The 67,073-nt window shown below is 32.5% G+C and overlaps 1 protein-coding gene and 1 long non-coding RNA gene across 3 annotated transcripts; both read left to right on the top strand.

Moving 5' to 3' along the window:
• The first annotated feature begins 20,016 nt into the window (after positions 1 to 20,016).
• On the top strand, positions 20,017 to 22,361 carry LOC145090670 (uncharacterized). Of its 2 annotated transcripts, XR_013701702.1 has the most exons (4): positions 20,019 to 20,502; positions 20,999 to 21,287; positions 21,375 to 21,435; positions 22,174 to 22,359. It is a non-coding gene; the product is annotated as an uncharacterized LOC145090670 (long non-coding RNA). The 2 variants fall into 2 exon arrangements; XR_013701701.1 differs by having other exon boundaries at positions 20,017 to 21,287; positions 22,174 to 22,361.
• Positions 22,362 to 52,007: 29,646 nt separating this feature from the next.
• LOC145087892 (uncharacterized) lies at positions 52,008 to 53,318 on the top strand. The gene is made up of 2 exons (XM_079025995.1): positions 52,008 to 52,164; positions 52,327 to 53,318. Exons 1-2 carry the CDS (start codon positions 52,111 to 52,113, stop codon positions 53,041 to 53,043), a joined length of 771 nt encoding a protein of 256 aa, XP_078882121.1. The 5' UTR covers positions 52,008 to 52,110; the 3' UTR covers positions 53,044 to 53,318.
• The last annotated feature ends 13,755 nt before the right edge of the window (positions 53,319 to 67,073 follow it).

The raw sequence follows: 67,073 nt of genomic DNA, 5'->3' as shown, positions 1-67,073 counted from the left end.
TATATATATAATTTGTGATAGAAATTCAAAAGGTTGAATCTTGCAAATAAATGTAATTTTATGACTTTATGTTGCATGTCTTTATATGAATTTGTCATGTCCAACTTGGACGTTAAGACATGTTTGACAGCAAGCTTCTAAGAATTTTAGGAGCTTAATTTTTAAGTTAGAAAAAAAAAAAAGAATCAGTTTGGATTAACAAGCTTAAAACTTAAAACAAAAGGCTCAAAATCAACAAACTATTTCAAATGGTATTTAAAGAAAACCCCATTCCCCTATAACAAAAATTACTATGGTGATGTTTGTTTTTTTTTAAGAAATAAAATATCTGCAGTCTACAGACCATATTTATAAACCTCTGTTGTAGAAAATATGGACTAAACGTCTGCAATCTACAAGAAAAAACTGTTTGTTTTTTAAAATCTAATTGAAACCTAAATAAATTGTTTTTTTTTTTAATTTTAAAGACCTTTTCAATAATTCTAATATAAAAACATTGTAATTTAATCATACAACCACCTTATTTTTAATATATATCACAAATTAATTATTCATTTTTTTAAAGAAAAAAAGATACGTTAGTAAAACACTTTGATAAGTTTTATAATATATTTAACTTTTTTAGTTATTGTTACAAAAACTCATTAGATAAATATGTTTAAAGCTTTTTAAAATATGAATACCAAAAAATTATATGAATCAATAAAAAGTTTATTAAGCTAAAATCATTAAAATATTATAATTGCTTCACATGGCAAATGAATTTAAAAAAAAAATGCACGAATGAAATTTGATAGTTTTTTTTTTCGTTTTTTATTCTTTTCCTCACAATTAATCGGAATGGTCCATATTTTTTTTCTTTAGGATTAGTGGAAAGGTTAAGAAAGGCTAAAAGACATAGGTCCATATCTACACAAAAAAGATGATGCATAGATCTTTTTAGGTCTACGGTTTTCTAAAAAACAAACAATTTGCAGGACCAAACGAATACGTAGAGCTGACAATGGATCGACCTGGGTTGGGTTCGGGTTCAACTCATTTATTAATTGAGTTGAATATTTCAACTCAATCCAATCTTTCAGATAAATGAGTTGTCACCGGGTTGACCGTTTATGTAATTTTCAACCTAACCTATTAAATAAATGGGTTAAACATGTGTTAACTCATTTAAAATAAAAAATAAATAAAATAACTAAATATTACATCAATTAAATTACTTCCAAATTTAAATAAACTTTTAAAGTATAATAAAAACACAATCCTAATTTACAAATACATAGAAATTGTTCAAATAATATTAAATATATGTAATTTCAAAGTCATTTTGAAAAGTGACTAGTGTTTTTGGTGCAAAGAAAAAATATAAAATTTAGGATTGCACTTTTTAAAAAATAAATAACAATACAATATTGTAATTAGAAATTAATAATTAGATTAATACATGGTAATATTTAAATAAATATTAAATTAAATATATATTAAATTTAAATGGATTGGTGGGTTGAAAACGGATAGATAATTTTTACACAACTCAACCTATTTAATTAAATGGGTTAGACGGGTTGACCCATTTAAGCTAAATGGGTTGAAAATTATTTTTGGTTTGGTTGACATGTTTGGGATGATTTTCGCCAACTCATATGTGTTGTCTGTGCGACGCAAACATAAGAGATCTAGAAGAGCTTTTGCAAAAAAAAAAAAACAAAAAAAAAACACTAGTTGCCTATCACGGATCTATCATTTTGATAACCTCTTATGTAATTTTATAGATTTGAAAAGTTATAATCATTTTTGTCAAAAATTTCTATCTAAATAAAAACTATTAATTTCAGCTCCAAATAAAATATACAACTCCAAAAGTTCAAACTACTAGCTACTATTTATTTTTGCCAACGTACCGTAGGTAGAACGTAGAAAGCATAAGTTGGTGAACGTGGTGTCATAAAAAGATACGAACCATTGCCAATTGATATCTTCAATATTCTTTATTTATTATGCACCAATAACAACAAATGCATGCATCCTGGTGTCTGATTAAATTGGACTAATTAGTGTTTATTAACTATGAGATCTACCATCTATAAGTAGTCGAACTTAGAAAAACATGTTCACAATTCAGTAGAGGATACATTGAGTAATCTATTAAAAATTTAACAAAGAGGGTCTTACTAACATGCAAACACAAAGATATATATCACATGGACTCGATCTCAAATCCAAAAATGCACTCGTGATCTTTAATCATACTAATAAATCAAACATTTTAAATAAGTTTAATTCAAATGATATTTAATTATGTTATTAAAAAGGAAGACAATAAAGCTTTATTCTACTCTTATCAATGTAAAGTTTTCAACCCCCTTTTATTTAATCTTTAATCATACTTCGATCAACTTTAGTCTCCATTAATGGTCCTACATGTGTTCTTTTAGTACTTCTTTGTGTCCAAATACTAAATAATAGGGTGCATCTTGACTTGTCAATTCATTTTCCAGTATAAAAACGTGTTAATGGTATAAAATACAATCCATTCACTATAGTCTCATATACTTGGTCTCAACTTATCACTGACTCTACTGTAAACAATGTATGGCAAAAGTATATTTATAACATATGAAAAGTACCTAAAAAATGGTTAATCGTATACCAATAATGATGTTTTGATAAACTCATATAGTAAATCCATCAATTAACACTAATATTTGTTTATTAAAAACATTTATCTTTTTATGCCTTGAATAATATATAGACGAAAGATCCCTATTTTTCTTGATTTCCCATTAGTACATTCTATTTTTTTGTTCTAAATAAGATAATATTATAGTATTTTCTGACAACAAGATTGCTTTTTAAATCTAATCGATAAGAATAAACAAGATTTGTAGATTATTATATGAACAAAAATCCATATAGATTGGTTGAGGAAGTGTAGACTTTGTCATAAGATTACTCAACCCAAATTTTTTCCATAGAAAAAGACTATGGTAGTTCAAAAGGGGACTATTCTTATTCGTTTGGCTAAGATCAAGGGAAAGTTTGGTTCACATCATCACCTCTTTATTTGACTAATTTTCTTAAATTTTTATATAGCTGTGCATTTAATCAATATAGAAGATATATATAAAAATGCTCTTTTTCAAAGTTATACTACATTAGTCAATCAAAATAAGACAAACTTTTAGTATTTTAGTCAATAGAAAAGATCCCTCTTAAAGAAATTTATAGATAGTACGTAGACGGAATTTGACTAGCATGTTAATTGGTTTGGTTTCATTTTAGGGATATTGATTAGGTGGATCATACGTGGACTGAAACATCCATGTTAACCAGCCCAAAATTAGGTTTAATCGGCAAAATCAGATGTCGGTGCCGGTTCTAAAATTTATCGGATGTCGGTGCCGATCATTCTAAAATTTGTGGAGTTAAAGTGCAGAAAAAGATTGATGACCAAAGAGCACAGTAATAGCATATTTTGTTGTATATTATTGGGTGTCTGGGATTGTTTTTCTATCTATAAAAGTATTTTTGGCAAAATACTTGTTGATTTATGATTTTTTAGAGTTTATAAAAAAATGTTTGGATTAGTTTTTATAGTTGTAAAAATATTTAACTAGTTTTTATATGTAACATGACCAAAACAAAATTACTTATTCACTTATGACTTTTTCAAAAAAATCAAGTTTTTTTAAGTTTTTGAAACATCTATTTTCTCTTTGTCATAAAGTCATTTCAAAATGACATTTGAAAAAGCCAAACATATTTTTAATTTATTGGTTTTTTCAAAAAAACCAATAAGTTAATAAATCAATTTAAAAGGTAATCTAAAACACCCACAATCTATCTTCATTTTTTAATAAATGAATATATTTATTCTCTTATTAACAAATGTCATACCATTAGAACTGCTCATTAATATTATATATCACCTATGACGTTACTTGTCAACCTATTAATTATCAATTTAAATTTTAAATTTTCCACTCTAATTACATTAAATTAATAATTGATTTTCCATTTTAAATTTTAAATTTTAAATTTTAAAATTTTTCACTCTAATTATATTAAACTAATAACATTAGATTAAAAAATAAAATAAAATTAATACAGATTATAATGTGATATAACTTCACGTATTTATTTAAATCAACGATTATAATTTTATATAACTAAAAAAATATCTCTTAAGTAATAATTTATTTAAAATAATTGATTAATAATTTTGATTTTTTAATGTTAAAATTTAATTAAATTTATAACCATGGTTCTCACGAGTTATAAACTAGTTGAACATATAAATTAATATGGTAGTCAAACAACGAATGATGGATAATATGTGGGCCTAAAACATCCACGTCAACCGGCACAATTTAGGTTTCATCGTGAAATCAGATGTTAATGCTAGTCATTTTAAAGTTTGTGGAGTTAAAAAGCTAAAAAAAAGAAGAAGATTAATGACCAAATAACATTATATATATATATATATATATATATATATATATATATATATATATATATATATATATATATATATTCGACATAACTAAAACTAAAATTAACAAAACTAAACTAAAACATTATAAAATAAAAGAATGAGATTTGAAATGATTCTTGAACACTTAGAATATTGTATTCAAGATGATGTGTTTTTCTCTTTATATTTAATGGATATTTATACAACATACCATCCTATTCATACATCATCAAAATAGTAATTCAATAGGTAAAGGAAATTATTCATGTGGTGAAAATTGTTCATCCACATGCATTGTCTAACTCAATAATTTGATGTATTTTTTATAACACTCCTTATTGGATGATAATTTTTTTAATATGAGTTCAACCTTGAAGTACTGCCTCATTAAAAACCTTGCTAAAAAAAACCTAGTGAGAAAAAACTTTAACGAATGGAAAAAAGTTGCAGTATATAGTTGACTCCCCTTCATTTAGACATATGTTACGTTACTTTTTATGAACATGTCATATTCCAATGCTCTGTACATGTTTTATGAAGATTGCAGTAGGAAGTGCTTTCGTGAAGAGGTCTGCTACATTGTTGCTAGATTGAACATATTCTATCTCAACCATTTGATCTTTTATAAGCTCTTGAATGTACTCAAAAATATTTGGAGGTATATGTTTTGTCCTATCGCTCTTGATTAATTATTCTTTAATTTGAGTGACATATGCTGAGTTATCTTCATAAATTCTTTAATTTGAGTGACACATGCTGAGTTATCTTCATAAATTAAAGTTAGACCTTTATCTTTATCTGGTCCACATTAAGACATAATAAGTTGTCTTATCGATATTAACCATGTGCATTCTCTACTAGCTTCATTTAGTGCAATTACTTCAGCATGATTTAAAGATGTAGCGACAGGTGTTTGCTTTTGAGAGAGCCAGGAAATTGCGGCGCCTCCGTTCATGAATACGTATCCACTTTGAGATCTAGCTTTATAAAGATCAGATAAATAACCTTCAATTGTATAATCAATCAAACCTTGTTTTGAATCATTACGATAAAATAACCCTAAATCAGTAGTTCCTCGAAGATATTGCAAAATATGGTTAATCCTATTCCGATGTCTTTTTTTGGGGGATGAACTGAACCTTGTTAGCAAGTTCACAGTGAAAAAAATGTCGAGTCTAGTACAATTGGTAAGATACATAAGAGCCCCAATTGCATTTAGATATGATACTTCTGGACCAAGAACTTCTTCATTTTCTTCATAAGGACGAAATGGATCTTTGTAAATATTTAATGATCTAACAACCATTGGGGTGGTTAAAGGATTGGCATTAGCCATATTGAAACGTTTCAAGACTCTTTCTGTATAATTTGATTGATGCACAAGTATTTTGTTAGGCATATGCTCAATCTGCAAACCATGACAATATTTGTTTTTTCCAAGATCTTTCATTTCAAATTCTTTCTTTACAAGTCCAATCACTTCATGGATTTCTTTATTCGTTCCAATGATGTTTAGATCATCAACATAGACCGCAAGAATCACATACCTAAATGTTGTTTTCTTAATAAATACGCATGGACAAATAATGTTACTTTTATAACCTTTACTTGTCAAATAATCGCTTAAACGAGTGTACCACATGCGTCCAAATTGCTTTAACCCATACAAAGATCTTCGCAATTTTATAGAGTACATTTCTTTGGGTTTTGCACTTAATGCTTTAGGCATTTTAAATCCTTTAGGGATTTTCATATAGATATCACTATCAAGTGATCCATACAAGTAAGTTGTAACAACATCCATAAGACATATCTCTAATTTTTCAGAGACCGCCAAGTTGATTAAATATCTAAAAGTGGTTGCATCCATTACCAGTGAATTAGTTTCCTTATAATCAATTTCAGGTCTTTGAGAGAAACCTTGAGCCACAATTCTAGCCTTGTATCTTACAATTTTTTCTTTCTCATTTATTTTTCATATGAAGATCCATCTATACCCTAATGGTTTCACAACTCCAGGTGTACGGATAATGGCCCCCAAAACCTTTCTCTTGTTAAGAGAATTTAATTCAACTTGCATATCCTCCTTCCATTTAGCCCAATCATTTCTTCTTTGACATTCAAGGACATTATGGTTCGGGATCATCATTCATAATATCACATGAAAGTGAATAAGAAAATATTAAACTTATATCATCAATTTCATTTTTGGTCACAAATTATATATGTTTGACCATAATTTAGTGCAACATCTTCCTTTCTTGGGGGAATTTTTATATTTTTTGTTTTTCCAGGAACACTTTCCTCATGATCTAGTGCATTTTCTACTCTTCTTTTTCGTAGGTTCTTATCCTTAGAACCAAATGGTCTTCCACGCTTCAAGTGTGTTTTAGACTCTTTAGTGACTTTATCATCAGATCGTCCATATGGAATTTCAATTTGAGTTGGAACATTGACAACTTGTATATATGATTTAGTCACCCTTTTCGTGTTAGTAAATGCATCAGGCAATTGATTTGCCATTTCTTGGAAATGCATTATCTTTTGAACTTCCATTTCACATTGCTTTGTACGAGGATCAAAATATGATAAAGAAGGCTCATGCCACGAAACATCATTTTCTATAATCTTCTTTTCTCCCCCTAATGATGGGAAATTTGCCTCATCAAAATGGCAATCAGCTAGGCGTGCTGTAAAAACATCACCTGTTAAAGGTTCAAGATATCTTATAATAGAGAATGACTCGTAACCAACATATATTCCCAATCTTCTTTGAGGACCCATTTTTGTCTGTTGTGGTGGTGTAATGTGAACATATACTGTACACCAAAAAATTCTCAAATGGGATATATTTGGCTCTTGACCAAAAGCAAGTTATAGGGAATAATATACATGATATGAACTTGGTCTCATATGTATCAATGATCCAGGATGTAAGATTGCATGGCCCCAAATATAAACATGAAGTTAGGTTCTCATTATCAATGGTCTAGCTATTAGCTGGAGATGTTTAATCAGTGATTCAGCTAAACCATTTTGTGTGTGTACATGAGCAACTGGATGCTCAACAACAATTCCTATAGACATATAATAGTCATTAAATGCTTGTGAAGTAAATTCACCAACATTATCAAGTCTCACTCTTTTGATAGTATAATCAGGGAAATGTGCCCTTAATTTAATAATTTGAGCAAGAAACTTTGCAAATGCCACATTATGAGTTGATAATAGGCAAACATGAGATCAGTTGCTGGATGCATCTATTCGGACCATAAAGTATCTAAGTGGTCGAGTTGGTGGATGAATTGGTCCACATATATCACCTTGAATTCTTTCTAGAAATCTAGGTGACTCCCTTTCAACATTCACTAGAGAATGTTTTATACTCCCTCCGTCCCAAATTGATAGTCCACTTTTGACTTTTGAAGTCCTTTTTCTTCAACTTTGACCTTAAATATTTTTATTTGTGTTATATATTATTTAATAAAACTTATAACAATGAAAAAACATTTAAAATACAATTCATTCATATATTTTGCATCAAGTATTATCTATCAAAAAAAATATTTAAGGTCAAAATTGAAGAAAAAAGACTTCAAAAGTCAAAAGTGTACTATCAATTTGGGACGGAGGTAGTAATTAACTTTTCAAGAAAACAAGATGTACATGGTCTTATGCTACTTGATTGAGGGAACTTCTGGTCCTTCAATGGGTGCCCATGCGTATTCTTAATTATCCTTCGCATCATTGTTAGTCATAGGTGGCCCAACCTATCATGCCATAAACTGAATTTCCCAGGATCACAATGTTTTCCTTGACTACCATATTTCATTCAATCATATGTAAATATGTATAATGCAAACCAGAATCAAGTGTTGGTAGTTTTTCAAGAACATGGTTTTTTTCTATAATATACATATATTTCTTATTTTCAATGGTCACAGTTTTTGTGTCATATCCTTTGAAATATATGTCATTGAAACTTAGTAAGTTTCTATTAGACTTTGGATAAAATACAACATTTTCTATACAAAATGTTGAACTATTTGGTAATATAAATTGGGCATTCTTAGTTCCCTATATCAAGTCTGCAGCCTGATATTGTATGTATGACTGTTTTTGTTGGTACTAATTTTGAAAAATATTTCTTTGATTTCATAATAGTATGCGTACTACCACTATCTGTTATACAAAGATCTCCAATGAAACACCCATAAAAATCAAGCCAATTTAAAACTTTTTCAAACATACAAAAGCCATTAGCTATTACAAAATGTTTTCAAAACAGTTTCATATCAGAGTATCCCAGAAACCATAAGTCCAAAACGCGAGGATGTGTACTGTCACGCCTTCGCCTTGCCGAGACATCAGAAGCACCTGAAACAATAAACTAAAACTGGAAGCTCGAAGCTTAGTGAGTTCCCCCAATATACTGATACATATCACATAGCACATATACAATGATAATGGTAACAACAATAACATTGAATGGGTCCACAACTACACATACTGGATTACCCTTGAGCCCATAATATGAGTCTGGTATGCCCACCTCATCCCTCATCACATATCTGGTTTGCTCTCGAGCCCACATCACAAGTCTGGATTGCCCTCAGTCCACAGCTAATGTCTGGCTTGCTCCTTCAGTCATTGAACTGAAATATAATAAGTAGCCCTGGGTACGAGTCTGGCATGCTCTACCCGACCCTCAGATCGTATCTGGAATGCATGAGTCCTCAGTATGAGTCAGGTATGCCTACCATGGCCCTCAGCTCATATCTGGCATATTCAGGGTTTATTGGCCACCGCACAAAGCAGTACAACCTCAACCCTACCACATAATATAACATGTTGACTGAAGTACAATTGATTAGCCCTCAGTACCAATTTGGCATGCCCTGCCCCACCCTCAGTTCGTATCTAGAATGCATATGAGTCCTCAATATGAGTCTGGTATGCCTTCCCTGGCCCTCAGCTCATATCTGGTATACTTTAGGGTTTGTTGGCCACCGCACGGAGCAGCACAACCTCAACCCAACCACACAACATAACATGTCTACATATAACAGATAAGTGCACATACAAATAATCAGACAGCATCACAGGTAGTCCTACAGATCTACCAAACTATCATATCAACTGGCATACATCACTAACTCATACTCAACATATTAATAACTACTAGGATATTAAATCCAATGTGTCGGCATTGGTGCCTTAGACCCCTTAGTATAGTGAGGACAACTCACCTCACACCGCTGAAGTCCTGCGGGCAAAACCCTAGCTGCTGGATGACAGATTCCCGAACTGTCAACATCCAAACAACACCCAATTAATAATTGGGTTCCAATACATAACCATAAGCAAGGTTCTAAAAGGCGTGAGGCGTGGCATGGCGGCAAGGCCAAGCCTCAAGCTTAACGAGTTATGGCGAGCCATGGCGTTTTTCAAGGCGTGATGAAGGCGGTGATTTTGTATTCATTTATAATTATATTACCGCATAAATATAAATTTATATCAAATATACCTAGTTTTTAGAAGTGTTATATCAACAACTAATAACAAAAAGTTAATAAAAAACACAATAGTTGTATGTCCGATTAGAAAAGGTATAAAATGAGCAAAAAAAAACGTGTCTCAAACGAAAAAACATGCGCCATAACACGCCATAACGAGCCATGGCATGCCATATCACGCATTGCCATGCGCCACGCCTAACAGCAACGTTATGAAGCTTTTCGTAACGGCGACCCCGCGCCTCACGCCATGGCGCGCCTTGGCGCGCCTTTTAGAACACTGACCATAAGCCCATGCTTGGGGTAAAAAGATACTTTATCCCCAACCTAGCTTGATTCAAGCCCAAGGCCCAACTCACACTCCAAACGCCCAAAAGTCAACCAATTGACCAAACCCCAGCATATGGCCCAATTTTCCAAATTGGGCCCAAACCTCATCATGGTCTCATCTTTAAGGCCCAACTATTTTTCCTAGTCCCAACACTTGGCATTCGGATGGTCCAATATCTCAACATCATCAAGGCCTAATTATGGCCCATCTATGGCCCAATTTTCCAAATTGGGCCCAAGTCCCTCACATGGGCCTTACCCTAAAGCCCATCCAAATATTTTAGTCCATTTACTTGTTCTTGGATAGCCCATCAATAACCCAAACACCAAATCCCAATAGAAAGGCCCAACTCAAGGCCCAAACGAAATTAGAGTTTTCACATAAAATGACGATTAGGGTTAAGTGTTTCTTACTTAACTCATTAAGGACTTAATCCATTAAGTCCATCAATCCACTAGGCCAAACATACAACATGATCGGGCTTAATTCAATTCAATTTGATGTCCAAAATGCGAGTCCCGATAGTTCCAAAACTAGCTGTGAGACCCACTATTTCTCTAATACCTTTACAATATTATTACTCCAAAACATGCTACATGTATATTCATAAACAATATTTTACATTGATAGTTTAATTACAAAAGATTAGATACAAGCCAACTATTAAGATTTTTACAAAGTTTTATATATATATATATATATATATATATATATATATATATATATATATATATATATATATATATATATATATATATATTACATAACTTCCTAGGAAATTATACACTAAATACAAAATCTATTATATTATCTATTCTACATCTTCTACCAATACATGACTATACTAGATGCTTATCCCCTGCAATAGTTTAAACATTGAGAGGGATAAGCAGGTGACGCTTAGTGAGTTCAATAACATTTACAATATAACGTTATGCCATATACATATCAATCTGATAGAAGCAAAGAGGGATAAGTAACAACAAAGGCATATGTGAATCATGTGACAATCTTTCCATATCAACAAATGATTTGATTCATAGATTTACAATCAATGAGATACAACAATTTCAACTTGATATACATCAATAAGACTTCAGCCCATGTGGCATAGAAAATATACGATTTTTGAATTATCATTTGGCTAGTAGGCTTTCAGCCCTATCTAGCCTTCTGCCAAAGCCAAAGTGAATGCTTAATCATACACTTCATGGTCAAAGGCTACATACTAGTACCCATGTGATGCTTAGTCAGTCACTTCGTGGTCAAAGGTATAACTTATTATCATAATAACATAGGAAAGCACATTACACATATAACACATAACATACAATTGTCCCTATATTGAACACACCATGAAATAACCGATTGATGAAATGGTAATTTGGGCAGCACTCCGCTTCTAAAAATGACTTTCTTTGAGAAACCGGGGATTTTAGTTGAAAACCAGGCGTTGCGCGAGCAGAGTTTCGACTGATAAAATTATTTTCTCGGGAACTTCGGGGCTTCGGGACTTGCTTCAGGTGTCGGGGATGCTTCCTAGGCTTCGGGGAGGTTTAGATAGGCTAAAAATAGAATATAGAGTGAAAGAGAATCCAAATTTGTAAAACAAATCCGAAGACCTCGCACCCCTTTTATAGGTGGCCGAAGCCTCGGAGTACGTTGGGCGTACGAGGCGTGACATGTGCTTGATTGCCGGGTCTCGGACATGCCATCTATGAGAGATATGTGGCTTTACGCGAAGGAAGGGTCGACGTGGCTGGATCCGGATCACTTACGTGCGAGGTACGCTGGGCGTACGACTTCGGACCAACCTCGAAATTTGTGCCAAAAACTTTAAAAATTCGTATCTTTTGCGTATGATCTCAGTTTTTGACGTTTTTTATATCCACACGTAGGTTAAATTATGGTCTACAACTTTCGTTTTGACTCCGTTGGCTAATTTTGACTTTATTTTTAATATTATGTTTTTAACAGGCCGAAACAGGAAAAGTCCGTTAAAAATTCATAACTTCTTCATCCAACGTCTGTTTTCGTCTATCTTTTTACCGTTGAATTACTATTGACGAGATCTTCATTCTCATTTAGGTTGTGTCTCCTAAAAATTACCCGATCTTTATTTCAAGTTTTTAGTTGTATACTGTTATACTAAAACTTCGAAAAATTATAACTTCCTCATACGAAGTTAGATTTGGACGTTCTTTTTATGAAAATTCTCGGTTTAACGAATACTACGACTTTTATTTAGATTACTAAAACTAAAAATTAGTTTATCATAAACTCACTTTTTATGTCATACGGCGTCGTGTTGGTTCTGTCGCGAAAGTTTAATAAGTTATAATTTATTCGTTATAACTCGGATTTCGATGAGGTTTTCGCCTAAATGTTTCTAACGAGAAAATCTACAATTTTCAATAACATCATTTTTAATTATTTCTAACTTTATATTTTCGTTAATTTCGATAGTTGACTTTTGATCGGAATCTCATAAGACTTCCAATACTTCCCGAATGATTATAAACATAGTTTTACTTCAATCTCATAAAACTGTCTTGTTAGAACTCAATGCTCAAACTCATATATTATATAATAATATTTACTTTTAAACAAAACTCGATAATTATACATGGTTAATAACATATATGTTACAAATACCTCCTCCTTTTGAGGATTTCGTCCCTGAAATTACAACGATTTAAACAAATGGGGATATTTCACTCTTATCTTATTCTTATTTTCCCAAGTATAATGGACCTGGATGATGTTTCCACTTGAAAAACACCAACTCCACTTCTTTATTACGCAATTTAGTTGTTCTTTCGTTTATGATCTCTTTAGGCTCTTCTACATATCTTAATTTATTTTCCAGTTTCACCTCGGATAACAGGACGATTTCATCATATATGCTTAAACATTTACGCATATAACTCACATGAAATACATCATAAATAACTGGTAAATCTTTAGGCAATTCCAAGCAGTATGCTTGTTTACCAATTCTCTGGATGATTTTGAAAGGACCAACAAATCTAGGACTTAGTTTTCCTTTCTTCCCAAATTGCATAATGTATTTCCATGGGAATACTTACAACATTACGAAATCACCCACCTGGAATTCTATAGGTCGTCTTTTCTTTTTCGTATAGGATTTCTGTCGATCCTGAGCCGCTTTCATTCTTTCTCGTACAATTTGAATCTTGTCAATGGTGTCTTGAATCATTTCAAGGCCTCCAAGGATTTTCTGTCCTACATCATGCCAACATAATGGAGTACGACATTTACAACCATATAATCCTTTATATGGTGGCATTTTGATTGAATTGTGGTAAGTGTTATTATATGAAAATTTGACAAGAGGTACGTACTTATCTCAGTTACCACCAAACTCCAAGACGCATGCACGAAGCATATCTTATACTGTTTGGATTGTTCTCTTCGTCTGACCGTCTGTCTGGGGATGATAAGTTGTACTGAGAGCAACACGAGATCCCAATTCACGTTGCATACTTGCCCAAAAATGAGAGGTGAAGCAAGTATCACGATCAGAAATAATCTTTAGTGGCACACCATGTCTTGCAACAATTTCATCCAACTACACTTGTACGTATTTATTGGAGCCGTTTCACGCATGGTGAGAAAATGTGCACTCTTAGTTAGTCGGTCGACAATTACCCAAATGCTATCATTCCGTCTCGCAATCTTTGGCAATTTGGTAATAAAATCCATGGACAGCTCCTCCCATTTCCACATAGGATTAAGACTTTCTGGACTCCCGTATGGCTTTTGGTGTTCCGCTTTGACTTGTAAGCATACTAAACATTCCTGCATGTATCTTCCAATGTCTCTCTTTAGTCCAGGCCACCAATAATCAGCTCGTACATCATAATACATTTTACTTGTACCAGGATGTATTGATAGCTTAGACTTATGAACTTCATCTAAAATCTTCTGTCTTAATCCACCAATCTTTGGAATCCATAGCCGATTCTTAAATGCTTTCAGTCCACGTGGATCATCAAGTACAATATCAACATAATGCACCATCCCGTATTTCTTCACATTTTCTCCCTTTAAGGCCTCTACTTGCCATTTTTTTAGTTCATCAAAAATAGTGAGCTTTATGGTAGTGTGGGAAATAACATAACACACACTATTATGATAAACCTTCCTGCTAAGTGCATCGGCAACTACATTGGCCTTTCCAAGATGATACAAGATTTCACAGTCATAGTCTTTGATCAGCTCCATGGCTCGCTGTTGTCTCATATTCAAAGTTTGCTGACTGAATATATACTTGAGATTTTTGTGGTCAGTAAACAATTGGCATTTTGTACCAAAAGGATAATGCCTCCAAAGTTTTAGGGCAAATACTACTGCAACAAGTTCGAGGTCATGGGTGGGATAATTCTTTTCATACTCTTTCAGTTGTCTTGAGGCATAAACTATTACTTTACCATGCTGCATCAACACACAACCTAGTCCCAATCTTAAAGCGTCGTTATACACGGAAAAATCATTATCACCTTCTGAGAGTGATAAGATTGGAGCATGATTCAAAATATCTTTTAGAGTTGAGAAAGATTTTTCTTGGGCTTCACCCCATTCGAACTTTACTTCCTTTCGTGTAAGACTCGTGAGAGGTATAGATATACGCAAAAAATCTTTAATGAATCTTCGGTAATATCCCGTAAGACCCAAGAAACTGGGAATTTCGGAAGCATTACGGGGCACTTCCCATTTCTGAATGGCTTCAATTTTGGTAGGATCTACTGATATACTGTCACCAGAAATCACATGGCCTAGAAATTGAATTTGGCAAAGATAGAATTCACATTTGGAGAATTTAGCATATAGTTTCTCCTTTCGAAGAAGTTCTAATACATCACGAATATGAATGACATGATCAACTTCAGACTTGGAATAGATTAGAATATCATCAAAGAATATGATGACAAATTTATCAAGCATTAGACGACACAACCGATTCATCATATCCATGAGTACAACAGGAGCATTTTTCAAACCGAATGGCATGACAAGGAATTCATATTCCCCATATCGAGTATAAAAATAGTCTTCGGTACATCCTGCTCGTGTACTTTCAAGTGATGATTGCCAGATCTCAAATCAATCTTCGAGAAATAGCTAACATCCTGTAATTGATCAAACAAATCGTCAATGCGAGGTAGTGGGTACTTATTCTTGATAGTTATTTATTTAGCTCACGGTAATCAATACACATTCGCATCGAATCGTCCTTCTTCTTGACAAACAATATCGGAGTACCCTAAGGAGAGGTACTCGGTCAAATAAAACCTTTGTCAAGTAATTCCTGCAGCTGGATCATCATTTCCTTCATCTCATCTAGCGCAAGACGATAAGGATTCTTTGCAACTGGAGCAACACCATGTACAAGATCAATTCGGAATTCTACTTGCCTATCCGGAGGTAGTCCAATAAAATCATCGGGGAAAACATCAGGGAAATCATTAACAACGGGAAAATCATTTACAATTTTCTTCCCTTCTTTTGAGATATCAACTTTATATGCCAGATAGATAGAACACCCTTTTGATATAAATTTACATGCTTTGAGGAAAGAGATTATTTTTAAGATTCTTTGTTCACCGTAGACATAAATAGGATTCTCCCCTTTAATGGGAATGCGTACTATCTTTTCATAGCACAAGAGTTCTGCATGGTTCTTTGACAACTAATCAATGCCGAGAATAATATCAAAGTTGGGCAAGGAGATAAGAATCAGGTTAGCAAGAAAATTATAGCCTTCAATTTCTATCACATAATCCTTATATACTTTATCGACAAATAATGATATACTTCCCGCAATATCTACATGAAATGGTTGTGCGAGTGCATAGCAAGCAATTTGAAAGGAATGTGCAAATTCATGAGACACAAAAGAATCTGAGGCACTAGAATCAAATAAGATATGAGCAGGTCTAGAGTTGACGAGAAATGTATCGGTCACAACATTCGGGTCTTCACGTGCCTCCTCCGTGGTAATCTGAAATGCACGGCCTTTAGCTTTTGGCACCTCCTCCTTTTTAGTCGGAGTACTATTTGGTTATTAAACAGGAGCTTGAATTTTCGCCAGTTGTTGAACAGAAGCTTGACTTCCCGCCATTTGGCTAGTAAGAGTAGGGCAGAAACGCTTCCTTTGGCCAGAAACACCACAATCAAAGCATGTTACATTCTTCATCGAGCAAACGGACTTCATGTGGCCTACTTCTCCACATCCATAATAGACCACTAATCCTTTTTCTAACCTACATTTGCCCGAATGATTCTTTCCACAATTTCGACACGATAGTGATCGGAGAGAAAAAGATTATGATCTACCGCGGCCACGAGGGGTATTATGAGATTGCACTTGTTTACCAAGATCAATTCGAATAGATTAAGTTGGTGGAGTAGAGGAAACATGAATAGTTTGATCAATATGTGGATGATTCGAAATAGAAAGAGTGGTACCACGTATTTCTAAGTCATGCTCACACTTTCGAGCATACTTTACAGCTTTATCAAACGACCGAACATCCCGATTAACCACGAAATCTCAGATTTCATACTGTAGTCCTTCCATTAATAACTGGATTTTATCGTCTTCATTTGCAATATACTTTGCAGCAAACCGTGCTTTTTGATTGAATCGAGTTTCATAATCATTCACAGTCATTCTTCCTTGTTTAAGCTCGAGGAATTCTTTCTCCAGTCTTCTCCTCATGTCTAGAGGACAATACTTTCCTAGCAAACGATTTTTGAGCATTTCCCAAGATAAATTATCCTGGTCATACCCGTTGAGAGATTCAAATGTTGCTTCCCACCAGACCAAGGCTTCTCCGATGAGCATTACAGAAGCATAATTAGCCTTGTCTTCATTAACCACATGAGAGATACGAAATACTTTTTCTGTGTTCTGGATCCATGTAAGAACAAAAATGGGATTAAGAACACCTGAAAACTCTGTAGCACCATTACTCTTGAAAGTTTTGAATGAAGGACGTTTCGCCTCCCCTTTTAAAGATTCTCTGGTGGCTTTTTCTTTACCTTTATCACTATCCTTTTTGTGTTCTTCAAGAGTTTTTCGAATAACACCAGTGATTTTATCCACAAGTCGTTCCTCGCGAGAGGATACTGGAGTATTTACTTCATCAGGTTGAGGATTTCCACCCACATCTGGTGTATGGCTACTCACCTGTTCAGCCATTGTTCTGAAAATTTGGAGTAATATAGTATTTTAGAATATTAGGATTTATCATTACCTAATATTTTACTTAAGTCTTTCTTATGGTTTGTATCCATATACTTACAATGAATCCATTCATAAATTGAACTTCTGATGGTTTAAGTCTAAATACCAATCTGTGGTATTTAGTTCACTTAAACTACTACTCTGATACCATGATTGTGAGACCCACTATTTCTCTAATACCTTTACATTATTATTACTCCAAAACATGCTACATGCATATTCATAAACAATATTTTACATTGATAATTTAATTACAAAAGACTGGATACAAACCGACTATTAAGATTTTTACAAAGTTATATATATATATATATATATATATATATATATATATATATATATATATATATATATATATATTACATAACTTCCCAGGAAATTATACACTAAATACAAAAGCTATAATATTAGCTATTCTACATCTTCTACGAGTACATGACTATACTGGATGCTTATCACCTGCAATAGTTTAAACATTGAGAGGGATAAGCGGGTGACGCTTAGTGAGTTCAATAACAGTTACAATATAACGTTATGCCATATACATATCAATATAATAGAAACAAAGAGGGACAGGGAACAACAAAGGCATATGTGAATCATGTGACAAGCTTTCCATATCAACAAATGATTTGATTCGTAGATTTACAATCAATGAGATACAACAATTTCAACTTGATATACATCAATAAGACTTCAGGCCATGTGGCATAGAAAATATAAGATTTCTGAATTATCATTTGGCTAGCAGGCTTTCAGCCCTATCTAGTCTTCTTCCAATTCCAAAGTGAATGCTTAATCATTCACTTCATGGTCAAATGCTACATACCAGTACCCAAGTGATGCTTAGTCATTCACTTCGTGGTCAAAGATATAGCTCTTTATCATAATTACACGGGAAATCACATTACACATATAGCACATAACATACAATTGTACCTATATTGAACTCACGGTGAAATAACCGATTGATGAAATGGTAATTTGGGCAGCACTTCGCTTCTAAAAATGACTTTCTTTGACGAAACCAGGGATTTTAGTTGAAAACCAAGCTTTGCGCGGGCAGAATTTCGACTGATAAAATTATTTGAGGAAATTACTGAAATCGTCCCTATGGTTTGGTCAAAATTGCACGTTTGGTCCCTAATTTTTTTTACACTCGGATCGTCCCTGTGGTTTGATTTTGTTGCGCTTTTCATCCCTTACATGCATAAAGTTAGGGACCAAACGTGCAAATTTGACCAAACTATAAGGACGAAAAACGCAACAAAATCAAACCATAGGGACGATCCGAATTCAAAAAAAAAGTTAGGGACCAAACGTGCTTTTTGACCAAACCATAGGGACGATTTCAGTAATTTACTCATAGTAAATTATTGAAATCGTCCCTATGGTTTCGTCAAAATTGCACGTTTGGTTCCTAACTTTTTTTTACACTCGGATCGTTCCTGTGGTTTGATTTTGTTGCGTTTTTCGTCCCTTACATACATAAAGTTCGGGACCAAACGTGCAATTTTGACCAAACTATAGGGACGAAAAACGCAACAAAATTAAACCATAGTGACGATCCGAATGCAAAAAAAAAAAAAAAAAAGTTAGGGACCAAACGTGCATTTTTTACCAAACCATATGGACGATTTCAATAATTTACTCTGAGTAAATTACTGAAATCGTCCCTGTGGTTTGGTCAAAATTGTACGTTTGGTCCCTAACTTTGTTTTTTACACTCAGATCCTCCCTGTGGTTTGATTTTGTTGTATTTTTCGTCCCTTACATACATAAAGTTAGGGACCAAACGTGCAATTTTGACCAAACTATAGGGACGAAAAACGCAACAAAATCAAACCACAAGACGATCCGAATGCAAAAAAAAAAAATTAGGGACCAAACGTGCATTTTGACCAAACAATAAGGACGATTTTAATAATTTACTCATATAATTATTAATCATACACAATATATAAACATATAATGGCTTATATATATTTCGTCCGATCGGTGAACGGTCTTGAAAAACTATTAGCCTAATTCTTTTCTTTTAGAATATATGTAGTCAATAATGATAAAAGGCATATGCAAGCAACTCGCTAATTGATGGGGACATCACATTTACCCCCTTTAACCAATAGTGATACAAAAGTATTTCAATCACATTATATATATATATATATATATATATATATATATATATATATATATATATAGAGAGAGAGAGAGAGAGAGAGAGAGAGAGAGGAAGTATCATTTGAGAACCTATAGTTTCCCGTGAACGCGAGAACTAATTTTAGACCATTAGATCAAAAAAATGGAAGGCTGTGATTTCTAATGGCAGCTTTGTAAATAATTTTGAAAAAGAGAGACGGGGTTATCTGTGTTTTTCTTAGCCAGGGGTGTTATCGGCATTGAAATACATTCAAACTCTTTCTCTTTCTTAAAAACCAATGTCACACCTGTAGATCTTCAACGATCTCTCCCTTTCTCCCTCTACCCTGCCTTCTAATCACGACCAAATTCTGATAGAATTGATGACCCCGATGTTGCCTGCGGTGAGAGATCTCCTTACATCGTTGCCTCACCTCATCGATGATGTTCTTATACGATGTTTCCTCACCACTTCCATATCTGGACCCATCTCATCTGCTCTCCTGATTCTCTAGATCCTTAATTTACCATCGCCTCCGCCTTTCCAGTGCCTGACATCGGTCATGAGTCTGTCGCCTTATGGATTCAATATCAAATTTCACTTGATGTGTTGAAGATTGAAAGGAGATGAAGGTGAAAGTTGTTTTAGGGTTCCGGCGAGATGTTTTCTCATAAACAGTTATCTCTGATGTCCCTGTATGCCTGAAATTTGAAATCAAAATTTTTATCAGCTCCAGTGACCTTGTAATCGTCGAGATCAATCATCGATGTACGGTTAGATTCTAATGTTTCATGTTGCTTTTATATTTTGATCTCGGTTATTCTAACATCTGCTTTAATTTAGTATGTTTTGGTTACCATACGATGGTGATGGTGAGAGTGAGATATGAAGGCTATCTAATTAATCACTTATATCCACCTCAACTCATTTCATAAACAATTCAAATTCATGCTGATGAATCCAACTAGAGTAATTGATATGGTGGTTATCATCGTTTTCCTCATGATTTGTTGATGTTGACATGTTGGTGACGAATTCAAATTGTTTTTTCTGGAATGCCCAGAAGGTGTTTGATGTTTTGTCCATATGTAGTTCTGTTTGATCGGGGTAGGATTAATAGTCATATCTTCTCGCACAAGTTTGTTTACCTCCTTGAAATGATCTTACTGAACATATATGTCTGGAGCTCTTGCTCTAGGGTGTAATGGTTTTCAAGTTAATAATTATCATATATGTGTTGGTATTCTTTATGTTCTTCTTATAGTAGAGTAGAGTGTAAGTCCATTAATAAAGCTTGGAGTTGAAAGAGCGGCTACACCCATGTTGCCACCAAACTTAGGACCCGGAGATGGAAATGCTCCAGCAGCTCCGCTTCTACCAGAGACAGACATGACCAGAATATGCTTTAGGGATCAATTATGGTTAAACACATACCCACTTGACCGCAATCTTGTCTTTGATTACTTTGCACTTCCTATTTTCTATGATTACACATGCAACAATGAACAACTCAGGATGTGCTCAATCCACCCTTTAGACATCTCTCATCTTTCGTAAGTTTTTCTTTCCATTCAGTTTTCAATTCAAGTGTTATCTCTAATCTGTATAGAATGAGATTATGATTTAGTCTTTACATACAGTAGAATGAGAATGACCCAGATCATGCTCAAGGGAACGTGCTCGGGATTATGATCGTCAAAGGTATCTTTTTTTTTTTTTTAATAAAATTTACTTTTTAGTGTTTGGTATATATGATGGAATGGAATCACAAAGGAATGGAATGAGGAAGGTAATTAGAAAACATAAAAAAGTTATTTTTGAAACTAAACTTTTAATCAAATAAAGATACATGACTACATTTATGTATTTCAATTAGTGTAACTAATATTTTTGTTATTTTTGGAAAATAAAAAGAAGAATCTAATTGAAGTTTGAAATTATTTAAAAACATTAAAATATTATTGAAGATTATATAAGTAATTTTATTTTTGTATATAAAAGTTGTTTATTATAGTGATTCGCATGTAAATAACATGTGATTCACATATCATCTCATGTGATTCACATGTAAATCACAAGTGAATCACATATGAATTACATGATTCACATGTAAATCACATGAGATTCACATATAAATCACATGTAAATCACAAGTGAATCACATATGAATTACATGATTCACATGAGATTCACATGTAAATCACATGTGATTCACATGTCAATCACATATGAATTACATGATTCACATGTAATTCACATATGATTTACATGTAATATGAATTACAAGTGATTCAAATGTAAATCACAAGTGAATCTTAAAACATATAATCACATGTGAATCTTACATGAAATAATCATATGTGAATCTTACATGATTTATATATATGTTTTTTGTGATTGTTCTTGCATTAATCAATTTTTTTTTTAATTTTCCTGTAGATTTGGAAGAATATTGGGAAAAAATTAAATAGGTGAAAAGTGATAAATTGAAGAAAACATAGAAATCTTGACACAAATACGTGAAAATGCTTTGAAATTTTGTAGCATTTTTTATTTTTTATATTTTATTTTGTATGGAATAAAATACTTGTACTATTCTGTTTATAGATTAGTAAGTAAAAATTGGATTTTTATCATTTATTTATGAGTATTATAGTATAAGAAATATATATATATATATATATATATATATATATATATATATATATATGCACTTGAAAAAACATGTAGATATGCTCTTAGAATATTGATTTTTTTGGTTAAATAAGCTATAGTTTTTTTTTAAAAAAAAATATTCCAGCTTTTTTTTAATTTACTATGTTTTAAAAATTTCCTGTTTTTTTTTTTCTTTAAATGTAGTTTTTTAAATATATATATATATATATATATATATATATATATATTTAAAATTTTATGCTTTCTAAAAAAGTAAAAAAAATCTGGAATTTAAAAAAACCAAAAAATTATTTTTTTATAAAAAAAATCAAAAATTTGTTTTATAATGTTAATTTGAGAGCTTTTTATTAATATTTCCAATAATACAAAAAATTACATGGGATTGATATGATGACGATCATGCCCTTAATGAGTTAATCTTGATCCAACGCTCCACCTTTAGTTCTCAGATTTTCGGGAAACTATGAGTTTTCAACAGATCTCAACCATATATATATATATATATATATATATATATATATATATATATATATATATATATATATATATATATATCAGATCTGGTAGGAACTCAAAAATTAGTATGAAACCCAAGGACAATTATCCACAAATCATTTCGTCAAGGGCACAATAGTCAAACTCATTTACTTGGTCGTGACGCGTTCGTATACGATGCATGTCCATTAAACGTAATACGGATTTAAGGGAATAATCATGTGCGAAGAATTTCCATGGAACGACATTTAAAAGATTTTTTTTTCTTTTTCATTTTTTTTATTTATTTAAAATAAAAAACTTTTTTAGGTAATAGTATACTTGGATTTTATTTTTATTTTTTTTCGTTTTTATTTTATTTTTTGTTCTTTCTTTTAGAAAAAAGTTTTTTTATCAATATATATTTGGTTTTTTAGTTTTTCTATTTTTTCATTTCTTTTTTCTTTTTTTCTTTTCTTTTTAATTTTTTTTTATTTTTGAATTAAATATCGGTTCGAGTTTGTGTTGGTTAACCATAATAAAAAGTTTTGAATCATAACTATATTATGTATCATAATTTTTGAATCATATTGATTTGGATCATAAAAAATTGGATCATATCATTTTGAATCATAAAATTTTAAATCATATCATTTTGAAATATAATAATTTGGATCATATCATTTATAAATCATATGATTTTGGATTATAATATACTGAATTAAATAAAGTTTTTGTTAAATACAAAATTTGAATTATTATATTTTATGAATTATTTAATTAAGATATAATAATTTAGGATAATAAGATATTTGAATCAAAATATTTTTAGATCATAACAAGTTAAAGATCATAACATATTGAATCATAATGTTTTTGAACCATAAATATTTTGAATTATCTCTATTTGGATTATATTATGTCCAATATTATTTTTTTAACAAACTTTTAATATTTTAAAATCAAGTTTGGTGAAACACCTTATATTTTGAATTCTTTTTTCAAAATCAATATAGTAGTGGGTAAAAGTATTCGATAAATTTTTATAATTTTTTGGAGAAAATTTTTTCTTGATTTTTCAATAATCTAAAAAATATTTTTTTTCAAGTTTTCATTATTGTGCTCATTTTATAAAGAATTAAATTTTAAGGATTTTTTTTTTCAAAAAAAAAGTTATGGCTAAAAAACGAGATGGGTGGAAAAAAAAACTCAGCCAATGAGAGGCTAACACTTGACGCTCATAGTGGGAGAGAGTGAGGTAAGCTCATCTAGGCGTGTGTAAGGGTCGGAAATTCTTTTTTTTTTTTCCTTGTTTGCTTTTTAACCTTCACCGGAAATTGTCATTATCTCGCTCATAATTACCAAATTGCTATATCATCTCTCAAAATTTTTACGATAAATAAAATTTAACATCCCAACTCCCAAGTATAAGTTTAAATTGTTTATACTCATTTTGACAGGGCAACTCGACAAGTTAGAGGCCCTAACTCGTCGAGTAGAGATCGAGATGGCCACGTGGATTTTAGAAGCAACTTGACGAGTTGGAGGACCCCAACTCAATGGGTTGGGAGCTGAGTGTGAAAACCCTAAGTTCAGGGTTTGCACCCTATTTAAAGGACCTTAAGCTCTTTATCTCGTCTCCCTCATCACGTTATCACCCTGAGACAACCCCTAATCGAGCTATCATCCACTGTGAGAGAGAGTGAGGCTAAGAGTGTGTGTTTTGTTGATTTCTTGAAGGAACTTGAGGAGTAAAAGGCTTGGAACAAGAAGGGGTCTTTAGATTCGACATTCATTCAGTGTTAGCAGCCAATTGGAGGTAAAAAGCCATTACCTTAATCACTTGTTTGTTAGATCTCTCCATTAGCGAGTTTATGGCCATTTCTACCTTCTTTTTGAGTCATTTAGTTGTTTGAGCATGCTTTGAAGATGAGACTTCATATCTGGAGAATACTAGGTCTCTTAGGCCTAAAGACTCAAGCTTTATCAAACTTTGGCCAACTTCCATACCTTAAACCCTTTGTTGAGCTTTGTTTTGGCAACTTAGCCCCTAGATGCCATACATGGATGTAAAGCTTGTAGCTTTACGTGGTATTTCAGCCCTAGAATGTTAGATTTAGAGTTTGGGGCCTTAGTCTTGCTTAAGAGCGTCTGAATGAGAGAAAGGTCTGAAGGAACTCGACGAGTTGGTTAGGGTTTTTCCCCCAATAATCTAGACACTATACAAACTTGACGACTTGACTAGAATCTTCCCGATTTTCTAAGAACAAAAGGAATTCGACGAGTCGCATAGATGCACTCGACGAGTTGAATTAACATGGACTATTGACTTAAGTGTTGACTTCCGTTGACTTTTAGGGTTTGGTCAAGTTATGGACCTTGGAGACCATGGAGGGTAAAATAGTCTTTCACCCTTTTGGAGATTTAGTAAGGGAGTTAGCTTAACATCTTTGGAGTTGTTAATGCAAATTGTTAATTAGTGATGATTATGATAGATGTAGGCGGAGTTTAGACCGACAGTTGAGTACGAGAAATACTTGCTTTACTTACGAGATGAGTCTTCTCACTATACTTACCTGAGTGGTAATATTGTATGACCGGAGGGTATTTCCTGAGTTACTGACCAGAGGGTCTTATGTGCTTATACTGAGTTATGTGATATATTATGCATTATGTCTTTGTGATTTATGTTGTATATTATTTTGTGCCTTATTGAGTTAGGACCAGAGGGTCCAAACCGAGTTGTGAGATCAAAGGGTCCTCACTGAGATTCAGGACTGGAGGGTCCAATCTGAGCTGTGAGACCGGAGGATCTTCACTGAGACACATGACTAGAGGGTCCTTATCGAGTTACATCCATGAAAGGTTAATTATTTGTGTGTGATATTTTGGGGAACTCACTAAGCTTTGTGCTTACAGTGTTGTGTGAAATGTGTTTCAGGTACATCTCAGGATTGCGGGAAGGCGCCGACATGATTGTACACATTAGCTAGAGATTATGTTTTGAGGATTCTAGAATATCGTCAAACAGTTTATTGTTTTGTGTTTTGAACAACTTATAAACTTTAGGTTGCGAAATGCTAAACTATGTCATTCTGTGGTTTTAAAAATGAAAAAATTATTTGAAAATTTAGAGTGTTACATAAAATCAAATCTCCATATTTTATTTTTTTCAAATTTTAAGGCCTAGATTTGTCATCGTTGTTCCTACCATTTTTATAGTTACTACTTGATCCAACTTATATATATATATACATGGTCCGGATCCCATATGAACCAAAAAATTGGTAGCAACCGTGAAGACTATTTTTTTTACCAATCATTTCGTTAAGGACACAAACGTTAAACCCGTTTATTTGGTTGTGACGCGTTCACACATGACGCACATCCATGCAACGTAATACAGATTCGAGTGAATAATCACGTGCGACGAACGTCCATGGAACGTCATTTAAATGAGTTTATTCTTTTCTTTTGTGTTTTTTTAGTTTTCCTTTTAATTTTTTTGTTTTTTTTAAACAAAACCTTTTTTTATCAATATACTCGGTTTTTTAGTTTTTCTATTTCTTTCGTATCATTTTTTTCTTTTTTTTTTCAAATTTTTTTGAATTAAATATTGGTTCGAGTTTTTAATGGTTAACAATTGTAAAAAAGTTCGAATCATAAAGATATTATGCATCATAATATTTTGGATCATATTATTTTTGGATCATTGAAATTTGATCATATTATTTTGGATCATAAAATTTTGGATCAAATCATTTTGGGTCATAAAATTATGGATCATATCATTTTAAATTATAGTAATTTGGATCAAATCTTCTATGAATCATATGATTTTGGATCATAATATATTGAATTAAATAAAGTTTTTATAATACTGGATCATTATATTTTTCTGAATCATTTAATTTGAATCATAAAAACTATAATAATTAAGGAACATAAAATATTTGAATCGAAATATTTTTAGATCATAACAAGTTAAATATCATAAAATATTGAATCATAAATATTTTAAATTATCTTTAAAAAACTTTTAATCTTTTAAAATTAAGTTTGATATTTAAAACATCTTCTTTTTTAAAAAAATCTTTTTACAAAGTCAATAAAATAACGAGCAGAAGTAGTCGTTAAATTTTTATAATTTTTGGAAAATATTTTTCTGGATTTTTTTGTAAATATAAAAAATAAAAAACAATAATTTTTCTTTATAGCCTAAAAACGAAACATGTGAAAAAAGAATAATTAACTCAGCCAATACTAAGATGACATGTGTCAATGAAAAAGAAAGGTTGCATGTCTCGGATGTATGCGCGTCTCATCAGCTCATGTTGTATCCAATTTTCTTTGTTTGCCATTTTTAACCCTTAAAGTTCTACCTATCCTAATAAATTTCGAACATTTATTTAATAATTACAAAAAAGGCCATTTCGGAATTAAAGAAAAAGAAAAATGATTTCATTAAGAGAAATTAAATATCCTTCTATTTTTTGTTCCTACATATCCTCCTACCTAATGAAATAGTGACATATGTAACATTTAATGCTAATTTAATGAGATTTAATGATATTTTAAGATACTAATATGACAAATATCATCATTTAAATGGGTATAAGGATTGGTAGGATCAAAACGTAGCAGGATATTTAATTTCTCTTTGATTAATCTTAAGCACTCATTTTTCCAAACAAACGGCAAAGATTAGTTCATACGGTTATTACTGGCTTTTGAGTGTATATATATATATATATATATATATATATATATATATATATATATATATATATATATATACCAGGTTAAAACCCGTGGAACCCACGGGTGCTGTTTTTGAATTGAATTTAAAAATTAATTATTTAATAAAATAATATTTCAATAATTCTGATAACTTATAAATTGTAATATTGAATATTTCAATAAATTTTTTTATTTGTAAGTATTTAATTACAAAGTAAATGGGAAGTATATAATTAGGAATGGAGATTTTTGAAAACTCTTTTTTTTGATGCATGATTCTTGTTGGATATATGCAGATGATGCATTACCAATGTGTGTAATGAAATTAACATAAAATACAACAATACGTAATTATAAAAAAATACAGTAATATGATGGATTAAGTGTGATTTGCTAAAATTGAATAAAACGACGTTACAAAAAAGTTGGCTACAAATTTCGAAAAACTTCCTTATAAACAACATTGGAAGTTTTATTTGTGAGTTTGCCATCTTTATCTAAAATTAATAATTTTAATCCTTCTATGCTCTGAACTCTAGATAAGGCAACATACAATTGTCCATGTGAAAAAACTGGATCTTTCAGAAACAAACCAACATTTGATAACGATTGTCCCTGACTTTTATTAATAGTCATTGCAAAACATACGGCCAAAGGAAACTGTCTTCTTGTAACTTTTATTAATAGTCATTGCAAAACATTTCAACCTGTGATGTTTAATTTAAATTCAAGAATATTAGGATTTGTGTTTTTTAAGTTAAAATACATTATAAAAAAAATAAAAAACAATTGGAAACTAAATTATTTTTAAACTCATTTATTTCATTAATGTCAGAATTTATGAACAATTTCGTTACTTCAATATGACTTTTAGCTTCACCAATACCTGTAAAAAATGTGTATCCAATTAATAAAAATTATATACAAACAGTAATTATAAACATTTATATATAAAGAGTGAATACAAAGCATTCCAAATGTTTAGCTTCAAAATCTGCATCGCGATAACAACACAATTAACCGTCGGGTTATTTTTTAGGTATTCTGAAATTTGATATGCTTGACTTCCAAAAATAGTAACCTTCGTATGTACAGAACTAAATAAACCAAAAAATCGTATATTAATATTAATTTGTGATTAATTAAAGATAATAAATAATAAATAAATAATAAAATATAATCTCACTCTAGGTTGCTAAGAGTGAGTTTTATATAATGCTTGGATGGTACTGGATTTGAAGTTTCAAGAGGCCTAAATGACACGATATGTCCAATAACATCTACACAACAGATAACACAACATAAACTATTGAATTAAAATCGTAATATTTAAATAATAAAATTTATAACCAAGAAAACAAATGATAAAAAATGATTTTATTAATATTTTATAACTAACCAAAGAATGTGTCTCTTGGGCATGTTTGTTCTATGATAGAATTAAAGTCAACAAACATAAATCCATTGACCGGACCCGAAAAATCATCACATTTTTTTAGGATACTTTTCCAATCCAAAGTTAAGGTCTGTTTATGACCTGTATAACTAAAACCATTAGTAACAACAGCCATATTGGGTTTTATAACTATATAACTTTCATCTTCCTTTAAAAGATAACGAAATCTGGAGAAATTCTGATTGAAGACACGAACATGGTATTGTGTACCCTATTTAAAAAAAATTAAAAATTATTATTTTCATGAAACATGTCTAATATTGAATGATGAATAAAAAATATATGAAATACAACAAACCTCCTCGTCCATCAGGATCATTTCAATCGAACAAACTTTATTATTTCTGACAAAGTTCCAAATTTTAAGCACCCGAACCTTGATATGTGATTTTTTATCCATCTGGTCAATGTTATTTAGGTAAACCTTATTTCCTATATTCATTTTCTGCAAGAAAATTTAAACCATATAGAATTGTAAGGAAAATTAGCAACCTTTTAGAATGTACAGAACATCCTAACCAATAAGTAAAACAGAAAAATTATAAATCAACACATGAAAATAACAAATAATTGAATATACTCATAATTTTTTAAATTCAATAAATCATTTTATAATAAAATGGAATACAAACAAAAACAAATAATTCATATGAAATAATGTTTTAGATTGAATAAAAGTTTTTATAATAAGATGGAACACAAATATAAAATTAACATGAAAACGACAATTATACCGACAATGTCCCTGCAACATACTAATAGATAACATAACAATGAATCAACTTGGCTTATCAATTAGGATTACAGTAACAGCAAATTAAAGTAAATGTAACAGCAAAACTTAAAAAAGATACTAACGTAAAGAACATCCTAACTAACAATTAAAACAGAAAAATTATAAATCAGCACCTAATAATTTTTTCTTAAAGTAAGTAATATATATTTTTTAATGTGTAAACCAAATGAGTAGATTTCTTACAGACCCTTGTTTATACGTAGGGTAACTTGTATGCTATTATTAATCATTTTATTGAGATTGTATTTAGATAAATACAAAAAAAAATTAAAATTTCATACCATCAAAACAAAAGTTACTATGCAAGACTGACCATTTAGAATTTTAATAACTTTGTAGGTCAACTCCAATGGTTTGGCATATCATGTCAGAATTATGGGTTAATTCACTAATTTGTAGTAATGAACTTGAAGCTGGATCACAACAATCATGTTAAAGAAAAAATAGTTCTCATGTTCATTAGTATTTTCGTATACATCTACATTATTACGTAAATAGACAAAGTAAAAATGATTGACATCATAAATTAGATTTAATGTAACAGTAAATCAAAGTAAATGTAACACCAAAACAAAAAAGAATAATGTAATAGTAAAGTTTCAGATCTGGAAAAGACTACTTTTTATTTTTTTAAAGAAAATGAACTTGTCATGTTCATTAGTTTTTCGTCTTTTAAACTGAAAAGGTAGAAGAAGTAGACGATTAAGAAAAATTACAAAAAAGAAGAAGAAGAATAGCAATCATACAATGAGAACATGATAGATACCGATAAATAAGACCATGAAGGGAATAGAAATATTTGTAATTCTGATATTTGAATACACTAACCTGATATTTAATTATTGAAGTATTGCAGAATCAAGAAGAATGAAGAAGAATACGTTTGCTGTGGTTTCTATGGAGCAGAATTGTTATGGAGCAGAATGGTAAAAACAAAATAACCGTATAAATGATATTTACGTTTGCTGAGAAGAATACTGCAAATTTTTAGGGATTTAATGGTTGCAATATATTTAATTTGCAATCAAAATAAACAAACTTTCAAATATAATCGTGAATTTTGAATCTGATTTTTGATTAACATATTTTTTCAAATTATTTCCATAATTTTTATTCATTTAAAATTAATGGTTGAATATTTTGAATGCAATTGACTGCTCAAATTTCCGGATTTTTTGCATCAGTTTGAACTTTGATTTAATTTGGATTGAATGACATTTACGTAAATATAGATGAATAAATGAGCAGGAAAACTCGATTTTAGGGGTCCTTAGAGAGTGACACGTGGCAGACTTGTACTTATTTATTAGAATTAGGATATATATATATATATATATATATATATATATATATATATATATATATATATATATATATATATATATATATATATATATGGTTGAGTTCATGTAAGACAGTGATATTTTGTGAGACACGGGGACAAAATCTGGACCATTCATTTACCATGATCTATGGATGGGAATAAATCAATTTAAAACATATGGAGACGGTGGCATTTTTGAAATTTTATCAAACTTTGGGATTAATGAAAGACACAGAAGGATAGGATCGTAACTTTGTTTTTAATTGATTTGAACCCGTGAGTCAAATAAATTCATTCATTCTTTACGCACCAGAAAACTCTCGCCCTCTAACAAACCCTAAAAACCATCCTTCTTCCTGATCTGCAATCCTGATCGAAGTACTTACCTGGATTCGATTTCCTGTCATTTTGATTCTGCTTCACGGTACTCTTCCTAAAATCACTGAATCGATTCGGTTTTTATTATGAAATGTTTCTTCAAAAAACCTAAGAATCGGTTATGATTCATTCTCATTTTGATTTTCAGTGTTCTGATTCAGATTTTAAATCATGATTACATTTTTCTTTCATCAATCCAAAGTTCGTTCGCAGTAAAATTTTGTTTCAAATCTCTCAAGAATAACCGAAGAAACTGATTTTGATTCTCATTCTGAAAACCACAATTTCATTCTACCACAAATCAAAGCTTGGATACATCTGATTTTGAATCTCTTGATTCCGATTTTGATCATAAAAATGGATAGTTCGACAATCAGTTTAGATGACACTAATATTTCGTTTAGTTTGTTTTTATGATTCTTATTTCGATTTTGATTATAGATATTATATGATAATGGTTTATAAAATACTTTTGTGAAATTATGTACTGCAACAGTTTACTTGTTTACTACACATATGGTTAGTCTTTGATCTAACTTACTATAGCTAGGGTTAACAATGAATTTTAGAATTTCAGAATCTTTAATACCAAATGTCTTATATAACTTTATTGTAGTCAACGTTATCAACAAACTTGTTAATTGTAGGTAGGTTTATAGTTTTTTTTATAATTTTTTTTACTGCAGCTAGGTTTATTTTGATTTTTAAGATGTTGTTCTAAGTGATTAATGTTTGTTGTTAACTTAAGATATTTTATAAAAGAATATTTACTTGTTAATTTTTTTAGCTTGTTGTAATTGTTTGAACTTTACTATTAACTTAAGATACTTTACAATAAGTACATTAGTTTAAAAACAGAATATATTACTCTATAGTATAATAAATTAGTTGATAATGTTATGAGTGATTGATGTTTGTTGTTCTAAACTTGTTTAAGATAGTTTGTAACATAATCGATTTATGGAGTTGATATTAATATTGGTAAGAACACATAAACAATAATAATCATGTAAACCCCAGTTCCACAAAATCGATTAATTATTAACTAATACAAATGTTGTGAAATGGGTTATCATATATGTGTATTCTAAGTATTCTGATTAGTATAATTTCATTTATATATATATATTATTTTGTTTGGTTAATTCCATGTAGTAAACATTAAGTATATTTGTGTTTGATAACTTGATATTCCAGATATTTTATTTTTGATAAGTCGTATGTTGTTTTTAGATGTTGTTTTGTTTGATTAATTAGATGATCTATTAAAATTTTCGTAAAATAATGTTTAATAACTTGATATTTTAGATATTTTGATTTATAAGTCAGATGTTACTTCTTAATTTGATTCCAACTATTATTTTGTTTGATTAATTAGATGATTTGGTAAAACATTTAGTAAAATAGTTTTTGATAACTTGATATTCTAGGTATTCTGATTTTAAAAGTCAAATGTTAATTTCTAATTTAGTATTCAAATATTTTACTTTAGTTTTAATTGATTTAGCAATATAGTATATTAGTTTGTTTTAGTTTTCATTGATGTGTAGTTGTAACTTTTAATATGAATCTATATTCTTAATATTATGGAATTATTTATATTAACAATAATTTATTGATGCAGATAAAAGTAAAATAATGAAGAAATTAAAAGCAAGAAAAGCCAACAAAGAAGAAGGATTTAACCTCGAAATATAGGATGTCATTCGAACACCAAGTCGAACACCAAGTTCAGGGAAAATGTACAAACTTTAACACAATAATATCATTTTGACAAGTATTGCTAGAATATTCTAGGCATTATGTATTCTGGTTTTGTAAAATTATGATATTATTTAGAGTAAATTACACGAATGATCCCTATGGTTTGGGGTAATTTGCAGGTTTGGTCCCTAACTTATTTTTTAACTCGGAAAGTCCCTACTATATGTTTTTGTTATGCCATTGGTCCCTACTGTTTGTTTTTGTCACACGCTTGGTCCTTATCTTACCTAAAAATACTATTATTTAAATAGAGAAAAATGGTGGGGTAAGTAAGGTAAGGCGAGGGAGATGAGGTTGGTGGTGTGTTTATTTAAATAAATTAAAAAATCAAGGGCAAAATAAGTTTTTTAGGTAAAACAGGGACCAAGCGCGTAAGAAAAACAAACAGTATGGACCTTTCGAGTTAAAAAAATAAGTTAGGGACCGAACGCGTAAATTACCCTAAACCATAGGGACCATTCGTGTAATTTACTCTATTATTTACTAAACTTTCGAGACATTTTGTTGTTTAATTAAATGACGTCGTAAAAATAAAGTGATATAGGTATTGATGTATAAATATTCTAGACATTTTGATCTATTTGGAAACCAAGAATGATTAGGGTATAGCCAAAGGCTTAACGAAAAGATAATTGTAAGGCTAGACGGATAAATTCAATATTAATAAACAATCCAAGTATGGATAAAGTATTCTAGACATTATGATTTTGTTAGAAACTACTTTATTTGAACCTTTTTGGTGAAGTAATGTATAATATTATGATAATATTTGGTATAGTATCAACTTATGTTAAATATTCTAAAATTGTGTGTCGGATTCTAATTTTAAACATTCTAATTTTGTTGGAAACAACTTGCTTTCAACCTTTTTGTTAAGTATTGTGTAATATATGATTTTAGACATTCTGGTTTTGTTGGAAATAACTTGCTTTGAACCTTCTTGTTAAGTAATGTGTAATATATGATTTTAGACTTTACATTTTTTTAGAAATAACATGTTTTGAACCTTTTGTAAAGTATTCTATAAGATTCTGATTGTACCTGGAAATAACAACATGCAATTCCTTAATTGTAAATTATTTGTTAAATGATTTTCATGCTTTTAAATTCTTAGAATTTTAAAAATGTTGTATCATTTTATTTTATATTAGGTTCGGAACATAATGGTTTTGTTTGAGAATAAATTTTTTCTTTGTATCCTAGTTTTATTGTTTTAACGAAAGCATGTTTTATTTTTTGATCCAGTGAAATGACGAAATTACCAAATTTAGGGCGAAATGAGTTTTTGTCCTAAAGGAAAGAATGTACAACAATGTTTATTAGGGATGAGCATATGACCCGTTGGACCGGACCGGACCGGAAAAAAACCAGGACCAGACCCGGACCGGACCGAATATACATATTAATGGGCCGGTTTTCGGGTTTTGTTTTTACCGCTAATCGGGTTTCGGGTTTGGACCGGACCGTACCTGGAATACGGGATTTAACCCGGACCGGACCGAAAAAAAATTTATCCTTAAAATATATAGATAAGGATATTGAATTATTAGTTAATGTTATATATAACATTATGTATAAAACTTGATGTTTTTATTGTAACATTATTTATAGATTTTGATCAACGTTTGTTCCTATCACTTTATAAGAAAATATGTATCTAGCATGCTATTTTTTGTTCAAACATGCAAAAATTTTTTTATAAAAACATGCAAATTTTTTTATAAAAACATGCAGTTTTTTTTATAAATAATGATATTTTTTGTTGTTTTTTACACAAAAAAGCTGTTAAAATGCAGTTTTTTTATTAACGATGTTGTTTCTTTTTTGTTAAAACATGCATTTTTTTATAAAAAGTGTAGTTTTTGTGCTAAATAGTGTAATTTTTATTTGTTCCAAATGTTAATAAGGTTTGTATTTTTTTGTAGACACCACATTTGCACGTGATTTAAGTAAAGTCCCGCATTGTACCAATTTCAAAGCCTAGTTCGGTCCAAAACCCGAAACCCGGTTTAGTACCCGAGACCGGACCGGACCGAACCCGAACCCGTACATCCGAAAACGGTCCGGTTTTCGGGTAAGAAAATTCACGATTTTCGGTCTTCGGGTTTTCGGTCTTCGGGCCGGTCTGGTCCGGGTTTGGCCCGTTGCTCATCCCTAATGTTTATCATCAAAAATAGATAAGGAAAAAAAGTCGTAGTTCACGGTACCTCGTCTGATAGATCGTCTACTGATCGAAGATAGACCAACAGAATACGAAACAAGTATATAAGACCTATAAATGTTGATATTCAATTTGTGTTATGTATTTTAAAGAATAATACATCTAACGTTATAGTTTATCTCATGTAATTTTAGTAATATCATTCACATATTATATGAGTTTAAATTAAAGTTTGTGTCCATAATACTATATTAAAGTGATACTTTATGTTTTATGTTATAATAAGTAAATGTATAATATTTTAAAAGAATAATATTATATGTAGTTTGTTTTTGTAAGTATATATCTAAATTATTCTAATTAAACAATGTTTATGTTTTTAATAGAATTTGATTAATTACTTGAAAATAATGTGTATATTCTACTAGAATAATATTATATGTTATTTATTTTCAAAAGTTATATGCATAATCTTCTAATATAATAATGGTGTAGGATATTCTAAGTTATATGTTGAATATTCTAATAGAATAATGCTTAATTAAATTTAGGCTTATTTAAAACTCTTTGATATGTTATTATTCTAGCAATTCTAAATATTCGATATTTAATATTATGTTGTTAAGAGGTAATATTCAGAAATTGTGTGCAATATTCTGAAGTAATGTGAAATATTCTGAAATTAGGTGTCATATTATCATTTTAGACATTATGATTTTGTTGGAAACAACTTGCTTCAAACTTTTTGTTAAATAATATGTAATATATGATTTTATACATTTTGCTTTTTGTTTGAAACAATTTGTTTTGAACCTCTTTGTAAAGTATTGTGATAGCACTTGATTAATAATGAGGTAATGTAAAATACTCTAAAATTATGTGTCATATTCTAAAATTGTGTGTCATATTCTGATTTTAGAATATGTAATATGATAGAATTAAGAGTTAATATTACAAGAATGTTGTTAGTTTAATTATTAATATGTTTATAAAGGCATATTTTCATAATATTTTTGAATCTTGAGTATTTATATTAATTTTGTTTATGTACATGAATTGATTAAATGGAAAAATCAAAAGCCAAAAGTCGATGAAACTAAAACAAAGAATCTCAATAATTAGAAAACTACTGATATTTTGAAAACAAAATTTCAACATAGTATCATAAATCTTCATCATATGGTTACCTTGTTAGACAAAGGGATGAATATGAATCTCAAAAACTCTTATCAAGTTATAGTTAGATAACAATGCACTAACAACCATAAAAAGTTTATTACATGTTTGTGACATATAAAATCTATTACATATCCATGAATTTCGATACTTATAGTTGAAAAAGTCTAGATTCAAATATCCAAGTTCCTTTCAACCTCAAGAATCCAAAAGAAATAACCATCAGGTCAAATGAATTGTTTGCAAGAGCCATATTGTGCTGCAACATTGTCACTTAGAACTACAAAAAAAAAAAATATACCACCACATTAACATATAATAAAAATAATGTGCATTCATATGAATTTAATCATAAATGTATGCTCAATATTCAATAAGAATAATATGCGGTAACATGAACTAATCACCAACATGATGTTAGTAATTGGAATTAATAAATCTATGATTTCTATAAGAATAACTGATATCGGTAAGAAATCTACCTTGGGTTTCCGATTGATTTTCCTCATTATGGAGAATATCTGAATCATCAATACTTAACATAAAACACTAAACATAGTATTGTTCTAATTATGAAAATATGTAGTGCTATATATATATATATATATATATATATATATATATATATATATATATATATATATATAACAAATTTATGCTAAAAAACCATCTCCAATCTTTTGTGTTTGAAATAAAATATTAAAAAAAAAAATAATCACGTCATTGTAATAATAAGTTGGTTTCAATAGAAAACCAGATAAAAGACAAACGTATAACATTAAACATAGTAACGATGTCAATTATTATTGAAACAAAGTCATAAATTCTACTTCGTGGTGTAATGTTCTAGTTTGTAGCATAATATTCTAGTTATGGTTAGTACTGTAAGATATATTTAACATATGGTATCATGTCAACATTATAGGTTCAGTCAAGTTTTAATGAATAGAGTAAAAAAATTACATGAAAATGAGGATTATGACTAACCTGAACATGTTCTACTTCATACAAAACTAGTCAATGCATCTTTTACTTAACATGCAACTGACAAGGAGGGCTATGACTAACCTGAACCTTTCACTAAGATATTACATGTTCTTTAATCTCAACATACGTCGTAAGAACTTCTAATTTGAAACATTCAAGTTCCTTTCAAGTTGGGCTTCATTAACTAAATTTCTCTGCAACAAAAATGAATGAATTTTTAGAATCGATATGGATTGAAATAAATACTATGTTTTAACAAGTGATTCAAACTTCACATGGATGAAGATTTACAAAACTATATTCATAACATTTCAATGTTAGAATTAAGGTAGTCTAATCAAAATAATGTACACTATTAGAGAATCACATCATGTAATAACATATCACTGATGGTATGTATCCAAGAGATATAATCAGAACAATATACATTCTTATGAAATTAGCCATAAAATAACCCATTGTTAACATATACTACCTTTATAAGAACCATAATTTATTTAATAACATCTAATATTTTTTTAGTACAACCTGTTTCTTATAGGTTAACAAGAGCATATATAAACAAAAGTGTGGTAAAATGCATCTCTAACAATTTGTGTTTAAAGTAAATCACATATTTTAACAAAACTAAGGTAAATTTAATAAGATTAATCAATATTGAATTATTTTACTCCAATTCTAACTCATATTTTGGAAGTATACTCATTCTTAACGAGGAGTTTATTTATGGGAAGGTGGGGGTGATACATCATAATCTTTATTCATTCAAGACTTTCATTAAACATGTAGAATGCATGCATAGTTTAACAGAATTTTCTCAATAAAAATAATTGATTTTAATCAATCAATATGATGTTGATTGCTGAAAGCGTAAATCATACATATATGAATTGGAGAAATCACTAGTAGCTTGATGATTCAATCAGTTCATGTTACAAGATTAACAATTGAACATGTTACATACAAGTAACAATGAAAGCGATGAAAACACAAGGAAGAACAATCAAACCTTGATCAATTGATGAAATCGTGATGTAGAATACAAATCACAGTTTGAAAGATCGTTAGCAATTGTTGAAGATGAAGATAAGCATAAATCAACTGAACACTTGAACCTCTACCTTGGATGAAATTGGTCATCACAGAGCTAAAATCAGTAACAATCTTGTAATTAATTGTTGGTGTCGATAGATGAACATAAACCTCAATCACTCAGATTATCAATTGCAGATGCAGAAGAATGAAGAACATGAGCTTGTGAAACACAGATATCGCAACTTTAAAAGTTATTATTTAGCATTGTTCGATCAATGTCCAACTCAAACTAAATATCACTTGGAAGAATAGAAGATTTAAGGAGATAGAAGATCGATCATATTAAATTGAAGAACAAGGAAAGTTGATCCAGCGAATATCTTGGTAGAAGAATCAAAGTAGATGATTTCTTGATGACGTGAAGATAACACTAACATTATATTAGATCTGATCATATTAAATTTTACCTAGGGACTAATCTACCCTTCATCAACTAATCAATTAGATTAATTAGGGTTAATCATGTTTTTTTATGAGCCACAAGATCAGTTTTGATCAAAGGCCAAGATTTGGTCCCCATGTCTCACAAAATATAGGTGGTCTCAAATTAACCTCTACCTATATATATATATATATATATATATATATATATATATATATATATATATATATATATATACGTTCAGGTTCAATCGAGACCATTCTAATTTTGTGAGACCGTGAGACAAATCTAAAAATAATTTTAAAATGCAAAATAAATGGAAAAATCCAAAATTTCTTTTTTTAAATATTATTTTCGGAACTTGAATTAACTAAAAAAAATAAAAAAATCCCATTTTTTTTGAAAAATACGTAATAGAGTATTACACTGTACATATTCTAAAAAATAATTTTAAAATGCAAAATAAATGGAAAAATCTAAAAATTCTTTTTTTTTTTAAATATTATTTTCGGAACTTGAATTAACTAAAAAAAATAAAAATAAAAATCATGTTTTTTTTGAAAGATACGTGAAATATTCTAATAGAATATTACACTGTACATATTCTAAAAAATAGTTTTAAAATGCAAAATAAATGGAAAAATCCAAAAATTCTTTTTTAAATGTTATTTTTGGAACTTGAATTAACTAAAAAAAAATAAAAAATAAAAAAATGCATCTCACGGTCTCATAAAATTAGGCCGTCTCACATGAACCTAACTCTCTCTCTCTCTCTCTCTCTATATATATATATATATATATATATATATATATATATATATATATATATATATATATAGAAAAGTTCAATAGAGAACCATAATAAGTATGTATTTCGAATGTGTTTTTTATTAGACCTCTAACAGACTTCATAACTTCTTCTTCTCTCTCTCTTTCCCTTTCTCTCTCTCTCTCTCTCTCTCTCTATATATATATATATATATATATATATATATATATATATATATATATATATAAAAGTGAATATATTAAATGTAATATTAGGTATAGAACCATCAAATTAACTTTATTTTGATTAAAAAACACAATTTTTTTTTTATTGTTAATTTTTTCCTATTGCTTTTGAACTCATATTATTTGCGATTTTATGATTTATCACCAACATTTATGCCTTTGAATGTGTTGTTTTTTATTCGACCTCTAGTAGACTTCATAACTTCCTCCGATACCTACTTTATGTATACTTGTATGGTTCTTTTTCATGGGTTATGGGAATATGTTTATTGAGTTTTTTTAATGAACACTTTCAATCTTTCACTATAGTTTTCTGTATTAAAATTCAATACGGAAATCTATATGTAGTCGGTAAAATATTCTTATATACGGTTTTGTGGTACAAAATTAAAGTTTTAAAACTCCATAAAAATATATACAAAGCCTAACATAAGCTCTAATAGAGGATGCAAGAATGATAGTAGAGAGATCTGATTGCATTTTGTTAAAACTATGTAGTTTTTGATGGTTCTATACCTAATATTAGGCACATAACAACAACATATTCCGCAAGCCCATATGGAAAACTAATTAAAAATAAAATAGATAAAACCTCATAAATGGCCCCTATGGTTTTCCGAAATCTGAGATTTAGTCTGTAAGTTAAAAAAACCTCATGAATGGATCCGATGGTTTAAATTTTTTAACAAACAGTCCCTTACCGACATTAAAACACTTATTTGCCATTTTAATATATTTTCAATTTTCTTTATTTAATCTATTTAAAAAATAATAATAACTTGGGCCCTCTCTCTCCCTCCCTCCCTCCCTCTCTCTCTCTCTCTCTCTCTCTCTCTCTCTCTCTCTCAAAACCGGCACCATAATCCTCCAAACATTTTCCATTCGCTAAATTAAGAACCTACAACTTCTTTAAATTCGAGAAATTGATCATTAATAATTCTCCAGTAATCAAATTCCCTTCAATGTCGATCACTTTAGGACTCTTTAACCACCACATTTCATTAAGAAACTCACGAGTGATTCTTAAATAGAATTAAAAAAGCCTTAAGTTCCAAGAGCTTCCGAATTACAATTGACAATTTCCCACCCAAAAAATTTCCCTTTTTTAAGGTCAAAATGGTGATTACTCAAACAAGAACTCGAATGATCAAAATTACCCCATGGTATCCTCAATTCAGAAACCTTATCATGTGAGTTTCGCGTGACTCGAAACCAAGAACAGTAATAAGGGTATGTGGATTTCTAGCTTGAAAGCATGTTATCAGGATCGACTCTTGACTTTTGATTTCAACCCATCATATATGGGCTGTTTTTGCAAGTTTGTAAACCTATTAGACATTGCAGCAACATTGGTCGTTGTTGGTTGTAACAGTGGTGGTCGATGATGGTTGTAATGGCGGAGTATGAGAATTAGACGACGACGACGTCGATTTTGCTAACCCCTGAAATAAAAGACCATCTGCAAATGAGAATATGGAGATTAACCTTTAAGATCAAAACCACAACACAAAAACTCGGTTGAAATGTAACACCCATAAAATTCGAGCCAAATTAAAACATTTTATCTCATTCAAAACCATTAAGTTCATACATCTTGTTTTCAAAATAGTTTAAACATCAGAGTTTCTCCCAGAACCATATCACATAAATAATAAGACATGATGAGCGATATGATTACGCCTTCGCCTTGCCACGATCTCCGGAAGTACCTGAAACAATACACTGAACTGTAAGCCCGAAAGCTTAGTGAGTTACCCCCAAAATACCAACCACACATAAACATACTCATAACATATCACAAATAGAACAACCATGCACATCGGGTCTACTGTGTGACTGGTCCGCCCGCACCGGGCCTTCAGTCCACCTGGTCCACCCTCCGAGTCTAGCCATGTACATCGAGTCTACAGTGTGATTGGTCCACCCGCACCGGGCCTTCAATCCGCCTGGTCCACTCTCTGAGTCTACAGTATGACTGGTCCGCCCACATCGGGCCTTCAGTCGGCCTGGTCCACCCTCTGAGCCTCGGCACGTCTGGTCTGCCCTCTTGGGGCCTTCAGCCTATCTGGACCGCTCGCTGGGCCTTCGGAATATCCGGTCCGCCCTGGGTATGTTGGCCTACAGCACAAAGCAGGACCCGCCTCAACCCAACCTCCGTCAAACAGCCATGTACACATAAAACAATTAATCACATAACAAATCCTTAACCAGACAAACAGTCTAACAGATCACATAGCATATCAACATCCTAACTAGGATTCCGACCTAACCAGTCACTAGCATAACATCACCCTATATACCGGGTACCGACCTTAACCAAGTCAATAACATAACATTATCCTAAATACCAGGTACTGACCTTAACCAGGTCACTAACATAACACCATCCTAAATACCAGGATGCAGATCTAGCAAAGCAATAACACAACAAACAATACCCGGATTTCCATCCGATAAAGGTCGGCCTTGGTACCGTAGACCCTGTCGATATAGTGAGGATAACTCACTTGCAATTGGCGACTGACGAGATAAGACCAAGCTGCTTTGACCACCGATATGAACTTCACCACAGAACACTACCAAAGAACCAATTCCATAAATACCAGAACTACCAAAATACCCTTGGAAGTCAAACTGGTAAACTCTTGGTCAAAGTCAAAGTCCTCAATCAAAGTCAACCTTCCTGGTTGATTCTACTCACCAAGTCAACCCGTCGACTCGCCGAGTTCCCATTCCTAGAAAACTCTCATAACACAACTTAACTCGCTGAGTCACCCTAAGACTCGCCGAGTCCAACGATCTCTGAGTCCCATCCTGTCCGACTCACTGAGTCGCCGACCGACTCACTTAATCCAAGGCTTTAACCAAAAGAGATTGGGGTACTGCGACCTGACTCGCTGAGTCCAAGAACAGACTCGCCGAGTCCAAGTCAATCTTCAACAGACTCGCCGAGTTGTTCTTCCAAATCGCCGAGTCCTTGCACATGTTCATACAACTCGTCGAGTACACCCATGTGACTCGCCAAGTCTCTCCAGTTCTTAATCCATTCAGAGGCTTTTCGAGTCATGCAGGGGCTCCAATCCATAGATCCACCCTTCTACAATCTAACCCTCACATAAAGTTGCAAACTTTATGTGAAACCAAGGAGATATAGGCCCAAAACACACTAGGGCTTGGGTTTTAGAGAAAGGGGCTTCACCAACAACTCAATGACTGAAACTTTATGACATTATGGACCATCACAAGCCTAGATCTGAAGTAGCAACCTTATATCTAAGCCTCTAACTCGAAATAGCTCTTAATCATACCAAAAATGCCCAAAATCTCACATGATAATAGATCTAGATGCAAAAGAGCCCAAGCAACAGATTATTACCTCCAATATAAGCTCCAACTGAAGTAGATCCCGAATCTATACCCCTCCTTTGCAGCAAAACTCTTGATCTTCAAGCCCCTTTCCCCCAAAATCACTTATCTAGGCTCCAAATTGCTTCCAAGGGCTCTCACTCACGATTTAGGGTTTCTGGATCTCAAAAGGGTAGCAAAGAGGCTGAGGGTGGGTTATAATACGCTTTATATAGGGCACAACCCCTGGGATTAGGGTTTTCTCTCTTCAGCACCAACTCGTCGAGTCCAAGCCGCTGACTCGGCGAGTTGGCCACTTAAACCGCGACAGAATCCCGCTCCTAATCGGCGAGTAAGCGGACCTACTCGTCGAGTCCCTTTCCTAAATTTACACTTTTGGCCCTTCATTGAACATTAGAAATTTGGGGTGTTACATGAAACTTGGATTTTTCGATGTATCTGAAGCTGAAGATGTTGGTGGTAGTTAGACCACCGGTTTGGTTTTTTTTGGGCACTCTGGTCTCGTGGATGATGAAGCCCGATGAACATCTTTGGGTTGATTTTTTCGACAACGATGGTTGTTGTGTTGCTTGATGGGTTTCCTTTTCTTCGATCTAATATGTGAACATGGTGCTCAACTGGATGGGTGGAGAGGTCCGATGGGTGAGAAAGGAAGAAGGGTGGAGCTGGGTTTTGAAGAAGATGATGGTGATGATTGTGTTATGGGTATTAAAACGAGAGGGAGAGAGAGAGAAAGACAGAGAAAAAAGATGTTGGCCCAAGTTATTTAGTTTTTCTTTAAAAAAAATAGATTTAAATAAAGAAAACCAAAAAGATATTAAAAATGGTATATACCTCTTTTTATGTGGGTGAGGGATTATTATTTTAAAAGTTTTGAAACCATATAGATCATCTATGAGATTTTTTAAACTTACGAACTATATATCATATTTTAGAAAACCACATTGATCATTTATGAGGTTTTCTTAATAAAAATACAGATAATGACTTAAAAGAGTAATATATTTTTCGATTTGTACACATTTAGTCATTGAGTTTTTTCGTCTATATTTGTCCCTTCAACTTGTTAACTGTACACATTCAGTTCTTATGACCGACTATTCCAGGTAAGCCGAAAAAATGACTTAATAGGGTAATATATTTTTCATTTTGTATACATTTAGTCATTAATATTTTTTTTGCACATTTTTTCCATATTTTTTGTTGCAAAATAAATCATTGTTGTTTTTGTACACATTCAATACTTATGAATGGTTTCTTTAGGTTTTTTTTATCACGACATCCTACATAGGACAATCATTAATAAGATGTTCAAGACTGTTCATGCTTATTGCCATTGTGGCCTCGTTTGCGTGGTGCTTAGGTCTTGTGTTCCGAACGTCGTAAATTCTTCATACGATCTCATATTTTAATGATCTTTATATCCAAGCGTTCGTATTTGAGTTTACTACAATTTGCGTTTAGATTACTTCCGTTTAAAAGTAATATATTTTTACTTATGATTTTATAAAAAAACGTTCATACATACATTCACAACGAACGCATGTATATAAAGATCGTCAGTAAAAATATATTGCTTTTTTTAACGGTAGTAATCTAAAAAAAAGTTGTAGTAGACTTAAATACGAACAAATGCATATAAAGATCGTTAAAATCTAAGATATTATGAAAAAGTTACGAAGTTCAGAACACAAGACCTAAGCAACCAAACAACTTAGATTATTCCCGTTAAAATATAATATATTTTTACTTACGATTTTATTAAAAAACGTTCATACATATATTCATAAACAACGCATGTGTATAAAGATCATAATTAAAAATATATTACTTTTTAACCAGAGTAATTTAAACAAAAGTTGTAATAAACTTATATACAAACGCATGGATACAAAGATCGTTAAAATCTGAGATCTTATGAAGAAGTTACGACGTTCAAAACACAAAACCTAAACAACAAAGCGACTTAGATTACTCCCGTTAAAAGTAATATATTTTTACTTACGGTTTTATTAAAAAAAACGTTTATACATATATTCATAAAGAACACATGTATACAAAGATCATAAGTAAATATATATTATTTTTTAACGGGAGTAATCTAAATGAAAGTTGTAGTAGACTCAAATACGAACGCGTGAATATATATCGTTAAAATAAGAGATTGTAAGAAAAAGTTGCGCCGTTTACAACACAAAAAATACGAACATATGAATATGAAGATCGTTAAAATCCGAGATCGTATGACAAAGTTACGACGTTCAAAACACAAGATTTAAACGTAACACAAGACCAAAGTAACTAAATAGTTGAAGTTGTAGTGGCCATAAGCATGAATAGTCTTGAACACGTCATTAATGATTGTCTCACGTAGGAAGCTGTGAAAAAAACCGGTCATAAGTGTAAAAAACAATAACTTATTTTGCAACAAAAAAATATTAATGACTAAATGTATAAAAAAAATATTAAGGACTAAATGTGTACAACGAAAAAATATATTACTATATTAAGTTATTTTTTTTCGGGTTTATCTAGAGTGACCAGTCATAACGACAGAATATTTACAGTTAAACAAATCGAAGGAAAAATATAAACGAAAAAAACTTTATGACGAAATATATACAATTGGAAAAATATATTATTCTTGTATGTAATTATCCATAAAATATAACCCCACCCAATTATGTATTCATTCATCGGCTTCAGTGTATTAGTTATAAAATTAAATAATGTCACTACGTTCGTTAAGAGTTTATGAATTGTCTTTTATTAATTTGTTTTGCAACCGTAGAAGGTTCTCGGATGTTGTTCAACCCTTGCTGCTTGCGAATGTTTTGGGTATTATTGTAACCTTTTTGTACTTTTTTTTTTCCTGGGCTCATCTAGCTTCTAGGACTCATTTATATTATAAAATCGTTAGCCGTTTCTTAAAAAAAAAAGTTTTGGGTATTATTAATATTAATACTTCTCACTTTTTAACCTTTGTACGAGACAATGCATTTAGAGTTGATTTAATATAACTAAGATATTGCTAAATTCGATCGCAGTAATTGTTATTCTATTTTCTTTTTCTATTTAAAAATCAATTTAAATATATAATTATTGATAAAAATCTATAAAAAGAATATATGTTATATTAATGATTAGTTTTATGATGGAAAATCAATACCATTACATGATGTCAAAGTCATCCTCACTTCCGCGTTTTGCGCTGGAGAATCTCATCACTTCTTGTGCCTTCTCTTTTCTATTTGTTTGCTTTATTAAATAAACAATAATAAATTAAAAAAAAAAAAAAAAAAAAAAAAAAAAAAAAAAAACTAGTTTCGTTTGTTTAAACATTAAAGATTGATGTTAATTCCTTTTGCAAGTATTATGCCGACAAAGTTACTTAAGATGGGGTTTACACGTACATCTATCTTTAAATAGACTACAGAAGAATTTTGCAATCTTTAATATAATCTCACAACATAGAAAGGTTTTGTTTCCATAACATAACCTATTATCCACTTTTAAAATATCATACCCCTTCACTTGTTTTTTTTGGGCTTTGCTATTCCTAATAAGCTACATCTTTTCACACCTATAGGGGTGCTTAGAGTCGATGAGCATGAAGATCTAGATGGGGAAGATACCGTCAGTATCTTCATAAACAATATTTCTTGGTGTGTGGTACCGCTAAATGTGTTGGATGTGTGGGTTAGACAACTCGTTTTTCAACACTATTGTATGTTCAATACATGCATTTGTATAACATGCATTAAAATTTGTATCGAAAGGAGGGGTGTGAGCGATAAACTCCCTCCAACCTTAAGAACTAGACACTAATGGTTGTGTGAAGTTTCACAACTGAAGTACTTCATTGGCATCCATAAATGTTTTATAAGTAGCCATCTTTAATACCAAAGGTTTACAACCCAACGAGATTTGGTGTTGGCATGGTGCCCTTCAGCTTAAGTGGTTGACTGTTCAAATCGCGTCTAATATAGTGATATGATTTACGAATAGATTAGAAAGTTTTTGTTATCGTTAAAATAAGTGATGAAAGCTATTATTATAGGAAATTCTATGAACGACATTCCAAACTCCATCAAAATCAAAGGTTTAGATAGTGTTTTTTGTTTGATTCATTTGTGGGTGTTGCTTGGTTATAAAATTAACTTTTATACCAACACTTTTTTTGCAGATGTCACAAATGTTATTAAAACTACGAAGTCAAATGACTATCTTAATTAGATACGCTCGTCAAGAGAACACCATGTTACATTGTCACTTTATATATATATATATATATATATATATATATATATATATATATATATATATATATATATAGAGAGAGAGAGAGAGAGAGAGAGAGAGAGAGAGAGAGTCAAGATCAAATAAGAAGGAAATTTTTGGTAGGAAGATATATATATATATATATATATATATATATATATATATATATATATATATATATATATATATATATATATACTAGCCGTTTGTCTGTGTCAAGCGACGAGTGCACATACTTTTCTCATAAATTAGTTTCTAGAGGGGATTAGTTCTTTTGTACAAATAGTTTATCGGACATCCAAATTTCAGTTGTAGTTAATGAGGCATGTCAAAAACCAAAGATAATTTTCTTTTTGTGGTTTGTTCCCTTTAGGTTCAAGTATTCAGTTTTTAGGTTGTACCGAGGAGTCAAGAACCGAATATTAGTTTTCTTTTGGGCATCCAACTTTCTCTCATGGTTTGTACCATGACCCACCTCCTCCACCCTGTTTTACCGAGAACCTTCATCACATACACATACACATTGTCTAAGTGTTTGGAGATGTAATTAAAAATGCTTAGTACCAAAACCGGTTACAACAATTGTTTAAACTTTTGAATCAACATCAGAACCGATTGGAACCTCGCGGTAACGATTAAAACAATTATATAGGAAAAGTTATTTTAAAATAAATGATAAATAAATGTATTTAAAATGGTTTGTTAGTTGATCTATGGGTTTAAAAATATTAATGGACAACATCAATAAACACCATGAAACAATTGATAAATAAGTGCATTCAAAATGGTCAATTAGTTTGTGTATGGGTTTAAAAATACTAATGGACAAAGTTAAGAAACATCTAATATGTTTCAACTTATAAAAATATGCAATCACGGAGTATATTCAATCTTTCCCTCAAACTACCCCTGAAATTCCTGAATTCCTACCCTAACAAATTTCATGGCATCATCAATGCAGAAGTGCTAAGAACTTATTGAATCAAACACTACACACGATCAATCCAAAAAGAACAACATATTAGACCCAAAACATGTGTGTTCGTCCAAATCCCATAAATTAGAGCTCTAATGCCAACTTGTAACGTCTCGATTTTTCATAACAAAATGTTCATTTTTGAAAGATAACATTTGATTCAAACGTCCATTTATTTATGATTAAAGCCATGTTTTAACAATAATTGGTTAGTTATTCAATCAAAGTACAATAGAATATGCAGAAAACTAATACATGACGTCGAAGATCCGAAGAAGTACCTAAAACCATTTGTAATCAACTGGGTAAGCACAAAGCTTAGTGATTTCTCCAAAATTATATATAGCATAATACATATACATGCATAGGACCAATGGCTCACGACCTTTCGCCGATCCACCAATTGGCTCACGACCTTCCGTCGATCAACTAATAATATGTGTATCTAGACTGACAACATGCCTGCCATTTTGTCGTCAACACGAGTCTATAGACTCCTGACATGTCACTGCTCCAACATCAAACCCTCACTTAATAACTCAAGTATAATAACATATAAGCACATAGAAACTATACTTTTAGCTCTACTCAATAACTCAAGTACAATAACATTAAGCACATATATACTATACTTTCTACTCTTCTAGCTCCTATATCCTAACATACATGGATACATACTGTAATACATATTATAGTGAGATAACTCGCCTGGACAATCACTCTGATGACTATCAGCTAGGGTTGAAGGGCGAGCCTACCAACTTATTGTAGTGGATTTAGGAGTCGCTACTATGATGGTTGTTGGTATGATTCCAACTATATTAGTTTATGCTTATGTATTGAGTTTTTCTTTGGATATCTTTTTCACAATGATTGTTGTTTAGTGAATGCATTTTGATTTAGACATTCTTAGGTTTTATGGTACACTACAATATTGGGGTTGAGTTGGATGGTTCAAAGGACCATTTAATTCCACTTCTGATTTAATTCTTAGAATCAAGGTTGGCATTATCCCAATTGGTTTGATTTGGGTCTCTTGATGATGTGTCGACTACGTTTTTAATGATTTGTAAATTCTAAGTGGGAGAGAGTGGAGATTTCGCATTGGGAGATTATTGCACATATCAATCTTCTACTGGATTGCTCAAGTTGAGGGCTTTTGCACGGTTGCACGTCCTACAAAATCCTTCGTTGGTTATGTTATCTATATTGCTATAATTTCCTTCCAGGTAGCCTTAGTTGTAGGTTACGGACGTAATTCCTTAAATTGTAAGGTATTGGTCTTATATAGGGTTCTACGATGTTAAGGAAGCTCAGGTGGAGGATTGTGATAGAGATCTCCTTATCTGCTCTTTCTTGATGGTTCAAATGACAATTCAAAAGCCTGATATGGACAATTTAAGTGTCATAAGTTTTATTTATGCCTTATGTCGGTTTGACCTACTATGGTAAGTGGCTGATGGACCAAGGTGAGCACATGAGTCATTAGTGGTTGACGGATCAGGGTGAGCCTGAGAGTCATTAGTGATTGATAGATCGAGTTAAGCCTGAGAGACATTCGGGGTTGAAGAATCGAGGTAAGTTCGAGGATCTCTAGGCGTCGTTGGATCCTTAGTGTTCTTTCAAACTGGTTGATGGGTAAGTCATGAAGGTGATTTTGAAATTGGATGTATTAGTTGGATCTCGGATCGAAAAGTCTCTAGTACTGATGAGTCTCTCTAAGACTTGGGTGGTACTGTGGTACTCTGAGATGGGTTGCTTCGAGTTGAGGAGAAATGTTGGGTTGTAGGACCTAAAGATTTGCTCGGGTATAGCTGTGTATGGACTTGGGGAAACATGTTGAATGCGCGAATGGGCTGCTCAAATGGATGCTCTACATGATTTTCAGGGTTTAATGATTCCTAAAGCACTCCCACAAGTTTAAGGTGTTTTTGGAAACTTTAAGTTCCACGTTGCGGATCAAGGGTATTTAGAATGGACTTCGGGTGGTTAGTTTTGACTGAATGGCATGTGGGTTTGGATTAACCTTTTTTTGGAATGGTATACCTTGCGTTTGCGATGTTTTCCCAAGGCGGATTTCGAGGATGAAATCCAGTTTAAGTGGGGAAGAATTATAACATCCGTTTTCCGGGTATTATTCTTTCGGGTTTATTATCATAAGTCTTGAAGTTTTTGGGGTTTTGACTGACCGCAACGTGGTGATGGAGAAACACCACAGTGCCTCCACGTCATTTAAGTGGCCAAGCCATGGTAAAGGGTTGGCTACGACATGGTGGCCGCTGGGTTCAAAACCCTAGGTCTTGAGTCTTGGGCCCTATTTAAGCAACTGTATAATATGGGTTTGCTCTCATTATCAACCCCCATTCCCTCAAAAGAAACCCTAGAGTGTGTGTGACTAAAATTTTGGATTTCGGAAAAAAAAACTATGAAATTTCAAGAACAAGTCAGAAATCCTCTGAATAATTCTGGAATTTCGAGAAAAAAAATATTTTTTTTACTTAAATCTAACAAAAAGTTAAACAAACATAGTAAATGTAAAGTCTCTTCCATTAACATGTAAAAGAAGAAAGTTTTACATAGACGTAGCGGGTAAACGAAAAACAAGCTGTGTCGCAACCTCTTTTTGGATGACAAAATAATTTTTTTTAAAACATATAAAGTATTTATATAATATTAGTGGATAAAATTAGACATTTTATTGAAAAACAATGATATTAAACACTTCGAAATAGACATTTCAGATATAAATAATAATATTTTTTCAAAAAAAAAAAGGAAAAATAACCAAAAATAACTTTGGAATTTGAAGATGAAACATGAAATAATTTAAAGATGACACTAAAATAGACCATTTGGAATGAAACATTCTTTGAAAAAAAGTTGAAAAACAAAAAGTAAGAACTCAGGAACATAAACAGTATTCTGGAATGAAACATTTGGAAAAAATGATTATTTTTCAAAAATTTAAAAACATTTGTTATTTTCTCTGAAAACTCATTTATATTGGTTAGTTTAATTATTTTCCAAGTAACAATTAACAAATGCTCCTTTGTAATAAAAAAAATGCTAACAATCATTTATTTCAATTCACACTTAATTTCCTGTAAAGTCTGAATCGGTATATTTATATAATCCAATTTATATGTATTCTTTTTAGGTGTTCAAACTTTACTTTCAACTTAATTTGCTATTAACAACTGGAATTTATTAACCATTTAGTCAGAGTACCAAGGAATATTGGTACCCAAAGGCCAAAAGCAGTCTTTATAAGGCCACTCCAGTTTCATTACACCTATCCCTTCACTCAAAAAGACACATTACATCTGGCTCATGGAAGATCACCGCAACTCTGTTCTTGAATGGCCATACTTGCACAAAGAAAAGGTCACCACTTTAACCCTTTTCACTTGTTCTTCTTTCCCCCTATCTTTACTGCAACTACCCGATCAAGAACCCTAATTTCATTACTTAGAACTAATATTAGATTATAATCAGTTCATAGAACATTGAAACTTGTTGTTCTAATTTGATCTTGGGTTGAAACAGAGTGCAGAGGAGTTGACACAGTCACTTTGGTCGACTACAATGGAGCTTGAAGCAACAAGGATCAGGGTTCAAGAAGAGATCAGAGCAAGAGATGATCAGTTAAATCAACTCAAAGATCTTCTGAATGACGCCATTAAAGAAAGAGATGAAGCTCATAGCAAATACCAATCTCTCCTCCTTGATAATAAATTGCTTCTTCAACAGCAATTTCACCACCACCGCCGGTACACACACCATCAAACCACCACACCTCCGCCACAATCTGGTGTTTCAAGTATTGAAGATGAACCCATCACCAATTGTGGCTTTTCTTCCTCAGACTGTGAAGAAAGCATCGTTTCCTCTCCACCCATCGAAAACCCAGTTCAATTGCGACCGCCGCCGCAGCAGGAACTGCGGTTTCCTGTGGTTCAGCCAAAAGGGTTGCCGGAAAAGGGGAAGTTCTTAGAAGCAATGATGAAAGCAGGGCCTTTGTTACAGAACCTCCTCCTGGCAGGACCACTCCCACATTGGCAGCACCCACCTCCGCCGCTGGACACCTACCATATTCCATCGCCGCCGTTAGTGATCTCAACTCCAACTTCCCACCATCTATCCAATCAAGATTTCTTACGGAGAATTACCAACAATTGCGGGGAGTTTAACACCAAACGAGCGTTTTCTGAAGACTGTGATTCTTCCAGTGAGACCAAATACCAGAGAATTGCCCTAAATTGACTCCTATTACTGCATTCCGCGTTTCTGCTTCATCGCATATACAAAAAAAGATTTGACTTTACAGTCAAATAACAAAATTATTTTTAAAGTTGTTTTTTTTTTTTCTACAAAACGACACCAAGTAGTTAAGAAATTGATCTGGGTATTGTGATGTGAAGGTGTTTGCAGCTGGTCTACCCAATTTGTACATAGGGTTTATATTGAGTAGCATAAATCAAGAAAATGCTTTCAAGCCATTGAGACAAAAATAGAGAAATTGTTTTCGTATTTTAGAACCCTAGTATCTGTTTTTGCTTTTTTGTGATCAAAAGCTAAAGCCTAAAGCTTGCATGTGTTGGAGATGAGAATGTCACGGCTGATTTGGGGGTGTGTCGGTCGGTGAGAGATGGGTTCCACTTGGTAGACCCACAATCAGAATCAAAATCTACTAGAATGTGATTGGATTTGACTTCTACTACCAAATTTAGCATGTATTAAGTTATTAAATACATTAGAGTAAGTAATGGGCCAATACTAAAATAACTAAAAGTGAAAATGACCCTAACGGTAATGCATTATTAATTTTGTATATATTTAGTAAATTTTGTATACAGACAGTGATAAAGCTCTCTTGTTTAAGACTTCTTATTTAACAATGTGTTGCAGGTATATATATTTTATATAATTTGATATTAATAATTTTTTTTATATAATTTACCATTAAACTATGTCTTGGTTATTTTGGGAAAATGACTTAAGAAGTAACCATAAGTTGATTTCGTTCACATTTATTCTTTATTTTTATTGTACGCAATATATCATTGAACTTGTTGTTTGTGTTCATTATAACCGTTTTGACCGGCTATCATCTATCATAGTCGGTCACAAAGGTTATGATGAATACAAACAACAAGTTTGATGGTATACTGCATACAAAAAAGATAGACTAAATGTGAACAAAATCAACTTATGGTTACCATCACGAGTCATTTTTTCTTAAACCAATCAAAACTTTTATTTTTCTTGGTGTTGGTACTATTTGTTCTTAGTTTCGATATTGTCACTAGGTTGCTTACAATTGATTATTACTCATGAGAAATAACTTGTTCACGATGGTATTGTTTTTTATTGTGGAATATTTATAATAAAAAATGATGCTTTGGGTGTTTTTTCTTTTTTGTTAATCAGCATAATATTACAAATAAGTTGTTTTTACAAAGAATTTACTTACGTTCACCCTTGGTATTGTTTGTTATTGTGGAATGATGCTCTGACTTTTTTTTTTTTTTTTGTTAATAAGCATAATATCACCGGGAGCAATTAAATATGCATAATAGAAGTAAACTATATAAATGTTTGTTTGGGTATATTACATTTTCATATTTGATACAAAGATAAATTGGTCATCCAAAAGAAAAATAACAAGTATAAAATTAAATTTAACAGCGGAAAGATCAATTATATAACATTTAAAAACCACATAGACCACCGGTGTAACCCAATGAAGATTATCATGAACTTGATATCTTTTGAAAACCACAAAGACCATTTATGAAAATTTTCTAACTATTGAAAAAAATATGAGAAAATAATAAAAGGGAAATGACTAAGGAGAGTAACAAACTGTTGATTTTATTTACATTTGGTCCTTTTTTTTTGTACGTAATATACCATCTAACTTGTTGTTTGTGTTCACCATAACCCTTTTGATCGGCTATCATGTGATAGTCGGTCAAAAAGGTTATGATGCACACAAATAATAAGTTAGATGGTATATTGCGTACAAAAAAGGAAATGAACCAAATGTGAACAAAATTAACAGATCGTTACCCTCCTGAGTCATTTTCCCAATTTTTTCGCCTAATATCATCCAATACTACTACCGCCGCCCACCTCCTATTGTCACCATCTACCATAAACACCACTTCCATCACCACCAAAACCACCATCTCCATAATTCACCACCACTACCACCAAAAATCTAAAACTAGCTTCAAATTGCAACAAAACCGATTCACTAATCTAATCAATTCAATCCTAAAACTTGATTCAAAAATCCAATCAATTCAAACTCATATTTCAGTAATAAAATTGGTGGCACACGATTCAAGACAAAATCCGAGAGAGGGATGTGGGGGAATGGTGTTTCTCACAAACGCAGAAGGAGAGAAGTAGGGAAAGGTGTGGATGTTGATATAAGATATGTCTACGATAATAAAGGGAAGGGTTGGAGAATTTTTACGGAGACAAGAAGAAGCCGAATGTACATTTTGCTATGTTTCTTGAACATGTAAACCAACTACACATACAATACCTAGTCAAAATGGTATTTCTTAAACAACAGGTATGAGTTTAATGGTTTGTAACATCCCTTAAGGTACGTACCATAATATCATCCGCTTTAGGCCGCATGACATGAAAACTTCCTTAGAGAGTCACCCATCTTGGAACACATTTAACTGTAGAGTTCTCACATGATATGTTGTTTGTATGCCTTTAAAAAGTTCTGGGATAGGGAAGATATCAACACCCTTATAAGCCAATATGCATTTCTCTTACCTAGACGATGTAGGATTCGAGATCCCACCCCGTTCACACCTTACTACAAGGTTCAATGTCCCATTGATGGCATCGATGTGACATCCCCAATTTCACAACAAAAGATTGATTTAGTTATGTTTATTTCATTTAAGAGTATCCTTTTTAAAGAATTATAATGTGGAATTTGTTCCAAATAATGTGAAATATATTACCAAGCATTTCCAAAGAAATGTGTTCCGTTAACTTCGGGATGTCATCGTCAATACAGAAACATAAGCATAATGAAAATATTATAGGCCTTATAATAGTTTATTACACTATGTCCTAAAATTATCCATAAATCACTCAACATCCTTGGGTCTTCGTGACACTACCTGAGATACAAAGAAATTGATTCGGCTAGGCTTAGGAGTCTGGTAAGCACATAGGGTTTTCAACTCACAATAATTAAGTTTTTTAATTATATAATTTACCTGACTACTCATTCTCGTTATTCTCACATATTGATGCTAATATACTGATCTCAGGAGACCTATCCTAAGGATCACCATCATCAATGGGTAGATAATACTGATCGGGGGATTCCTTTAGCAATAATGTGAATAAGGCAACCATAGGGGTGATAAAGTACATCCATGAACTTATAATTCACTATACCTATAGATTGCGAACATGCCAACATTCTACTGGATTGTCTAGAATAGTCTCTGGTCGTTGTCTATACTCTGCTAGACGACTGGTTCATCAATAGTCAAGTTTTCTCATCATTTTCATCACCCATTACTACCTAAGATATGTTATATAAATATATACAAAAATACATATATGATTAACCAAGTAAAATCATATAATTTATCTAACACATATATCAAGTAATTCAGATAATATGCACACATAGCATTCAATCATTTACATACTTTATATCTATGTGTAAGCAGAAAGTAACAACATACTCACTTGTTAAAATGGATGACTGGAAAGTTGGGCAGCGCTTCACTTTAGCACTTGGCTTTTCCATTCATGTGTCCTTGGTTGAATTATTACTAAGTCTTAGTTTATTATTTTCTTACAGCTAATGAATTGTTTAGATTCCTCAATAATCTCAATGTCTACTGATTTATAGCTGATAAGAGACAACCAGGTTGGATCATATCGAAAGTAGGGTCTGTTTGATATACAGAGTACACTGTTTGTAAATCTCACTTTAAACACATCACTAAATCCAGCCTAGACATCATCCCCATAAGTAAATCAATTAGTAATATAATATTGGAATCACTTACAACTCTTATTTATAACTTCATAACAACGACTATGAATTTATATATAAATTAGACTAAAATAAAATAGAGTGTAATTTAACTTACAGAGATTCCTTAGACAAAAGTCTGGAAATTAAACTAGCAGAGCTTCTACTTGATGGGCATTCAGGGGTCATGGGCTTCACCAGAATACTAATAACTAAGTTAAAATGGTTATAAGTAGAAGAATATTGAAAGAGAAAGCTTGTACGGATGAGATATGAGAAACATAAATAGAGGCGGGTATATATACCGAAAAAAAGTTAGGTGCACCGTGCACCCTCCCGGAGCGCATCGCACACTATGCCGGGGGGGGGGGGGTGACATGGCGTTCATCTAGTGGTGGCACATGTCAGCTTTTTGGTGGTTGTCAGATGCACGCCACGCATCTTGTCTGTGCGAGCGGTTGCATGTGGAAAATCGTATTTTCTTCAAATTTTCATATCTTCTTCATACGAGCTCCGTTTTCGATGGATTTTATATCCACGTGTAGCTATCAACGAGATCTACAACTTTCGTTTAGACTCAGTCGGTTAATTTTGAATTTATTTTTAAAAGCTATATTGTTAACAAACTTAGATTGATAAAGCCTGTTAAAAATTCATAACTCTCTCATCTGACGCTCGTTTCCAACTGTCTTTATATCAACATAATCATATTAATGAGATCTTCAATTATTGTTTAGATTGTTTCGGCTAGAAATCAACCGATCTAAAATTCAATTTATGTGTGTGCACTGTTGTACTAAAACTTCGAAAATCATAACTTCCTCATATGAAATCAGATTTAGACGTTCTCTAGATGCACAATCTAGGTTTTACGATAACTATAACTTTTGTTTTGACTATTTATGCTAAGCGATCTAACTCTAATTCACTATTTACAATAGATGTAGCTGTATTGGGTCGAACGCGAAACTTCAACGCAACATAAATTTTTCGTTATAAATCGGATTAGAGTGTTTCTTATATCTCCAGGATCCTCATCACGACTACCTCCTAGTTCATCAATGTTATTCGTCCTAATTATTATTCTATTTTAGACATATTTTATTTTTATTTTATTATATTGTTTTAAGCACGTATGCAACACTTAACTATGTAAATCACATAATACCCAGATAATTATCTTTATTAACTTCAAAAAAGGTTACAATTGTTGACTATTACAATTACACCATTTTATTAATGCCTAGTGAAAAACGCGTGTTTTACAATTCTCTCCCCTTTAGGATGATTATGTCTCGGAATCGTGCATCAGCAAACAATTATGGGTAGTGAATCATTGTGTCACGTTCTATTTCCAGGTGAGGTTCAGCCTAGACGTATGTTTCCATCACACAAGTACTAGTTTAACCATCTGATGTCGTAACTTCTTCGTCTTACGATCAACAATCGCTTCAGGTTCATTAATCAACCGCATATTCTCATCAACCCTTAACTTTGTAAGCGGAATTATATCTGAAACTTCTCTTGAGAACATCCTTAAATAACACTCATGAAAAGTTTTATGAATGCCTTCCAGTTCTTCCGACAATTACAACTTGTAAGCTAGGTTTCCAATTCTAAAGAACTTTAAACGGTTCTGTAACACTTGGATTGAAGTATGTTCCTTTTTAGCCCCTTTGTATTCATTTATTGCTTTTTGGTCCTTGAAGTAGTACGCGGGGTGTACCATTGGGTACACTTAGCGTACTAGCTGTAAATCCAGTACGTGGGGCATACCACATGGTACACTTAGCGTAATAAGTTGGATGGATCACGGGACCGAGGCCTCATATGTTGGGCGTATGAGGATTACGCTTAGCATACATGGAGGTTAATGAAACCATAATTTTAGGGTGTTGCACCCTATTTAAGGTCCTTAAGTCCTAGGGTTGGCCTCTTTATCAGCCTTCATTTCCCTAAAACCCTACATCACGACGCTTAGCCTCCAATGTTGTATCTTTAAGCTTTTGAGAAGAAGTTGGTGCTTATTTTTCACATTTTGAAGGGATTGAAGAAGACTGAAGGTGCATTTCTTAGTGGGAAGCTTTGAGATCCAGAATCATCACTCATTTATCAAGTCTTTTGAGGTATCAAGTTCATACCTTGTCTTCTCCTTGCTTAGATCTTTTTATGTCTTGATATGTTATGCTTTTGGTCCTTTTTTGGGTTAGCTTGATGGGTTAAGTCGTTTGTGGGGCTTATCCTTTTAGATTTGGGCATATTATGAGTTTCTTAGGCATAAAGTTAGCAACTTTATGGTGTTTATGGCCTCATGAATGCATTAAGTCATCTATTAAATACTTTGAGCTTTAAGAGCTTCATTAAGACATGCATGCACGTAAACTTAGCAACCTTATGTGATAAACCAGCCCAAGGAAGTCATATCTAAGTTGTGGAGTGATGTCTTAAAGGATTAAGAGCTAGAAATGGAAGATGGCTGACTAATGGTTATGTATTGGAATCGAATTACTAATTGGATGTTATTTGGTATTGATAGCTCGGGGATCCATCGGACCCGCAACCAGAGATTTATTCGTGTGATTTATCAGTTTGAAGTGAGTTTCCTCGCTGGGTTTAGCGGGTCGAAGGCACCAATGTCGGCCCATGATTATGTTATGTTAGGATGCTAGATGTCTACGTGACTCTTACATGTATTATGTACTTGTATGCTTACCGGGCGGGCCCGATGACCATTTTGTATGCTATGTATCTATGTGATTATTGCATGTGTATGTTTTTATATTATATATGTTTATATGTATGTCGGGCGGGGCCCGATTTGTTTATCGAGTGGGGCCTAATGACGAACAGGGCCCATTATGTGTTTATTATGTATAGTATGTGGTATTTTAGAGAACTCACTAAGCTTTGTGCTTACTGTGTTCAATTTATGTTTCAGGGACTTCCAATCCCAAGGGGAAGAGCTCGGCATGATTGTAGGGCACACACCACCTCGTTCCGCATTTTCTTGATTTACTCTGATGTAATACGTTGATTGATACGTTTGTTTTACATGGATTTTTTATTATGATGTTCTTTCGATGCTGGTTTTATTAATTTAAAAATGAAAATTTTGGGTCTTATTTTTGGGACGTTAAAGGTTCAATGAGTCTTGGACTCAGTTTTCCTAGCTTTCCAAATATAATAAGTCCTTTCCATGGAGAGACTTTAAGCAACACTTGGTCTCCGATTTCAAACGTAACTAGTTGTTGCTTTTTGTTATCATAACTCTTCTGATGATTTTGAGCTGCTAACATCCTTTCCCTGTCGCTTTCAATTTCTTAGCGGTCTGATGGACAATCTTAGGACCCATAAATGGCTTCTCTCCATCTTCAAGCCAACAAGATGACATACGATAGTTCTGACCGTACAATGCATGATAAGGTGTCATCTTAATGCTCGAATGGTAATTATTATTATAGGAAGATTCTACCAAGGTTAGATGCTCATCCTAGTTACCAGGATTGTCCTTTCACTTTGACCATTAGTTTATGGATGGTAGGTTGTAGTCAAACACTACTCTATACCAATCTCTTCCTATAATCTCTTGAAAATCTAGAGGTAAAACGACTGTCATGATTCGACACAATCGTTAAGGGAACACCATGAATTTTTATTATCTCCTTCATGTAAACGTTTGCAAGCTTATGTTGGATTAGATGTCTAATCCCATAACTATTATTGGTATGTACTCGAACTGAGAGCAGCATGGTCCATTTGGGTTGCATAACACCAGGACAATTTGTTAGGATGGACTCTTGAGAGATGGTTATATATGATTTGTTAATATATTATAAGTTATAATATATTCATATGAAATCATATGTTTTAATTAGTATTGATCAAGAATTAATTTGGAATTAATTTAGTGATCAAAAGAGACTAATTAAATCTATGAGGACTAATTATGGTAATTAGTTATACTTATATGTGTTAGGCTTATGATCCATGTTGGACCAAGTTTATGTATGGATACATAAAGAGTAGGGCCACATGAACCATGGATCATAAAACCCATGGGTATAGATTTGGGTTATACCCATGACCATTGGAATCCACACATATAAATACATGCATCATGACCTAAAAACGCCACCATATATACACTTGACATGTTCTTGGAGTTCATGGTGGTTTTTGGTGCATGGAGTTTCTCTCTCAAGAGTCACCTTTGTTCTAGGTGAGTTGTGATTCCATTTGAGGTGCAACACTTGGGGCACTAAGTTCTTAAAGGCCAAAGTCTTTCTAGCAACACCAAATACATCAAGACTTCAAGCCACATAAAAGGTATGTTACTCTAACTAGTATCTTGTATTGTTTATGTCAAATTGCATGCTAGTTATAGGCTTAATACCTTGGAAACACCTTTGCATGTATAATTAGTGAAAACATAGATCCAAAGTATTTAGGGTTGTATCTGCACCATAGGATGTTGTAGTATATAAAAACCTATCAGTGGTATTAGAGCCAAGGCTTATTTTCAATTATACTTGATGCAAATTGCTGAAAAATCGATTTTCTGGCTGTCTGGACTGTGTACTCGCTGAGTCCACTGAGGGACTTGACGAGTCCATTAACAAATTCATCCTACTCATCGAGTAGGTTCATACACTCGACGAGTAGGAGGCCCAGAGTGCAGATTTTCAACTTTTAAGCCTGGAATTGGACTAGGAACATTACCCTAAGTTGTTTTTGAACTTATAAATCTGTTTTTTGATGTGGTAATGTTCATGCTAATCCAATTCAAAAGATATTGTCAAAAGTTTCATGTTTTGTATTAGTTTAATGGTTAGGTTAATTACATGAAAATTGTTTGATTTGAATTGTCTTGTTCATATGAGTTTAATCTAGATCATAGTTTTTCTTGACATGCTTGTTAGTTGAATTGATGATCTTGGTGTTTTTTTTAATGGATTCCATAACTTGTCCTCAAGTTATGGAAAACCAGAAGTTTTTGTGTTAAATCTTAATTAAAGCCATAGGTTACCAATTGAAGAGTTTTTTTTCCTCATAAATAGTTTTATGAACTCCATAACTTGTCCTCAAGTTTTGGATGTTCAAGAGTCTCTTCATTAAAGGTTTTAAATCCTACATTAAACTCATATGTTATGGAATTGAAAAGTTTTTGAATTGTTAAAAACTTGCCCTCAAGTTTTGGAATTTGTAATGTTTCCCCCCATGAATACTTTAATTCCAAGTTAAACCCTTAGAATTTTAAGAGTTTAAAATTCAACCCTTATACTATTATAATATTATAGGTTTAATATATATATATATATATATATATATATATATATATATATATATATATATATGTATAAGACCAAGTCAGTCTTACCGTTAGTAGGCCTCATTCACGAAGCAGGTTTATAAGGGGGGTATAAGGTTACTACCTATAAAATGGCAGTTTAATGGGTTTCCACTCTCAACCACCGCTTCCTTGACTGGTGGAGGGTCGTTAGCCGAACAGGTAGGACATGACTATAATTCTCCCTTCATTAAAAGTATAATGGTAAATATAAAGTCACTAAAATTTACTAAATTCCCAATCTTAGTTACTTTAGGAAAATGTGAATATGGTGCTAACCCATGAAATTGCAGTTTTCACTCTGTTAAGTCGTTAGTGGAGCGTGTGTGGTTAATTGGCTGTAACATCCCAAAAATCAAGACCAAAAATTTCTTTTTAAAACATTACTAATCCATAGCATTAAGTCATTCAAACATGCAAAAAGGGGCTATATGACAAATCAGAGTATCTTTTCCAAAACACTTATTCATTTTATCAGAGTAAACATCCCAGGCTAAACTTCTTGGAGTGTGCCATGCGATCATCCCGAGCTCTTTATTATGTAATCGGAAATACCTGAAACCAAAATTGAAAACCGTAAGCACGAAGCTTAGTGAGTTCCCAACCTACCACATACCATACATATCTACTGATCCAAACATGCCATATACAACTGTGAGCACATAATCACAAACTGGGCCCCCGCCCGCTGCATTAGGCCTCACCCGCCATTGGACCCTGTCCGTCATCAGGCCCCGCCTGGCATCAGGTCCCACCTGGCATCGAGCCCCGCCCGATATATAGATCTGTTTCCCTTAGGCCCCGCCTGTCTCTGGGCCTCGCCCGCCATACACATACATACGATCAAATAACATACTGAAACATACATAAACATTCCCTAACCATACCCTCCTCTCAGGCATCGCCTAACTTGGGCCCCGCCCCTGGTCTTCTACTGAAGTAGTGGAGCCCCGTCCACACTCCTACTAGTAGTGAGATACGGGCCCTCGCCCACACTCACTTCCTTCCTATCATATGCCTCGCCCCTGCTATGCTAATATCGAGATATAGAACCCCATCCATACTCAGCTAGTGATGAGATACGTGACCTCTCCCACACTCACCTCCTTACCAGGAACATACACGTATCACGAAGACAACAAGTATAATCTAACGCACAACATAAGAATCTTCCTCGGGAATACTCCGACATCGGACCCCTGGCCCGGAAGCATACTATTATCTAACGTACTTTGGGCTTACCCCGACATCGGACCCTCGGTTTGGATCCTATCATACCGACACATGCAAGAATCACAAAGACCTCTAGCATCATAACATTCCTTGGGCCTCGCCTGACATCAGGTCATAACCCATAACATATATCAATAAGTGCCTAGGGCTAACCCCCGAGTCTTCCTTCTATACATAAGCATAAACATGAACATGAACATAATGGGCCAACTTTATAGCCGTAGACTCATGCACACAGTGAGGAGACTCATATGCACTGCTGAACTCTACTGATAACCCTCTGGCTGGTATCCGATAACTCCCCGAACTGCTGCTCCTCTAGCTCCCCGAGCTACTAATACCAATAACAACACTTAGCTTAACTGTTCTCAAGAAGCCAACTAAGTCAACTCTGGTCAAGGTCCTTCTCAAGGTCAAAGTCAACGGTCAGAGTCAACTTCCAGTTAACTCAATTCGCCGAGTTGTTCTACCAACTCGCCGAGTCCATGCTCCTCAAATCCCAAAACAACCTCGACTCTAATCGTCGAGTCTAGCAACAACTCGACGAGTTCTCCTTCAACTAACATTTAGGAACATCTTCAACCGACTCACCGAGTTGTAGAACAACTCGTCGAGTCCATCTTGATAAGCTAAGGAGATTTCCTGGGACTCGCCGAGTTCCTCCTTGAACTCGTCGAGTACTATGATCTTCGTGCCCATTATGGACACAGATTGGCTGAGCCCTTCTCTAACCCTACTCACTAATCCGACTCATAAACAAAAGGGCTTGGGTTTGTGGCCCGACTTGTCGAGTCCATGAACTGACTCGCCGAGTCCATCTTGTGACATCTCAATTTTGTCGATTACAGACCATCCCAGCACCTCCAACTCATAGATCTGGACTCCTTATGCTAGCATTGCACATAAAGTTGCTAACTTTATGTGCATGCAAGGTGGTATGGGGCTTAAACACTTAATCCAAGCTTCAAAGAAAGCCTAGGTCATGAAATAAGTGTTGGATTAATGTCTAAGTCCATAACTATAATTGGTAAGACTTGACCCGACCCGGCATGGTCCATTTGGGTTGCATACCATCATGCACTTGGACAGACTATAATGAGAGAAATAAGACACTTATGGTTATTAATATATTACAAGTTCTAGTATATTAATAATAAGAATAATGAGATTATTTAATTAGTATTGATCAAGAATTAATCTAGGATTAATTAAGTGATCAAAAGAAGACTAATTAAATATATGGGTTGATTGTGTAAATCATCCATACTTGTATAGTGGGCTAATGCTCCATGGATAATCAAGTTGGGCTAAAACCCATAGGATGGTTCATGGATGCTCCATGGTGTATTTGAACCCATGGATCCAAGGAAATGGAAAGCCATGACAATTAAGAGTTTACCCTAATTGTAACACTATATAAAGATCACATTCTTGGGAAAAATCGGCCTAGAGAGAGTAAGAGAGGGCTAGCCGATTTCATGAGTTGTAGAATTCTCTCAAGTCATTCCAAGTGTTTTGGTGATTGTGATTCCATTTGAGGTGTCACACTTGGGGCACTAGGCACTCAAGCTTCATGAAGACTTTCTACACCAAAGAGGTATGTATTCTATCTTGCTATAGTTATTGTTTTGTATGCTAGATTAGGATAATACCTTGGAAGTTCTTATTTGCATGTATAATAGAGAAAACATAGATCCAAGGTATTTAGGGTTGCATGTACACTTAGGAGTGTTAGAATGCTCAAAACCCAACAGTGGTATCAGAGCCTAGGCTTGTTTTCTTGTTATACCTGCAATAGAAGCTGAAAAAACGAATTTGGTGCTGTCTGATCATCGAACTCGCCGAGTCCATGAGTAAAATCATCCTACTCGCTGAGTAGGTTCATGCACTCGACGAGTAGGAGCCCCAGACAACATATATTCGACGTTTTTGGCTAGAAATGGACTAGGAACATTACCCTAAGTTGTTTTTGAACTTATAAACTTGTTTTTGATGTGGTAATGTTCATGCTAATCCATTTTCAAAGATAATTGTCAATAGATTCATGTTTTGTATTAGTTTAAGGTTTAGACTAATTACATGAAAAAGTTTGATTTGAATTATCTTGTGCTTATGAGTTGCTTAGATTAATAGAAAAGTTAATTGAAATAGTTGTTTACAATCCATTTTAATCTAAGAGTTGAGTATAAAATGTGTTTGTGTAACTTGTCCTCAAGTTACATGAAGAGTCACATTAAAGACTCATAAAACTCATAATAGTTGGCAATGGTTACAAAATGAAGAGTCTTGTGTCATTGAATATTTTTTTTTATGACTCCATAACTTGTCCTCAAGTTATGGAAGTTCAAGAATCACTTCATTAAAGAAAAATATGTAACCATAATTAAATCCATAAGTTATAAAATAAAGAAAAAGTTAGTTCTTTTATTAGTTTAAAGTCTTCCATAACTTGTCCTCAAGTTATGGAACTTGAAGAGTTTTTGGATTAAAACTACTTTAAACACATAAGTTATGGAATTAATTAGTTTTGAATAGTTTCAAAACTTGCCCTCAAGTTTTGGAATTTGTAAAGTTTTCTCTTATGAATACTTTAATTCCAAGTTAGCCCTTAGAATTTTAAAAGTTAAAATTTAACCCTTATACTTTATAATATTATAAGTTAATAATATATATATGTATAAGAGTAAAGTCAGTCTTACCGCTAGTACGCCTCATTCACGAAGCCGGTCTATAAGGTGGGTATAAGGTTGTTGCCTATAAAATGGCAACTTAATGGGTGTCCACTCTCACCCACCGCTTGCTTGACTGGTGGAGGGTCGTTAGCCGAACGGGTTTGACAGGACTAGAATTCTCCCTTCATTAAAAGTATTAATGATAATACTAAGTAACTAAACTCTTAATAATACCCAATCATAGTTACTTAGGAAAATGTGAATAAGGTGCTAATCCATGAAATTACACTTTGCACTTTGTTTAAGTCGGTTAGTGGAGCGTGTGTGGTTAACCGGCACACTAACTCGTATTTAACAAGGTAGGTAAAGGGTGACTTAATATTTATCATAGTATCGATGGAGCGTGTGTGGTTAACCGGCACATCGATTGAGGGGTAATTTATTAAGGGTACCAAGTAATTTGCATGGTTACTTCACACCTTGTTTTGTGATCCTCGGCATCCCAGTCACAAAACCTGAAGGGCACACTCGAGATTGAAACATGCCTTTGAACAGTTCAATGAATCTCAAAGATCTAGGAGTTTCAAAACCAATTAAAACCTAATAATACATTTCGTTTATCTTGGTGGAAATTGGTGAATCGTCATTCACCTACCTTCAAATATTTTATAGCTTGGATTACGGCATACCTCTTCTAAGTTATAAAATAGTTTGTTGGGGCCTAGCCTTAATATTTCATATTGGGTGTCATATTAAGGACTTAAGATCAACTATCTTGAATATCTCCCAAAACATGTCTGGTTTAGACATTTATGATCTTCCCAAATCTCTTGAAACAAGTTTTCCTAATGAAGATGATGTCCCATGGATATCATACTTCTTTCACCTCTTCAAATTATTCTCCCCATCCCACAAGTTCTTGAAAAGTTTAAGGTCACTCAAGCCCTATTGGCAAGGCAAGTTCTAGGTGTGATCACATCTTGGAGATGTAGTCACATATTGACAAGCC

Source organism: Lactuca serriola, chromosome 2 (assembly GCF_051521515.1).
Source record: "Lactuca serriola cultivar US96UC23 chromosome 2, Lser_US96UC23_V15, whole genome shotgun sequence".
NCBI classification, from domain to species: domain Eukaryota; kingdom Viridiplantae; phylum Streptophyta; class Magnoliopsida; order Asterales; family Asteraceae; genus Lactuca; species Lactuca serriola.
Note: the sequence above shows the minus strand (reverse complement) of the source record. Positions and strands in the feature narration are given on the sequence as shown.

Coding starts and splice junctions, on each gene's coding strand:
- LOC145087892 (XM_079025995.1), top strand. CDS start 52,111: ATGGAAGATCACCGCAACTCTGTTCTTGAATGGCCATACTTGCACAAA. Junction 52,165..52,326: donor CATACTTGCACAAAGAAAAG/GTCACCACTTTA, acceptor GGGTTGAAACAG/AGTGCAGAGGAGTTGACACA.